The sequence below is a fragment of the Dama dama genome, chromosome 4 (assembly GCF_033118175.1).
Source record: "Dama dama isolate Ldn47 chromosome 4, ASM3311817v1, whole genome shotgun sequence".
Classification (NCBI taxonomy): domain Eukaryota; kingdom Metazoa; phylum Chordata; class Mammalia; order Artiodactyla; family Cervidae; genus Dama; species Dama dama.
Window position 1 is genome coordinate 26,570,774 of NC_083684.1, and position 72,089 is coordinate 26,642,862.

A 72,089-nucleotide genomic window follows, 5' to 3' on the forward strand; every position below is an offset into this window, starting at 1 on the left:
TTCAGCCTCTTGTCCCAGTGCTCTTGGGATTACATCATCCTGTTTCATAAATCTAGGGGGATCTTAAGCTAAGAAGCTAAGCTAAGTCACTTCAGTCGTGTCCGACTCTGTGCGACCCCATAGACGACAGCCCACCAGGCTCCCCCGTCCCTGGGATTCTCCAGGCAAGAACACTGGAGTGGCTTGCCATTTCCTTCTCCAATGCATGAAAAAGAAAAGTGAAAGTGAAGTCGCTAAGTCGTGTCTGACTCTAAGCGACCCCATGGACCGCAGCCCACCAGGCTCCTCCATCCATGGGATGTTTCTTAGGCCCCTCTAATCAGCAAGTGTTTACCATCACATGTGCACATCACATGTGTGGCACTGTGACAGTTTGCCAGACGGGAAGAGGGCATGTACTAGTGAGGCTCTTTCAGAAACAAGATGCAAACACCAGACTGAAACTAGCTTAAACATAAAAACGGGTGTGGGAGGTGGCAGAGATACATTGGTTCATATACACGGAAAGTCCAAGGGTAATGTCCACAGGGACAGCTGAAACTAGGGGGCACAGAAAGAGTCATCTGGATTTTATTAGTCTCTCCACCACTCAGGGCTCTACTTGTCCTCTGCAATGGCTTTCCTCTTGGTCAGGATTTCTCTAGACTGCAGCCTTGGTCATTCCAGGCTTACGTCCTACTTAGTTAGCAGTAGAAAGATAATACCTTTACCCTACCAGTTCAAGCAAAACTCTAGGTAGGGTTCCTATTGGTGCAATCTGGACTATGCACCCATTCTTAATGAGTTACATTGACCAACAGGATATTAGTCCTTTCCTTAACCATATTTCATTCATGTGTCCACCCTTGGAGGCTGGGATGAAGTCAGTACCAACTAAACTACATGGCTGAGACAAAGGGTAAGTTCCCAAAAGAAAACTGGGGGGCACCCATCCAAAAGAAGAGATTCTGTGAAGATAAAGAGCATCCATATTCCCACCTCAAATCAGGGCTGGGGATCAAAACACTAAGTACTTAAGCTTCAGGAATTTAATTTTTATTGGAAGCAAAACACAAATCAATTCATAAACAGCATAAAACAGCATTTAAGATCAAGTCTGAACATGTAACACAAGCATACTACACTCTGTAAAATCACAAGAGCAACTTCTGAAGGTTCAATTTCCTTTTAATATACAATTTTGTCCTCTGTCCATCAACACCCCTCAACCACCTGACTTGACATCTGTGTATCTGCTCTTCACGCCTCCTTCTAAGCCATCAATGGGGCTCTGCCTGGCAGTCAACAGCTCAGGTTTGACCTTGCTGCCCCTTGATTTACATTAGTATTCAAACAATTGGCAGCAATTTTGTTGTGCTCTGCCTTTTGAAATAAAAATTAATAAAAGATGAAGAAAAGAAAGCAGAAGAAACAGTTACAAAAGTATAGTTCTCATAAACTTAATGAAGTTCAAGTATGAACATCACTAGATACGGCGGAAGTACCAAATCCTGTTCCTCAACTGATTGTTCATTGGACCACACCTGACTAGGAGTTCAAAGGTCAACGAAAAAAATAAAGAACATGTGCCAAACTCAGCAAAAATAATTTGTTCATTCTCATAATAACTCTGCCCGCTGCACAGATTTCTTTACATACCATTCAGGATTCTATGAAGATGACAGCACTGCCTATCTGCATCAGAGCACAAGTGTTATAACTATGCCTCTTAAGTTGTTCATGATGTTTGCTCTATTTGCATAGCTTCTGTAATTTTTCCTAGAATTTCACATCTACTTCCTCTTTTCCTTATATACATTTATTTTTAAAGGAAGATCCATAACACAAACATAAATGGAACACTGGCATCCCCCTTGCCATAAATAGAAAGTACCTGAAAAATAAAACAATGTTACTACATTCTAGCTAGACCCTGTCAGATGGCGCTACTGGTAAATAACCCACCTGCCAGTGTAGGAGACATACAAGATGCAGGTTCAATCCTTGGTTCGACAAGATCCCTGGAGAAGGAAATGGCCTTCAGGTTTTCCTGAAGGCTCAATGCCCAATCCTGTCTAGATGTCTTCAGAGTATTCATTTACTCTAGTGGGAAGCTGGGAGCCTCTGTTCCATTTGCTCCTCAATCATTTACTCATTTTACCTTATTTCTGAGTCAGTTGCTTCTCACTGCAGTTGGTATTAAACTCCAGTTAGAATTATTTTTGCTCAGGAAAAATCTTTTTAACTAATAGCACTGTTCTCACCAAGGACCTGGTGAGAAGTCCACATCCCACCCTTCTCCCTCTAAGACAAGGCGTTGGCAAAACCAGCCAGATGAGAAGCTGGGCTGCAAAGCAGAGACTGGTGTTGGACCGGAGGTAGGTTCACCAGGAAGTTACCACCACAGTGATCACTGCCTGGGGAAGGGCTGCTCCAGACCAAATAGATGTGTCCTGAAGGACCCGGAGAACATGCCTCTGATAAACCTCACTCTATCCCACCCCCGGTCCTTATGAGGGGCCCAAAACTTCTTTTCACCAGGAATAAAGAAAAACATACTTTACAAAAAGGCAACTCATCTACGAATATATGGCTTGGCTAAGACAGCACATCTTAGAGCTACATGTGTTATTAAAAATAGACTCATTTTGTATCTCCATATACTGTAGATTCTTTTTTAAAGGCATATGAAGAGAAACCATGGGGAGTGAACTGAGGTCTGAGCCCACAAGCTATTAACACATTCCACTGTGCGGTACATTTCCTATCTTTAAATTTTTCCTAATAGGATGGAGGAGGAACTGAAAGCAGACAGAATCTAACAACAGAGCATGTATTTGGACAAACAGAAATACATTCAGCATATCTTAAATGACTTGTCATCACCAAGATGTTTTGCAGTTTTAAAATATTTTGGTATAATGATAACATATCACTGAATATTATATATGAGTCACACTATAATACATTTTCTTTCTTTTTTCTTTTGGGTCTTATTTTAATTTATTTAATAAAATAAGAAATCTTTTTCCCCTCTGGCTTATAGAGTGTATGCTATACACATAACTTTTTTCTCTTTTTTTGGCTATTTTTTCAGTTTTATTGAGAAATAATTGAGATACACCTCTGTATAAGTTTAAAGTATACAGCATGATGGTTTGATTTACATACCATCATAATTTTTAAAGGCTCATCTCCCAATATATACTCAATCACCAAGTCCTATTTCTTCTAGCACCAAAATTCCCATTAAAAAAAAGATACTGGGTTGGCCAAAAGATTTGTTCAGGTTTTTCCATAACATCTAAGAAGTGAAGTGAAGTCGCTTAGAATCGTCTCCGACTCCTTGTGACCCCATGGACTGTAGCCTACAGGCTCCTCAGTCCATGGGATTTTCCAGGCAAGAATACTGGAGTGGATTGCCATTTCCTTCTCCAGGGGATCTTCCCAACCTAGGGATTGAACCCGGGTCTCCTGCATTGCAGGCAGATGCTTTACCATCTGAGCCACCAAGGAAGTCATAACATCTAAGAGAAAAACCCAAATGAACTTTTTGGCCAACCCAGCACATTTATGGAAATCCCCAAGTCTGTTGCCATAAACCTACTTCAAGCCAATGTCCTTCCTTATCAGGCAACTGGGAAAGTCTCATCCTTTGTTTCCATCTTTGTATCATTGTCCTCAACTAATTCGTCTCCCAAATAGCAGCAAGAAGAATCTCCTAACCCTGTCACTCTCACTCTTAATCTCCCAGAGGCGTCCTTCTGATCTCAGGAGGGAGTCCTATTTCCTTCTGGAAGCTTCCAAGGCACCAAATTTTTTGCATCTATGTCTCCAGCTTCATCTTTTAGCACACACCTCTCTCCTGTCCTGCCAACCTGGAGCTCTGGCCTGGAGTCATGTATTCTAGTGTGGTGGTTAGAAGCATGAACTCTGAGGCCAAATTCCCCAGCTGAGAGCTACATGATCTTGAGCAAGTTACTTAACCTCCTCATTTTCTTCATCAGTAAGACAAGGGCAATATTGGTCCCTACCTCAGGGCTGTCATCAAGATTATGGGAGTTAAAATAACTTAGATCTGAGTTAAGCCTTAGGGTCTTTTAAGATTTCATCTATTCTGAGAAAGGGACCCTCTTCTTCCACCTCTCTCCCACTTTGAAAATCCTAGTATCCAGTGATTCCTATCTGTTATGGGCTGAACTCTTATTTGTCTGCACCAAAACTCATAGATTGAAGCCCTAATTCCAAGTACCTCAAAATGTGATTATATTTGGAGATGGGATCTTCAAAGAGGTGATTAAATTACAATGAGACCATAAGTGTGGGCCCTAATCCAATCTGACCAGTATCTTTAAAACAAGAGGAAATTTGGACACTCAAAAAGACACAGAGAAAGGACCACATGGGGCATGCAAGACAGGGGGCATCTGCAAGCCAAGGAGAAGCTTCAGAAGAAGCTAAATTTGATCTTGGACTTCTAGCCTCCAGGATCATGAGGAAATTAATTCTGTTGTTTAAACCACATGGTCTGTGGTATTTTTCTATGGTAGTGCTAGCAAATCAATACACGTGTGCAGGTTTTGGATTTATCAAGCCTTCACAGTTGCATGAGTCAATTTGTTTTAAATCTCTCTAGATTGACAGGTAAGTGGTTCATCTACATATAGATATTTCTAGATATAGATACATACAGATAAATAGAAAGATACAGCTATCCACAGATATACAAAAACCAATCTCCTCTATGTATATCTCCATCTATCTACCTCTGTCAAGAGCCTCCTGGTGTGTGTGTTCAGGACACCTGCACTCCTCCTCCCAGGAGAGCCCTCCTGGGATTGAACGGCTGCACCTGTGATTGCATGGGCGCCATATCCTCCCCAGTCACAGTGACATGCTGAAGTGAAGGGCCAGCTCCGCGGGTCACTACTGCACCCTAAGAACCTATCCTGGAAGAATCAGTGTTGGATGAATAAATATGGGAGATTCTTAGTGAAGTCATAAATTCTTATAATCCTGTTGCTTTTACAAAGCATAAGAAAATTGAAAGACAGCCTTTTGTAGAGATGATTAATATATCCATCAATATGAATAATATATTCATCAGCCTGAAATACATTGCTGTTTTAAGTCAATATTGTACTGAGCTCATATGTTCTATGGGAGAAATCTGGTGGCTCAGACAGTAAAGAATCCATGTCCCACTGAGACTGGGAGACCTGGGTTTGATCCCTGGCTTGGGAAGATCCCCTGGAGGAGGGCATGGCAATCCACTCCAATATTGTTGCCTGGAGAATCCCCATGGGCAGAGGAGCCTGTGGGCTACAGTCCATGGGGTCGCAAAGACACGACTGAGCAGCTAAGCACAGCATATAGCCCCTATTGTTATGAAAGAAAGAAAGAAAGTGAAGTCACTCAGTCGTGTCCGACTCTTTGTGACCCCATGGACTGTAGCCTACCAGGCTCCTCCATCCATGGGATTTTCCAGGCTAGAGTACTAGAATGGGTTGCCATTTCCTTCACCAGGGGATCTTCCTGACCCAGGGATCGAACCCAGGTCTCCCACATTGTAGGCAGACGTATTATTATGACTGCACTCTATTTTTCAACACATAAGATGGCAGAGTAGAAGGATTTTTCAGCCCACAAGATGGTGGAGTAGAAGGACATGTGCACATTTTCTTCTGCAAGAACTCCAAAATTACAACTCACTGCTGAACAACCATTGACAGGAGAGTGTTGAATCCCACCAAAGACTGACCCAGACTTGCCTGTGAGTGTCCAGGAGTCTCTGGCGAAGGTGTGGGGAGCCTGCTGCAGGGCCTGGGGCACTGAGTGCAGCAGGCTCCCCATGCAGGGACGTTGTGAAGGTCGCCAGTATCTTCATCACCTCCACCATAGTTTGGCCTCAGGTCAAACAACAGGGAGGGAACACAGCCCCACCCATCAACAGAAAACTGGATTAAAGATTTACTGAACACAGTCCTGCCCATCAGAACAAGACCCAGTTTCCCCCACACTCAGTCCCTCCCATCAGGAAGCTTCTATAAACCTCTTATCAAGGAAAAAAAAAAAAAACAAAACAAAAAACCTCTTATCCTTATTCATCAGAGGGCCAACAGAATGAAAACCACAATCACAGGAAACTAACCAAACTGATCACATGGACCACAGCTTTATCTAACTCAATGAAACTATGAGCCATGCCCTATAGGGCCACCCAAGATGGACAGGTAATGGTGGAGAGTTCTGACAAAACGTGGTCCACTGGAGAAGGGACTGGCAAACCGCTTCAATATTCTTTCCTTAAGAACCCCATGAACAGTATGAAAAGGCAAAAAGATAGGACACTGAATGATGAACTCTGCAGGTCAGTAGATGCCCAGTATGCTACTGGAGATCAGTGGAAAAGTAACTTCAGAAAGAATGAAGAGACGGAGCCAAAGCAAAAACACCACCCAGCTGTGAATGTGACTGGTGATAGAAGTAAAGTCTGATGCTGTAAAGAGCTACATTGCATAGGAACCTGAAATGTTAGGTCCATAAATCAGGGCAAATTGGAAGTGGTCAAACAGGAAATGGCAAGAGTAAACATCGACATTTTAGGAATCAGTGAACTAAAATGGACTGGAATGCGTAAATTTAACTCAGATGATCATTATGTCTGCTACCATGGGCAAAAATCCATTAGAAGAAATGGAGTAGGCATCACAGTCAACAAGAGTCCGAAATGCAGTACTTGGATGCAATATCAAAAACTACGGAATGATCTCTGTTCATTTCCAAGTCAAGCCACTCAATATCAGAGTAATCAAGTCTATGAAGCAACCAGTAATGCTGAAGAAGCTGAAGCTGAACGGTTCTATGAAGACCTACAAGACCTTCTAGAACTAACACAAAAAAAAGATGTCCTTTTCATTACAGGGGACTGGAATGCAAAAGTAGGAAGATAAGAGATGCCTGGAATAACAGGCAAATTCAGCCTTGGAGTACAAAACGAAGCAGGTCAAAGACTAACAGAGTTTTGCCAAGAGAATGCACTAGTCAGAGCAAACACCCTCTTCCAACAACACAAGAGAAGATTCCATACATGAACATCACCAGATGGTCAATACCAAAATCAGATTGATGATATTCTTTGCCGTCAAAGATGAAGAAGCTCTATACAGTCAGCAAAACAAGACTGGGAGCTGGCTGTGGCTCAGATCATGAACTCCTTATTTCAAATTCAGACTTAAATTGAAGAAAGTAGGGAAAACCACTAGACCATTCAGGTATGACCTAAATCAAATCCCTTACAATTACACAGTGGAATTGACAAATAGATTCAAGGGATTAGATGTGATAGACAGAATGCCTGAAGAACTGTGGACAGAGGTTCCTGACATTGTACAGGAGGCAGTGATCCAGACAATCCCGAAGAAAAAGAAATGCAAAAAGGCAAAATGGTTGTCTGAGGGAGTCTTACAAATAGCTGAGAAAAGAAGAGAAGCTAAAGTCAAAGGAGAAAAGGAAAGATATATCCATTTGAATGCAGAGTTCCAAAGAATAGCAAGGAGAGATAAGAAAGCCTTCCTCAGTGATCAATGCAAAGAAATAGAGGAAAGCAAGAGAATGGGAAAGACTAGAGATCTCTTCAAGGAAATTAGAGATACCAAAGGAATATTTCATGCAAACATGGATACAATAAAGGAAAGAAATGGTATGGACTTAACAGAAGCAGAAGATATCAAGAAGAGGTGGCAAGAAATCACAGAAGAATTATACAAAACAGACCTTCATGACCCAGATAACCACGATGGTGTGATCACTCACCTAGAACCAGACATCCTGGAATGCGAAGTAAGTGGGCCTTAGGAAGCATCACTACAAACAAAGCTAGTGGAGGTGATGGAATTCCAGCTGAGCTATTTCAAATCCTAAAAGATGATGCTGTGAAAGTGCTGCACTCAATATGGCAGCAAATTTGGAAAACTCAGCAGTGGCCACAGGACTGGAAAAGGTCAGTTTCATTCCAATCCCAAAGAAAGGCAATGCCAAAGAAGGCTCAAACTGCTGCACAATTGCACTCACCTCACATACTAGCAAAGTAATGCTCAAAATTCTCCAAGCCAGGCTTCAGCAGTACGTGAACCACGAACTTCCAGATATTCAAGCTGGATTTAGAAAAGGCAGAGGAACCAGAGATCAAATTGTCAACATCTATTGGATCATCGATAAAGGAAGAAAGTTCCAGAAAAACATCTACTTCTGCTTTATGGACTATGCCAAAGCCTTTGACTGTGTGTGGATCACAACAAACTGTGGAAAACTCTTCAAGAAATGGGAATATCTGACCACCTTACCTGCCTCCTGAGAAATCTGTATGCAGGTCAAGAAGCAACAGTTAGAACTGGACATGGAGTAACAGACTGGTTCCAAATTGGGAAAGGAGTACATCAAGGCTGTATATTGTCAGCCTGCTTATTTACCTTATATGCAGAGTACATCATGAGAAATGCTTGACTGGATGAAACAAAAGCTGGAATCAAGATTGCCAGGAGAAATATCAATAACCTCAGATATGCAGATGACACCACCCTTATGTCAGAAAGTGAAGAAGAACTAAAGAGCCTCTAGATGAAAGTGAAAGAGAAGAGTGAAAAAGTTGGCTTAAAACTCAACATTCAGAAAACAAAGTTCATGACATCCAGTCCCATCACTTCATGGCAAATAGTTGGGGAAACAATGGAGACAGTGACAGACTTTATTTTGGGGAGCTCCAAAATCACTGCAGAATGTGACTGCAGCCATGAAATTAAAAGACTCCTAGGAAGAAAAGTTATGACCAACCTGGACAGCATATTAAAAAGCAGAGACATTACTTTGCCAACAAAGGTCCGTCTAGCCAAACCTATGATTTTTCCAATAGTTGTGTATAGATGTGAGAGTTGGACTGCAAAGAAAGCTGAGCGTCGAAGAGTTGATGCTTTTGAACTGTCGTGTTGGAGAAGATGCTTGAGAGTCCCTTGGACTGCAAGATCGAACAAGTCCACCCTAAAGGAAATCAGCCCTGAATATTCATTGGAAGGACTGATGCTAAAGCTGAAACGCCAGTACTTGGCCACCTGATGTGAAGAACTGACTCACTGGAAAAGACCCTGATGCTGGGAAAGACTGAAGGCAGGAGGAGAAGGGGACAATAGAGGATGAGATGGTTGGATGGCATCACTAACTCGATGGACATGAGTTTGAGTAAGCTCTGGGAGTTGGTGATGGACAGGGAAGCCTGGTGTGCTGCAGTCCATGGGGTCGCAAAGAGTTGGACAAAACTGAGTGACTGAACTGAACTGAACTGATTATGGCTGCTTGTACCTTAAAGTCATACAAGTATATTCAATATAAATGTAAGTGGGCAAGAGCTGGAGCAGTCGTGATTGACAACAGTGACAACAGACTTTGGAATAGGAAGTAGGTGGGGTGGGGGAGTTTGCAGACTGGATTCTATATTTAATATTTCACGCAAATAAATTCTATCACTTCTCTGAGTCTTAGCTATAGTTTGCTTTGGGGCATGGCATTTTAGCAATGATTTAAATGCACCAGTGTGGCAACTAATAAAGAACAGCCAGCTGGCAGTAACTGAATGCCTCTCATGAATACCTTGGGGTTCCCTAGTGGCTCAGGCAGTAACAAGTATGCCTGCAATGCAAGAGATCTAGGTTCGATCCCTGTGTCAGGAATCTCACCTGGAGAAGGAAATGGCTACCCACTCCAGTATTCTTGTCTGGAGAATTCCATGGACAGAGGAGCCTGACGGGCTACAGTCCATGGGGTGTCAAAGATTCAGACACGACTTAGTAACTAAACAGCAACTTGGATACCTTACTTCTCATCACCTCTGCTTCCTCAACTCTAAAATGTCTGTTACAAGGAGGAGATAACTTAGATATTTCTAATGACCTTCTCCCACAGTGGTAGCTTATGATTGAGTTATCAACTCACCTGGCAGGTTACACTTTTTTACACTTTCTAGTTGCTCAGTCATGTCCAACTCTGCAATCCCCCGGACTGTAGCCCACCAGGTTCCTCTGTCCATGGGATTACCTCAGCAAGAATACTGGAGTGGGTTGCCATTCCATTCTCCAGCGGAATCTTCCTGAACCAGGGATTGAACCCAGGTCTCCTGCACTGCAGGCAGATTGTTTACAGTCTGAGCCACCGGGTTAAGTGTCCAACAAGACCAGTGTCTTCCATGTTGCATTTTCCAGGATTTTTCAGCAAGTATCCCCAGTGATTGTCTCTCTCATTTAAGTATTTCTTGGAAAAAAGAAAAGAAAACCACACAGTTATTAAGAAACTACCATGTCCTGGTGATAGATGCTGGGTAAAAGTGATGACGAGCAAGAAGTTCTGTCTTCCTGGATACAGGGGAGATAACGGGGGCTTCCATTATTGTGATGAGTGCTCTAATAACAGAAGCCCTGGGTTTCACCACATACATACCCAGGAGCCTCCCATAATACCACGTAGAGAGGAATCAGGAAAGTCTTATTGCAGGGAGTGAGGTCTGCTGAGGCCTAAAGGACGAGTAAGACTTGCCCAGGTAAAAGCAGAATTGAGGATGGCCAAGTGTGAACAACACATTCCAGGTGAAGAGAGCGGCCACACCGAGCCCCGACCCCTCCCTGATCTGTGCTGCCTCACTTTCATTGCTGCCTCTTCTAGAAGTTCTGCCTCTTGTCTCTGTTGATCCACATTTCACCTACCTTCCGAAGCCTAAGTAAAATACCATCCCTTTTGGAAGCCTTCTCTGATTCCTCAGATAAGAAGTCAGTTCTAATCACCTGAATGTCCAGAGACAACCTGAAAGACCATCCCTCCCATCCCCAGTCAGGGGTCACTTTACGCACACCTCATAAAAATGAGCCCTGAGACATAAACATACATTCAATTAAATAACAGTACTGGGAAAAAATGACTGAAAATAATTTCTATCATGAGTATCTGCTCTTTGGAAAGTACAAAGTGAAGGAAACCACACAGATACACAGCAATTTCTTTATTTTTTCAGTACTCTTTTCTTAAATTTCTCATGTTCAGTAGTCTTCATATCAATTAATTTCTACCAAATATATATCCAACTTGGCTCTTTATTCTGTCTGGCCACTTTGCTTCAGTAAGTCACTCCCTTCTTTTCAGCGTAATATTGAGGGGAAAGGAAAAGAGGTGGTAATACTCCTATGAATCCCTGTCACACTTCTATGAGAGTTTGTGCTATTAATATGTTGTCTTCCTCACCAGGCTTGTGATTAATGTTTAAGGTAGAGAGGTTCCCAGTTTGATCTTTAAAACTTCAACCCACAAAGATCCCCCCAAAACATAAAAGCATTCTCTCCCCGTAAAAAAAGAGTATATCCTTTTCTAGCCTCCAATTTTTCCCCATTAGTATCCAATCAGTTGTTTAGCACTTATTGCATACGGACTGTGACAAAGTACATGGAAGAGCCTTCTTACTCAAGTTCAAAGTCTCAGTGGTTTTCTCCATGTGATCCTGAAGTTTATAGTAAGAAACATATATCTGATCTTTGATCTGTTCCAGGTGTAGAACTCCCAAAAGCCTTGGAATTTCCTAAGTGATCAGCTCTATAAAAGTGTCTTTTGCGATGTTGATTATGACTTTGGAAAAGCCCCTAAGTCACCTAAGAAAGGGGGCTGGTTGCCAACCAGGTGATTAGAGGGTAGGGAATTTCAGTCCCAAGCCCTTCCCTTGACACATCTCTGGGCAAGGGAGAGGGGCTGGAGATTGAGTTCAGTCCCCACTGGACAATGATGTAATTAGTTGTGCCTGTGTAATGATGCCTCCATTAAACCCATAAGGACAAGGTTCAAAGATCTTCCAGATTGGTGAACACGTGGTGATGTAGGGAGTGCAGCACACTTGGAAAGGGCATGGAAGAATCTTTCCCTTCTCTATATCTTGCCTCAAGCATGTCTTCCATCTGGCTGCTGCTGAGTTATAACCTTTTATTATACCAGTAATCTAGTAAGTTAAATGTTTCTTTGAGTTCTGTGGGCCACTCTAACAAATTATTCAAACCCAGGGAAAAAGTGGTTGGAACCTCAATCTATAGCTAGTCGGTCAGAAGCTCAGGGGACCACCTGGATCTGTGAGTTGAATCTGAAATGGGAGGAGGGTGCAGTCTTGTAGAACTGAACCGTTAATGTATGGGATCTGATGCAACACCCAGGTAGGTAATGTCAGAGTGGAGCTGGCCTGAAGGACCCCCTGCTGGTGCTGGATAATTGCTCGGCAGTGTGGGGAAGCCCTCCACATCTTGGTCCCCAGAATCGTTAAGTCTCCAAATACAAAATAAAATTTTCAAAGAACATAGCTTAGGGAAGACCTCCACCCAGGCTTCTTAACCTCGCTACTGTTAAAAAAGAAACCACAGCGATCTCCCTTGTGGCTCAGTGGTTAAGAATCGTCCTGCCAATGCAGGGGCCACGGTTCAATCCCTGGTTCAGGAAGATCCCAGATGCCACAAGGCAACTAAGCGCATGTACCACAACTATGGAGCCCACGAGCTGCAACCACTGAAGCCCATGCGCCCTAGAGCCTGTGTGCGGCAACAAGAAAAGCCACCACAATGAGAAGCCGGTGCACTGCGAGGAAGAGTAGCCCCCACTCACCGCAACTAGAGAGAGCCCATGCAGCAACAAAGGCACAGCACAGCCAGAAACAAATAAATTAATCAACTAAAAAGACAAGCAAAGAAAGACACTGCAGACTCAAAATGGAGTCACCAGTGCCAAGCACCGTATCAGTAAACCAAGGCTTAATATCAAACTTAACTGTAGTTGCAACCTCTCTCAGGAATGTGACCTTCAACCAGTCAATCTGGAATTACCTGGTCAACACTGGGGAGGTAATCTGCCCGATAGACCCCCTTCTGTCCCCGACAGAAAGGTGACCTTGCCTGAAACAATTCACTCTTTGCTAGGAACTTTCTTTTCTCACCCCTTTCTGCCTACAAAAGCCTTTCATTTTGCACAGCTCCACGAAGCTACCTTCTGTTTGCTAGATGGATACTGCTCGATTCATGAATCATTGAATAAAGCCCATTAGGTCTTTAAATTTACTCAGTTGGATTTTGTTTTTTAACAGTAGTGTGCTACAGGCTTGCTTAGAAAAGGGAACTAATGAGGTCAAAGTCTATCTAAAGTTTAGTTAGGTTTTCACAAGGGGAAAGTCTTTTCTTCACATTGGTTTGGGTCTTTGGATACTGCTAGATGTCTTAAAAACACAGGCCACTGATTAGAAGAAAAGTCAGAAAAGAATTAGTAAAGGCCTTAGGAAAAAAAGTTAAAAATCCCCACCTCTGGAGAAATAGCCCAGCAGGAGGCCTCAGAGTCAGCAGGTCAATAGATCATCTTTGTACACAAAGCAGAGCTTTTTTTCTGACTCAGGATCTCAGAAGAGGCCAAATATTGGGCCTATGAATAAAGCTACTACATAAACACAGGAAAACTATGACCCAGAGTTTAAGAAGGAGTTACAGGTACTTCCTTGAGAATTAAGCAAGCAATAAATCTTCTCATTCACAAGAATGACCCATGTTCTCTCACCCTTGCCATCTATGCAATTTTTCTCATCTAGTATAAAGAGAATTATCTAAACTTATGCTAGAAATATTATTAAGAGCTGGCCAGCCTGTTTCAAAATTTCTCCCAAGGGAAATTTACACGCACTTCAGGATAGGCTATGAATGTGACTGGATTAATTAGAATGCATCAGAAAAATTTCAAGTGGGGAAATATAAAAATTCTGATGGAAATTATTCCCAGGAATGCTCTTAATATAAGAGTTACCATATGAGTATTGAGATAGTGTGATAATTCACTAAATGGCCTGAAAGTGTTCACAGTAAATGAGTATGTAACTAATACATAAACACATATAATACATTCATTATTTAATTCTCAAATACCTATTTAGGGCCTAGTATGAGTTGACAGAGTTTAGGTGCAAGGAACATGGTAGTGAACAAGCAGACAAAATCCTATTCCCACGAGCAGACATTCCAGAGAGAGAGAAAGGACATACTTTTATACTGTCAAGATGGTAATAAGAGGCATGAAGAAAAAGATAAGAAGATAGGGAGGGGTGAGGGTTGGAGCAGGATGGTTATTTTAGATAAGGTAGTCCAAAAAGCCTCCCCAGGAAGTTTCATTTTTACAGAGACTTGTACAAGTGAGGGGACAACCCATGAGAGATGTGCAGAAAATGTCCCAGATAAACGCAAAAGTCTTGGGGGACTAGATTCCACATGCTGCAACGAAGATTGAAGATCCTGTAAGTCCCGGTACAGCCAAATAAAATAAATAATTAATAAATATTTTTTAAACTGTACAAGCCCAGGAATGGGGGTCAGCTGCTTAGAGGTCTAGGATGATGTCATGGAAAAAGGATGACTAAAACAGGCAGTGTGCAGAAAGAAGACCTTTGGAAGGGAGGAGGGCAAGAGTGTAAGGTGCCAACAGGTTAGAAGTATCATCCTTCTAGAGGCTGGACTTCCCGGGAATGATAAAGATGTGACAATGCCAGAGAACTTTTGCATTTTGTTTTTTAATGTATTTGTTTGCACTAGGTCTTAGTTGCTGCACGCAGCTGTTGCTGAGTATGACATCTTCACTGCAGCAGGCAGGGCCGATTTCTCTGCATTGGGAGTCCAGAGTCTTTATCAACGGACGATGAGGGAAGTCCCTGGGAGAGAACCATTAATCTGTTTAAGTTGTCAGTGAATGGGATGCAGAGTGGCTTGGTCATTAATAGGTGACTGTTTCAAAAAGGAGTGGGAGTAAACAGTTTGATAGCGTGCATCTCAAAGGAACTGTTATGTAGGGGAGAGGAGAGGGAAATGATCTGGAAAGAGCAAGAAGGAAAAGGAGGAGATGGTCGATCTCCAAACTCTGATCCAAGATTATGGGAAACAATAACTGCAAAGAGTAGCCAGGTCTCAGAATACGATGCTGGAAAGAACGTTTAAAGAACAGGATACAGGAGATTTTGATGATGGTCATAAGTCTCACATGACACAGCTAGAAATGTCTGGGGACTGAAGAAGTTATAGGAAAGCAAAATAAATGTGGCGATTTACTGAGTCATCTGTACCATTTGGGGGCAAAAGGACTAGAAATGTGTCAGAATTCCATAACCGTCTATCTTACAATAATGGAAAATATTAGAATGACTAAAAATAAATAGTGATTGAGACAGTATGCTTAAAAGATGAAGGATTCCAATTGCTTACATTTTTCTCCACCCCTAAGCACATAATGTAACTGATATCTAACTTTATTAGCTGTGGGGCTTCCCCGGTGGCTCAGACAGTAAGGAATCTGCCTGCAAGGAAGGAGACCCAAGTTTGATCCCTGGGTCAGGAAGATCTCCTGGAGAAGGGAATGGCCACCCATTCCAGTATTCTTGCCTGGAGAATTCCATGAAGAGAGGAGCCTGGCAGGCTACAGTCCATGGGGTTGTAAAATCAGACATGATTGAGCAACTAATACTTTATTAGCTGCTCCAATATCAATTTTAGAGTTTGACATGTTATCTCAATGGACATTCAGATTTCAGATAGCAGCTGCACTTCCAATTGAGAGAAATTTCAGGAGCTGAAAGATAAAAACTGACTTCTCACACCCCAACAGCACCTATCAACTTGACCAGAAAAACTTCAAGATGCCTTATATTGCAATGCCAAGGGCACATCACGCAAATGCACTGACTTTTCTATTTTGGTGAACAGATGGGGGAAACGTCACTATCAGATAAGATAACATGATGAATGTTTCTGGACTACTTATGTATTTTGTGAGTCCTGGGGATCTTAAAGTTTCCTTGACTCAGCTGAAGCCTCAGAAACTGGTTGGAACTCAAGTTGGGTATGCGATGCGAAATGGGTCACATCTTCTCCTCCCTCAGTGCCTCAAATATATCATCCAAGCTGATCAGCTTAAATTGCAAAGTAAGCTGGCTCCTCCAGGGTCACAAGGTTCATGCTTCTCCTTTAAACTTCAAAGATAGTTACTGACAGCATGTGAGGAGCCCAGGTCCTTATCTCCAACTGTTTCATTAAGATCATCCCTTGCAGTGCAGTGGGCTGAGCTTCTGCCACAGTTAGGAAAATAAGGACAAATAGTAGGACAAACAGAAGGAAAAGAAAACAGAAATAAACACTAATCAGTGCAGCCACGAAGTATGAGGAAAGAGGGAGAAAAGCATAATGAGAAGAAACCAGGGGTAGTTTTACAAGGCCGACAGTACCTTTCAAGGAATTCAAGTAGTGATTTACCTCACGGTGCATACTGCTGTGCTTCTAGCGAATTATGAGGCTTGTTTCTGAGCATCACTACAAAGGATTCATTAGTGAAGAACTTCATACACACAGAGCCTGAATCAGATAAGAGGCATATGCAGTTTTTTCCTTATGCTTATTGTAATCTGTTAATTCACTATCAGGAAGAAAGAGTAGAAAAATCAATAAGGATAGCTTTGTGAACTAACTCTAATTATTTTTTTATGCAGACATGTGCCATAATATCCTCATTTCTGTCTCTCCAGAAACAATATAAACACATCTAGGTAGAATGCCCATTTATATAATAAATGCTGCTTTCTTCCTGTTTTTCCCTACCATCACCTTTGCGCATTCAGAATCCTTGCCACCAGCACAGGTTTTGTCAAGGATTTCTGGAAAGGACCATGTTAGCAGAGAACATGGACACCTCAGCAGTGACCAGCATGGAGGGGAGAGCCAAGGGGCCCTCAGGATGATGTCTCATAAAGCCCTAGGATCCTGGCACAATACACGGGAGCCAGAGAAACCTTAACTTGAGGTTGAATTTCCTGCAGCTTCTGTTCTAAGATCCATAGCGAATATACATGTCAGTTTTTCTGTAAATACATATAATACACACACACACCCCTTTATTTGTGTTATATAATAGGAGAGTGTCGTGGAACTGTAGACACTAAACTGATTATGAGACTACTTTTGAGGACAGACGTAAGAGTGAAAGGGCACGAAGAGGAAAGGAGACTTTCATTTTGTTATATTTCTTATTTTTGGATTAAAAAAAAGTAAGAGCAATTACTTCTATTATAATTTCTGAAAGAGAGAAAGGGACCCAGATATGCATTTCCATTTATAATCCAATGGGTTTTCCAACTAGCTTGAAGTTTTTGGTGGTTCCTAGGACAAGGCTTTGGACTTCTCAGGAAGTAAGTGTGGTCCTGAACCACAATGACCAGCAAGAGTCACTCTCAATTCAACGACTCAGAGAGACTGAGACCCGGTTCCTTCCTCCTCTCATTTTTTTCTCCCTCCATCTCTCCTCCCTTCCATTCATTTCTTTACAGCTTTATTGAGGTATAATTGATCAATGAAGAATTAATGTGGACAATCTGATGAGTCTGAACTTATGAAAACACTCATGACACCATCACCACAATCAAGATAATAAGACATATCCAACATTTCTGTTTCCTTGGTGTCTGCTGTTGTCCCTGTTGTTGTTTTGTGGTAAAAACACTTAACATGAGATCCAGCCTCTGAATAAACTCTGAGGTGCACTGCATCGTATTAACCAAAGGCACTATGCTATAGAGCAGCTCTTTACCTTGCTTCTCATCTAGCATAATTGAAACTTTCCTTACAAATTTCATACAGTTACAGTGACCTCTTGAGTTGGCTGACCAATATTTTAATTTAAAACACAAGTCACTTCAAAGGAAACAACAAACCCTTCTCATTTAATAGTGAATGAGGGTCCCTTGTGGGCTGGATAACTTGAGAGCCACTGGGCACACGAAGCCAGACAAGGCTGACTCAGTGATGTGCGCCCGATCTGGTGGAGATCATATTCTACTAACAAATCCACGTTGACAATTCTCAGTGTACAAAAAGAAGTGCTGATCGGGACTTCATGAATTTTGCTTCCATGAATGGAAAACGTACACCCAGGACGTCTGCATCGTATACATCAATCTATTTGCTAGTAGAGTAAATCTTGCCTTTTATGCTCCAATCAATGTAACCATGGCCTCTGTTCACACCCGAACCACAAAGGCAGTGCCATGCTGTTACATGAGGGTGGCTGCTGGCCTAAGAAGTAGCCTGAGAGAAAGAAAAGTATACTGATGTTTAGGTTCCTTCCATTAGAAATCAAAGTCCAAAAACAATTTTTCCAGAAGATAACAGAATAAAAAGAGGTAACTCTAGGAGTGGGCTGAGCAGAGTCCTAGAATAAAGAGCCTTAAACTTTGCAGTTAAGAGCTCTGACTTTGGTGCCAGGCACATTTTTTGTCAAACTTTCTTCAAAATGCAATATCCAATTTCCATCTTTCCTGATGTAGCAAGAAGCACAAATGTAAAGTCAACTCCAAAGAAAGCTAAATATGCATATAGCATTTACACACAGAACAGGCTGCCCGTCAACCCAGAAAATTCTCATCTTCATCTTTCAGAATTCAGGAAAAACATGGAAGTATATCTTCAGAGATAAATATGCCAAGGAAAAGCAATCCAGGTGATTATACTGGTTTATTATTACTGGTTGATTACTTTTCCTTTGAAGTTGAAAGAAGCAATGGACATATGACATGATGAAGGACTCCAATTCAGTTTATACTATTTACAAGAACTTGAATTAACGGAAATAGTTGTTACTTATGTTTTATTTAAAAAGCACTTACAAAACACCTAAAAGGTTCCAGGTTCTTACTGTGTGTTAGGGCTTAACAAATATTCCCATTTCTTTGTGAACTCACGAACCAGGCTCCTCTGTCCATGTAATTCTCCAAGCAAGATTACTGGGGTGGGTTACCATTCCCTTCTGCAGGGGATCTTCCTGACCCAGGGATCAAAACCAAGTCTCCTGTATTACAGGCAGATTCTTTACCCTCTGAGCCACCATGGAAGCACTTAGTCCTCATAATTATACCATTAAACAGACACAATTATGTTCTTCACTTTATAAATGAGAAAACAAGCCTCAGAATGCTGCAAAACTAGCCTCAGGTCACATTGCCAATAAATTCCAGAGTGGCAGAGCTGGGATCCAAAACTGGGACTGGATCCATATTTTAACCCCTATACTATTCATCCCCTCTAGGGAATTGAACCCAGGTCTCCTGCATTGCAGGCAGGTTCTTTATCATCTGAACCACCAGGGAAGCCCTATATAAGGGACAGGGTCATCTTTCTTTGTATCTTCTAAATGCAAGGAAAAGTAATATCAATAAAAATGTGGAGCATGTTTTTTTTTTTTTTTTTTTTTTCTGGGGAAGTGAGGCACAGAATAGCTACTGCAGTTAGGGAATCTGTTCTTCAAGGGAATTTTCTGGAATCACTACTTTGTTATCTGGGCAGATAACATTGTTATCTGGGCCGGATGCTGGATACTCCTCTTGCAATAGACAAGATGGTATTTATCCTGAGATCCATCTCTGCTCTCAGAGTCTGCTGTTCTATTCATATTCCAAAGCCAGCATTAGCAGATCCAGGAAGGGGTCTGTTGTTCTGCTTTTAAAAAGATTTCAAATTTCTACCTAAATCTTTCAGCTTTAAATCATTTTTCTTTTATTCATTCTTCTGAAGTTTCTGAGGGATTGCCAATACTTGACTTTGCTTTGACAAAGCTATCCTTGGATATCAGATTAGATAAGACGATGAATTCGACTTAAGACGCCACATAAGTTAAAAGCCCAGGAGTTTTAGCAGAAAACTTTCCCAAACACAGTTAAATCTCAAAGCCGGCAAAGAATGGAGGGGGTTGGGTTATTTATAAAATAATCCAAATCATTAAGGCTGTTGCTCGGATTATTGAAACCCTGCAACAGAAAGATTTTCTACATTCCCCCCGCCCCCCAATAAGCCTACACAGCCAGCAAAAATCTCCTAGGTCATGAGAGAAAAACATTTTATTCGAAATGGAAAAGAACATCTAAGTTAGGACCAGGGATAAAATTTCCATACTTTATAGATTCTGAAATGTGTATTCCTCACCTTTTTTGCATCTCTAAAACTGGGTGCATAATCACTGTTGGCCAGGGGTCAGTCACAGTGTCGTGGTCATTGTCTCTTCATGGGCATCAACATGTGTAGAATGGGTGTCAGTAGTTTGCAAGAATATCATGGGGGCAATAATAGGTTCTCTTAAGCAAAGTTTTTATCACCAAGACTCTTGGTCATATAGAATAGGCAAGCATTGACATCCCAGATGAAATGTTATTCAAAACATCTTCAAGACATCTAAAGTGAACATGTTTTAGAAATAGCCTAACAAATTTATTTCAACTATATTTTCTATCTATGTGTGATAACGGTATGTCTAAACAAGTTTAAAAGAAAGTTTTAATAAGTAGAAAATGAAAAACATTTAATAGGTAAAAAGAGTGCACCAACTTAATTGGCACGAGTTTTCTTTAGGCTTCCCTGGTGGCTCAGACGGTAAAGCGTCTGCCTGCTATGCAGGAGACCTGGGTTCAATCCCTGGGTTGGGAAGATCCTTTGGAGAAGGAAATGGCAACCCACTCCAGTACTCGTGTTAATCACACATAAAATAATGGTTTGACTTCAGTCAGCACTGGCTTAGATTTGAAGAAATAATGATAAAGAGATGACGCCAGAGGTAAAGAACCCACCTGCCAATGCAGGAGATGGAAGAGACGTGAGTTTGATCCCTGGGTTGAAAAGAACCCCCTGACAGAGGACATGACAACCCACTTCAGTATTCCTGCCTGGGAAATTCCATGGACAGAGGAGCCTGGCAGGTTACAACCCATGGGGTCACAAAGAATGGGACACAACTGAAGTGACTTAGCACCCACGCACACAGTATATAACACAATGCTTATGAACTCCGGTTTTGGCAGCAGATAATCTGGGCACAAATTTTGAGCTTGACAAATATGTTACTTTTAGTTGATTTTCTCAAATTATTCATCTTTTAGAAGTTTCTATAGTGTTGGTGTTGGTTTCTATAGTGTGTGGTGTTGGAGAAAACTCTTGAGAGTCCCTTGGACTGTGAGGAGATCAATCCTAAAGGAAATTAGTCCTTAATACTCAATGGAAGGACTGATGCTGAAGCTGAAACTCCAACACTTTGGCCACCAGATGCTAAGAACTGACTCATTTGAAAAGACCCTGGTGCTGGGAAAGATTGAAGGCAGGAGAAGAAGGGGACGACAGAGGAGGATGAGACGGTTGGATGGCATCATCGACTCAATGGACGTGAGTTTGAGCAAGCTCCAGGAGTTGGTGATGGACAGGGAAGCCTGGCATACTGCAGTCTGTGGGTCGCAAAGAGCTGGACACGACTGAGTGACTGAACTGAATTGATAGCTCATCTACAAAATACAGATGCTTATTTCATTTCATAATGAGGATGACAACGCATGTAAGACACTTAGCAGCAAGAACACAAGCACTTAATATGTGAGCAGCTCTTGATTTTTACCTACTTCAGCACAGGTCTCACAGCATCCTGTCCTTTTTCCTTTTCCCTTGGAAACAGAAGTTTCTGAGAGAACTGTGGTTGGATTTGATTTTTATTTTTTCCTTTATCATTTCTGCAATACCACTTTAGTGACCAGAAAGGAGAAAAAGTCAGTAATAAAAACGGATTAAGTTAAGCATACATGAGCAGTGCAACCTTCTCTCATCACCCTGGGATATATATTTAGTGTCACAGAAGGTAAAATGAGGTCACCCGGAAGTGGGTGGAAGGGTAGTCATCTCATCACGGGATGAATAATAACCAGTGGGAAGAAAGAACCAGGGGGAAGGCAAGCAGACAATTTCTCCTTCTTGTCACCATTTTCTGTGGTCTTCCTTGAGCCCTTCTGGAAAACTCCAGTGTGCCAAGCAAATTTACACACCGAGGGACTTCCTGTGTTACACCATGGCCCACGGAGAAGACACGGCCGGTCCAGGAACCTGTCTCCTCAGATGCACTGTGTTGTTTCCTTCTGCCTCACCTTCACCACTGTGAGCTTGCAACTTCCAAGTAAAAACATCAGGACTTCAGTCCTCACCTTGCCTCTGCCTTCCAGAAGACTCAGCACATTCCCGTGACCCACATGTTGGTTATGCCATAGAGTTCAGGGGGAGCCTTGGAAACGGAGGTCTCAAGTGTTTCTAGAACCAGGCAATGTGGCTTAGTCAAATATAGAAGCAAATGTGGAGCCAGGTGTCCTAGATTCAAGCCTTGGCTCTGGTTCTTATTAACTGTGTGACCTTTAATCTCTCTCATCAGCCTAATGGACATGACATTACCTGCCCTTCTTATCTTGAAATGCCATCATCAGGATCAGACGGAGATAAGGTTTGAGAAAGCAAAGTGTAAGCCATGAAGTAGCATACAAATATACTAATAACATAATAGTTATTGCTGTGGAACAAGAATTTAGTCTCACGATCTCTGTGGTTGCCTTCAGTCAAAACAAGATCACTGCTAAAAGTTTATAAAATTGTGCTAACTGCAGGTAGGTTGTGTGTGTTTTGGGGCTTTTATAGAAATAATACCCTACTAGAGCAGGGGTCACTAAACTATAACCAAATTCTGAGAGGTATTATCATTTTTATCTTTCATCTCATTTTTTTCACTTCCATTTTAGTGTATACTTTAGAAACAAAACTGAACGTGTACATAATGTATAACTAAATACATATACACATTAAGTATGTTCAGGGTGAACAGCTGAAAGTATTTACAACAAGCCTCTCAGACCTAGCCATGTTACTACATATAGATACAGTTATTCTGCCTGAACTCTTGTATGATGCTACATTATTTGAATATATCACAGTATATGGATCAACTTCCCTTTATTAAATTTGGCTGCCCCTAGTTTTTACAGCCACAAACTATGATTCAGTAAACATGTATGCCTTGCTTTCTTCCAGACCCATGACTACTTGGTAAAGCCTGGTGATGGGAACTTACTCTGACCTTGTCCAGCTTTGAGTTCTGCATAGACCTAGTGCTCAAAATCCAGACCCAGACACAACTAGGCCATTGCTAAATTTTCCTTGGCTGACTGCAAATGTGCTTTATCTGCCTTGATGACAAATGGATTACACTGAAAATTTCCAAAGACTCCACTAATGTGGGAATCTATAGAAAGTAAAAATACTCTGAGGTGCCTCAGATTCCCCTACTTCTTACCTGTCCCCAGATGTTCTGGACATAGTCCAGGGCTCACTCTCTCCCTGGCGCTGTGGAAGCTGACCCCACCTGACTCTCCCGCCCCAACTCGTGCTGGCTGGCTTCTACAAACTCTAATTAGGCTGCAGCCTTTCCCGCCTTATGTATCTTTGATTTTATGGAGGATTCTGGAAGCTCCGTGAACCTGCACTCTGATTTGAATTATTAAAGCAGGTCAGTATGTATGCATTTAGAAGCAAGATTCTCTATTCAACCATCCTCTATATGAAAAAGGAAAATTTGCAACCATCAGTTTCCCACATGAATAGTCTTTTTATCCCCTCCCTTTTTTTTCTTTCTTTGGCAATTTCTCCATTCTTTAGCTTTTCTCTTTTTCCTGCACCCCCTTCTATCTTAATATAATTTACTGGGCTGTGAGCCAAGCAGCGTTCTAAGGCCTGCAGGAACTGATTCACATCAGGTGTATGCATGTTGCTTTTTCTTTCTCCTTTTGTTTGAGTTTTAAGTTGATTTGACCCAGATCATTTTTAACTCTAGTACCAAATGTGAAACACTGGTTTGACCTATGAAGCCAATGTTTTAATTACCATAAAACTGTAAGTTTTGTAAGGGCTTCTTTTGGTCACCATTGGAACTCCACAGTTAAGAGTATAGTTGATGTCCAATAATATTTATTGAATGGATGAATGAATAAGCAACCATGCACTGAGGTGGAAGATAGGTTTAATCCAGGAACTGGCCCATTCAGACTTAGTATAAGACAAGGAAGAGATGCCTCAACCATAAAACTTGGACACTAAAGTAAAAGAGATTGGGGAACCATTGTTCACTATTCAGATCATAACTTTAAAGTTATTCAGTGTCTAAAGAGATGGGTCTATTATTACCTACCATATTTACTCTAGAATTAAATTAAGAATAAGAAAAGTTATCTTGAGATTTTGATTCAGAACAGTAGAATTGGAGTCACGTATTCCCCTATTTGATGAATCTTTAGACATGACACACAAGTCTTCTGAGCTTCAGTTTATCTATAAAGGGCTTCCCTGGTGGCTCAGATGGTAAAGCATCTGCCCACAATGCGGGAGACCTGGGTTCAATCCCCAGGTCGGGAAGATCCCCTGGAGAAGGAAATGGCAACCCACTTCAGTATTCTTGCCTGGAAAATGTCATGGACGGAGGAGCCTCTTATGCTACAGTCAATGGGATTGCAAAGAGTCGTACACAACTGAGCAACTTCACTTATCTACAAAACAAACAAAAACAGCATCTCCCTTATAGGCTGGTTATGATGATGAAATGAAAGAATCATTGTAACACTGAGTAATGATAAGGCTTCAGTAAATTTTACTTCCTTTCTCCATTTTTCCTTCTTTTCCCTTGCCAAGATGATTCAGTTACTGAAACGCTGGAAGGATTTCTTCAAAGGATGGTTTCATGGCACAGAAATAAATGACCATTATATGGCTAAATTATGATTTATTGGGTGCAGGGCATCTGGAATTAAGGGACATTAATTTGAACATAGATCTTGGGGAAAGGTTCCTAAGAGCTAGATTATTTTGCTTATTAGTAAGAACTGTACATCTCTTCACATCATTAGCTTCATAAATCTATAATATTGTATATAATATACATACACATACATATACAAATACATGTATATTTTTTTAAGAGCTTTCACAACTCTTGTAGGTTGAATTGTAACCCCGCCTCCAATAAGATGTTCAAATTCTAACCCCAGGTACTTGTGAATGTGACCTTATTTAGAAACAGGATCTTTGTAGGTGTAATCAAGAAAAGATGAGATTGTATAGGATTAGGGTGGCAGAAATTCAAGGAAAAGTTTCCTTGTTGTTGTTGTTTAGTCACCAAGTCTGACACTTTGAGACTCCACGAAGTGTAGCATGCCAGGCTTCCCTGTCCTTCACTATCTCCCAGAGTTTGGCAAAGTGATATCTCTGCTTTTTAATATGCTGTCTAGTTTGTCATAGTTTTTCTTTCAAGGAGCAAGGTCTTTTAATTTTGTGGCTGCAATCACCATCAGCAGTGATTTTGGAGCCCAAGAAAATAAAGTCTGTCACTGTTTCCACTTTTCCCCTTCTATTTGCCATGAAGTGATGGGGCTGAATGCCATGATCTTAGTTTTTTAAACGTTGAGTTTTAAGACAGCTTGTTCACTCTTCTCTTTTGCTTTCATCAAGAAGCTCTTTAGTTCCTCTTTGCTTTCTGCCAATAGAGTGCTATCATCTACGTATCTGAGGTTGTTGATATTTTTCCCAGCAATCTTGATTCCACCTTGTGATTTATCCAGCCTAGGATTTCGCATGATGTACTCTGCATATAAGTTAAATAAACAGAGTGATGATATACAGCCTTGACGTATTTCTTTCCCAATTTTGAACCATCCATTGTTCCATGTCTGGTTCTAACTGCTGCTTCTTGACCTGAATACAGGTTTCTCAGGAGGCAGGTAGGGTGGTCTGGTATTCCCATCTCTTTAAGAATTTTCCAGTTTCTTGTGATTCACACAATCAAAGGCTTTGGCATAGTCAATGAAGCAGAAGTAGATTTTCTTTTTTAATTCTCTTGCTTTTTCTATGATCTGATGGATGCTGGCAATTTGATCTCTGGTTCCTCTGCCTTTTCTGAATCCAGTTTATACATCTGGAAGTTCTCGGTTCATGCATTGTTGAAGCCTAGCTTAAAGGCTTTTGAGCACTACCTTGGTAACATGGGGCCAGCACTTACACCACAGGACTAGAAGGAGATGACATCAGAGGTAGAGAGCTTGCCCAAGATGCTGAACCTGACTCAAAAAACCAAGATGGCAGAGTTGAAGGACATGTGCTCATCTTCTCCTGGGAGAACACTAAAACACCAAAATCGCAACTAGCTGTTGAACAACCATCAACGGGAGGATGGTTTCCTGTAAGGAGAAAAAGATTTGGCGACATAGAGACACACAGAGAGAAGACAGCCAGGTAAACGTGGAAAGAAACACCTGGAGCCACCAGAAGTTGGAAGAAGCAAGGAAGGATTCTAGCCTTTGAAGGCAGCATGGCTCCACTGGCTCCCTGATTTCAGACTTCTAGCTTACAGAACTGTCTGAGAATAAATTTCTGTTGCTTTAAGTCACTCAGCTTTTTATAGCAGCCCCAGGCAACTAAAACAATAGACTTCTTGAAGTTTAACAATTTCACAAAATTTTAACACTGGTCTTGTACTGACTAAAAAGGCAACCAAACTCACTGGACCAAATTCATGTCTAACAGTGCTACTTATCAATCTGTATGTCACCTTATAACTTACACATAAGGCTTTCTCAAACCTTATCTTGTCTAATCCTGATGATGGCATTTCAAGATAAGGAGGACAGGTAACGTCATGTCCATTAGGCTGATGAGCGAGATTAAAGGTCACACAGTTAATAAGAACCAGAGCCAAGGCTTGAATCTAGGACACCTGGCTCCACATTTGCTTCTATATTTGACTAAACCACATTGCCTGGTTCTAGAAACACTTGAGACCTCCGTTTCCAAGGCTCCCCATGAAACCCTACAGCATAACCAACATGTGGGTCACGGGGATGTGCTGATTCCTCTGAAATGCAGAGGCCAGGCAGGGATCGAAGTCCTGATGTTTTACTTGGAAGTTGCAAGCTCACAGTGGTGAAGGTGAGGCAGAAGGAAACATGCAGAGCCTCTGAGGAGTTAAGTTCCTGGACCGGCCACATCTTTGTGAGTCAAGGTGGTGTAACACAAGAGGCCCCTCGGTGAGTAAACCTGTCTGACACGCTGGAGTTTTCCAGAAGGGCTCAAGGAAGAACCACAGAAAATGGTGACAAGAGGGGGAGCCTATCTGCTTGCCTTCCCCTCTCTCTTGCTTCCCTTTGGTCGCATGGTTTAAAACAAACTAGAAACTTACAAACTCTCCTTTAATCCTGGGGTTGATTTTGAGAAGAATATCAGAGGGGCTTCTCTTGTGATCTAATGGACAGTTTTTTCAAGAGTATCCCTACAGGAAATAAAACAATGCATATTTTACAGAATGAAACTGTTATTTGCTTTGCGTGTGTATTTTTTAAATAAAACTGTAGAACTGAAAGATACAGAAAATCACAAACAATAACGTAATAACATGTAGCTACTTTGTTTGCTATGTATCTTTTCTTAAAGAAATAAAACATTACAGATAAACATGAAATACTTTGTGCTTCCCCATTTGTTTTTTCAAGGCAATCCTTCGCCTAACTTCTGAGTGTATCTAATCCACTCTGAGTGTGGTGGAGGTGCTATCTAAAAAGGTGTGGTATCTAACTCATGCTTCATACATTTTCTACTATATTTAAAATATATTATTTTGTATATATGCATATATGTATATAGAAGGTACATAGTACATATATATACTACACACCTGTGTGTATGGAATTTGTCTGGAAAGATACGTAAGAAACCATTATCAGTCTGAGATTGGGAAAGTAGACAAGAGGGGAGATTTTATTTTTCTCTATTTTTCAGTCCTTAGAAAAAATTAGAACACATTACTTTTCTAATGAAAAAATACTAATAAACAGAAAGCTGTGCAGCAGAAGTTCTCCCAGGAGGGGCAGCAAAAAAAAAAAAAAAACCCTCCAGGACAGAGGTGAGAAAAAGTGTGGTAGAGGTGGATGGTGCAGCCTGGGGAATCAAGAGAAGTGAATCTGAGTCCCACTTCTGTCACGGAACACGAGACGTCCCTGGGCAAAGCAAGCTCCCTCCCTTGGCAAGGAAGTCCCCCTCTGATTTGTCTTGCCTGCCTCTCCGTCTTGCCCCATCGCCCACCATGCTTACCAAGCCCTGCCCACTTGTGCTGTTTCTTCCCCTTGTGCCCGTACTCACACCTCTCCTCCACATCATTTGCCTGACTCACCACAGATACCATGGCCCTGAAGCAGCCGGAAGCCCCTCCTCTTCTCGCCCTGCTCACCTGCTCCACTCTGCCCCTTCCAGAGGCATTGCCTGTCTATTACCTGCTCTCCCACTGAACTCTCAGCTACTGGAAGGCAGCAGCCATGGATGGTTGATTTCTGGGCCTGGCCTAGGATACACTCTTGGTGAAAGTACTTTTTAACTAAATATTTAACTGTGTCCTAGTCACCTTCTCTATAAAGTGAGAAAGCTGCATTTGTTTAGCTCCGTTCAGCAAATGTATACCAACATCTTGGCTAACCCAGGCACCTTGCTTGGATCTATAAAGAACAGAAAAATGGACATAGCCCTCTAGTGGGAAAGATGAGCGACGATTCCTCAAAGCTTAGTCTTCCACAATCAGAATTTAAAAGGTATGTGTTCAGTGTTTGGCTCTGTCCTGATTGCTAAATGATCCTGGGAATATCATTTTACCACGTGGGGAAGTGGTGGGAAACCCTGAATGAGGTAGCCTGACCTCTTGAAGGCATGGAGGAGGGGCATGCTACTTTTCCTGATATTACAAGGTACTATTACAGGGTTTACTGCTCTCTAATCATGCAATCTACATAATTTATCCTTTTAAAATGAGCCATAATCCCCCAAGAGAGCTTCCCTATTGATATCAAATATAAGAGGGTATTTTTAAGGACACGGCAGCACCACTGCTCTACACTGACCTACACAAAATCAATCCATTTCCAAGTTAAGCACAGCCCTAAAAAATCACTAATGGAGCTCCGTGTAGTTTGTTCATGCGATGTGCAGTCAGGAATCATGCATAATGTAATAGTGCAAATGCTAAAAGCAGCTCCCACTAACTAATTTAATCTTGGTTTAATGGACATTGGGAACTGATCTTCAAAAGAGCCTGCCAGTGAGATTCTTGGGGGCCTCCCAGCAGCCTGAAAGCAGGCTCCAATATTAGCTTTTGGTTAGTTCCCCCTTTCACCTAGTGCATATTAAAGGCAATCCACTATTGTCATTAAAATTATGAATAATTGTGTCAACTTGCATGGTCTAGATAATATAGATATCTCCATGCATTTGCATAGATCTCTGAGGATTGAAGTTTGCTCCTCGTGCCTTTTAGACCATGGGCTTCTACCTCAGTCAAGGAAATCTTTTATACTCCGGAAGATCAGAAAGCTCCACAGTATCCACAGCCCCCAGGCCATGCCAGAGAGACAGTGCATGAACAAAGATCCAGGATGTGAAGCCTGTACACAATCAAAGGGATCAGAACCACACTGTTGTAGCTTGTTTCCAAGGGACCCCTAAAGCCCCTAAACAAGCACCTCCTACCTGACATGATCAGAGAAGAGCACTCCCCCATGCAAACAGGAGTGTGCATTCACACACACACACACACACACACACACACACACACACACAGACTCTCCCCTCACTGGTGTGAGTCGAGCTTCTATCAGATGACCTAACATCAAATCTAGCTAAGTAGATAGTATGTAGAATAGCCCAAATTAGGGGACCTTGGAGTGTTTTAAGTTCAAGCCATGTATTTTGTTTCAAATGAATGTCACTAATTGGCTTCAGACTTTTAGAGCTGAACTGTGAAGTGAGCATAGAGAACACAGCTTCGGTAGGCAGACAGAATACACAATACTTGGGGAAGAGTGGCCGCATAGGGTGAGGCTTGGAAACGGCAGGAAGAGACAGAGGGGAGGGTTGAGGAGTTACGTTGCAAGTCCAGGGCAAGTGGATGAAATAAGAAATGGAGGTTAAACAATGTTAGTTAGAGTTAGAGGGGCAATTAACAGAGAGTAACAATTTCAAACACGAGGAGGAGGATAAAAAGGGGAGAGGTCAATAAGGGCGAGCTAATCCTCATCTTCCATATTGAGGAGTTAATAGATATTGACTGAGAGATAAATCAAGAAATGGAATTCTGGAAGCAGTCACCAAAAGAACAAAAAGTAGAAACAGTAAACAGACTTTGTCTCCATATGATACAACTAGAGATGGTCAAGGGTGCTTTTCTTGTGCTTCTGCATTATTTAGCTTGTTACAATGCATAACTATAATTTGACTTGAAAGATGATAAGTAGGTGCTTGTGGGAAGCTGAGCTGGGGATAGTGAGGGGTGGAAAAATGCAATAAGGTTTTTCCTTAAAAGCAGCTGAACTATTTGTGTAAAACCATAGTATGTGTCCTGTGACACGTTATTACTTCTAAGTACAACTGAAAGAATTTTGAAAAATTATACGATGAACTGTTAACAGTGAATACCTCTAGAGCAATGGTGGCCAAGAGTTTCTATGATAACAGAAATGAGCTATTTCTGCACCGTTCAGTACAGGAGCCACAGGTCACCTGTGACTGCTGTCCTCTGCTCAGCCGCTCAGTCGTGTCCAACTCTTTGCGACCCCATCCTGGGACTGCAGCCCGCCAGGCTCCTCTGTCCATGGGGATTCTCCAGGCAAGAATACTGGAGTGGGATGCCATGCCCTCCTCCAAGGGATCTTCCCAACCCAGGGATCGAACCCAGATCTCCTGCATAGTAGGTAGATTCTTTACCATCTGAGCCACCAGGGAAACCAAGGATACAAGAATGGGTAACCTATCCCTTCTCCAGGAAATCTTCCTGACCCAGTAACTGATCCAGGGTCTACTGCATTGCTGGCGTATTCTTTACCAGCTGAGCTACCAGGGAAGCCCCACCTGTGACCACTAAACACTTGAAATGTAGCTAGTGCAACTGAGGAACCAGAGTTTTAATTTTAGCTGATTTTAATTAATTTAAATTTAAAATATCAACACATAGCTGGTGGATACCATATTGGATAGTACAGCTAGAGAATCATATGGAGGTGTGAAAGACTTTCTTTTTATCACTCTCTACATTTCCACACTGTTTGAAATTCTTGTAATATGAATATGATGCTTGCATTAATTTAAAAACCTTAAAACTTTCTAATTTGAAAAACAAAGAAAAACCAAGAAAAAGGAAACAATCACAAAGCAATGCATTGGAAAGTAAGAATTCTACAAAATGGATTAAAACATTTTAAAGAGTAGAGTTTCCTGTCCTATACAGTATGTCCTTGTTGTTTGTCTATCTTACTTTATTCAGTATTCTGTGATAAAGTATATGAGAAAAAAATCTAAAAAAGAATGAATTTATGTATATGTCTGAATTAATTACTTTGCTATACACCTGAAACTAACACAACATTGTAAATCAACTATACTCCAATAAAATTTTAAAAATTGAAATATATAGCACAAGGAATTCTGCTCAGTGCTATGGGCACACAGGATGGGAAGACAGTTTGAGAGAGAATGGATACATGCATATGCGTGGCTGAGTCCCTTTGCTGTCCACCTGAAACTGTCACAAAACTCTTAACTGGCTACACTCCAACACAAAATTCAAAGAAATTTATTCCAGAAAAATAAGTAAAATAAAATATTTTAATAAAAATAACTAGATAGGTAAATAAATAGGTGTTCTTTGGGATTCCTTCAATCTCTGAACTTTGTCATGAATCTCCAGAGCAAACATCCTTGCTTTACCTCCTCATACCACAAGCACTTGGGCTACAGTTCTCTACATTCTGCCTAAGGTAATTACTGCTCTATGTTCTGCTTGCCATCCTGACACCTCTCATCCGTGACCTCTCCTCTCTGTATCGGCACAGATCTAGGCATACATATGTGTAGATAACTTTTATTCCCTTACTGTCATGTGAATGGGTAGTCAGGATGGCAGATCGGTCTAAGGCGCTGCCTTCAGGTCACAGGTTCCCCTGGAGGTGTGGGTTCAAATCCCACTTCTCTGGTGGCTCAGATGATGAAGAACCTGCCTGCCATGCAAGAGACCCAGGTTCAATCCTGGGTTGGGAAGACCCCCTGGAGAAAGCAGTGGCTACCCACTCCAGTATTCTTGCCTAGAGAATTCCATGGACAGAGGAGCCTGGTGGGCTACAGTCCATGGGGTCGCAAAGAGTTGGACAGGACTGAGTGACTAACAAGCAAGCAATCATGTGAATGAGAGTGTAAGTATACATGCCCTCTGTTTGCCATATTTACTCCAACCCAAAGGGAAAAAATGGCCAAGATTTAACAGCAATATGATCTCAGTCATCTAATCAGTCCCTTTTCATTCATCGATTCCACCATTTGGAATCTGATCATCTCTCAATTATCAGGGAAAAAATGACTTCCCCTTGTTAGCTGTGGAACCCAGACAAGTTGCTTAATCAGTAAGTAACAAACTCAGTGTCCTCATCTATGAAATTAAAATAATAACTGAACTGACCTCATAAGATTGTGAGAAAGATGAAATAAGATATTGCACAGAAAGTGCTCAGCACAAACGTGTCAAATAGAAAGTATTCAGTGAATCCTAGATGTTATTTCAAATATAGGAAAACTAAGAATAATCTGCCCTGACTGTACAAGGCAAGAGATTCCCGGTCTTCTAGATTTTAAAGTATCCACTCATCTTTTTCTCTTTTACTCTGTGGCCTGTCAAACCACTTCAGTCTTATAAAATTAAAGGTATACTTACTTTCAGAGAAATGGCAGATAATACTAAAAAGATTAAAAACTTGGTGACAAGCAGTTTTTTTCAATGCAAAATGATTTAAATAAATAGAAAACGGTCTGTTTCACATGTAGCCCATCTCCTTATACAAAAAGTAGGCACAATCAGCTTGTAAGAAAGCGTATCCATCAATCAGGGAATGAGGCCGTTAGAAGAGTCCCTTATCCAGATCCAAACATGAAAGTCATTCCCAAACAGTGTCTCCCACTTTGTTTTCGAGCTTTCTTTTTACTATTAAAGCAATACCTAAACACAAGAAATAATTCAAAATGGGTCTTCCCTCATGGTCCTGTGGTTAAGAATCTGTCTTGCAATCCAGGGGACACTGGTTCGATCCCTGGTCCAGGAAGATCCCACATGCCGTGGAGTAGCTGAGCCAGCGTACCACAGTTACTGAATCCCGAGCTCTAGAGCCTGCAAGCCACAACGGCTGAGCCCACACACTTAAACTACTAAAGCCCACATGCCTAGAGTCTGAAACAAGAGAGGCCACCACAATGAGAAGCCCTCACACTGAAATTAGAGAGTGGCCCCTGCTCGCCACAACTAGAAAAAGTCCTCAGGCAGCGATGAAGACCCACCATAGCTCAAAAATAAATAATAAAATAAATAAATCTTTTTTAAAAAGAGTCAAAATGAATTGTACTTATAATCTTGCCACCTAAAACCACCCAAATATAAATTGTTAAAATTTTGACATATGTGGAAATGTATATTATATATATAATCACAAACATGAACTTGGGCAAACTCTGAGAGATAGTGAGGCACAGGGAGGCCTGACATGCTGCAGTTCACAACTTAGCCACCAAACAACAATAAGGCATATACCCTGAGGAAACCAGAACTGAAAAAGACACATGTACTCCAAAGTTCACTGCAGCACTATTTACAATAGCTAGGACATGGAAGCAACCTAGATGGCCATTGATAGATGAATGGATAAAGAAACTACGGAACATATACACAATGCAATACTACTCAGCCATAAAAAGGAACACATTTGAGGCAATTCTAAGAGGTGGGTGAACCTAGAGCCTATTATACCGAGTGAAGTGAGTCAGAAAACAAATATCGTATGTTAACACATATATATGGACTCTAGAAAGGTATTACTGATGAACTTCTTTGCAGGGTAACCACGGAGACACAGACATAGAGAACAGATTTGTGGACACGGGCTGGGGGTAGGAGTGAGAGGGTAGGCTGAATGGAGAGAGTAGCATGGAAACATATACACTACCACGTGTAAAACAGCCAGCCAATGGGAATTTCCTGTATGACTCAAGGAACTCGAACTGGGGCTCTGTAAGAACCGAGAGAGGCAGGAAGGGGTGGGAGGCGGCAGAGAGCTTCAAGAGGGAAGGGACACGTGTGTATCTGCAGCTGATTCATGCTGAAGTATGGCAGAAACCAACACAATATTGTAAAGTAATTATCCTTCAATTAAAAATAGATAAGTTAAGAATTCAAAAAATTTGGAAAGGATATGCATATGTGTGTGAATCTAAATCTAACTGAAGTCCAAAAATATATAAAATATGGTATGTATGAAAATAGATATTATGTAAGTCTACAAATTATAACTCTAAACTCTAAAAATACATCATACAATATATGTCTTCACTAGTAAAGGCATAAATAGGACACATTGTCTGTAATGATCTAAAACATCTTTTTATTAAACTATATGGTATGGATCTTTCTATGTCAATAGGTTTACACATGGATCATTTTAATTAATAATGTTCTCATATATGGCATAATTTTTTTATCCATCCCTGACAGACATTTAGATTGTTTCCTGTTGTGGGTTGTTTTATTTTTTAATCTTTTTTCTCTGATGAATATATCCTTATAATAATCTTTGTGGAATCACTGGGTGAAAGACAAGCACATTTTTATGTTTACTGCCCCAAAACCTCAGAGATGTAGCCAGTTACCCTTCCACTGGAGGTCACTGAGAGCTCCATTTCGCCACTCTCTCACCTGCATCGGAGAGCATCAGTCTTCATATTTTGGCCAAAGTGATGGGTAAAAAAATCATATCTGTTTTGTGTTTCAATATTGATACATTTTTATCTGATTATCTTGCTTACCTGTGGGAGTGAATATTTTTTCATATGTATATTGGTCATTCTTCTTTCTTTTTTTCTGAACACTTATGCATTGTTCTCCATCAGAGAACATCACTTCACTTGAGGAAGTGAAACACAGGATGCCTTGCACACTTCTAGACTGGCTTATCTCAATACTGTCCGTCCTCTAACACTAGCTATACATCCATGAGTTTTCTTCCAGAACTTCTCAGCTATAAGGAATCTCGCAGAAGTCCTTTTGTGAAACTATCTTTGCAGCTTTAGCAACATTTTGCCTTATTCTACAGTTATTTGTATCATCATCTTTCTTCCCCCTTCTTTTTTTTCCTCTCCAGTTAGAAACATTGAAGAAGAGAACGAAATAGTCAGAAGATTACATGCCATTTGAGTACATATTTACTGTGTAGCCATTGGTAGCAAAATAGATATACATAATTACCAATACCAACTGATTTATGTATTAGGCCTACCTCTACTATATGCAGCAACAAATTAATAATGACTGCCAGCAGCTAAACCCAACAAAGACATATTTCTTTCTCATGGGAAGCCCAATGGGGGGATCAGTAGCACTTCTTCATCTTGTAACTATTCTGTCTGGAACACACGGACTCCAAGGTTGCCTTGGCAGGGAATGAGAAAGGTGGAGGAGACACGCAGGCGGTTAAATATCTTGGCTCAGTAAGTCCAAGGAAGTGAAGAAATGTGCCTAAAATCTCTCAGCCAGTAAGTATAATACTTGTTCTGGAATTTAAATCCTACCAGAATGAGTCTGAACTCTGTACTCTTAATGACTAGATTATGAAAATATGAATAATAAATAGTTGCATGAGAGAAGGGCTTCCCAGGTGGCACTAGTGGTAAAGAACCCACTTGCCAATACAGGAGACATAGGAGATGTGACTTCGATCCCTGGGTCTGGAAGACCCACTGGAGAAGGAAATGGTGCCCCACTCCGGTATTCTTGCCTGCAGAATCCCATGGACAGTAGAGCCTGGAGGGCTACAGTCCTCAGGGTCATAAAGAGTCTGACACGACAAAAGTGACCTAGTACACACCACACACAGCATGAAAGAAGCTCCAATTTAAGACAATTTAAGAAAAAAAAAGTGGAGAATCTTTGGTCATAGAAATCTAGCCATTCTTACCTATAGAAATGTATTATTTAGCTCCTCTGAATGAACTCTGTACATACTCATGGACTGTGTGGTGAGGTCCAAACCAGTCTGTGCATTTTAAAAAATAAATCATGATTCTGAGTCTATTAGGAAGCTGTGTATTCATCTCCTGATAGCAACTAAAGTGAAAATGGCTGAGAGCAATAAAAATCCATTTTGCTATTTAGTACAGTTTGTCAGACTAGAGAAATGGGATTGAATTTCAAAGCCACAGGCAAGCTGGCTACAATCTGCGGCTACACAGTTGATGGGTTTTTTCCTTCTTTATTTACAACTCTTTTGATAAGCCTTCAGCAAGTTACGTAGGTTCTTCTAGTTGTATCTCGTTTGACTGGATTAGAATACTTGATGACAGTTTGGATAAGTTTGAGGCAGATGGTTCTTGACATTTTTCATGGCATCAGTTACAAACCATGCAAGAAACTCTTTCATCCTTTGTTTATCCTTCACTTAGAAGCCACTATAGTAGATCGTTAAACTTTCATTTTTCACAGAGCTGATTAAGGCACACTACAAGGCAGATGTTATTCTGTACCATTTTTAACAATTTACATTTAGCACCAAAGCTGGCTTTGTACTCGTTCCAGTGGATCAATTCACTTTTTTAAAACTTCAAGGTCAATTTCTGAAATACTGTGACTCTCTTAACAATTAAATGTTTTGCAAACTTCTCTTGGTTACAGGAGCCCAGCTACTATTCCATTTATATGTGTTTGCTAGTCAACACACACATGACAATTCAATAGCTCTCTCTCAACAGGGTAAGAGCATTATTTAAGAGGCAGTTCATTAAACAAAGAAGAGAGTCTCAAATATATATATATAACTATCAGGATGCCTTATTTTTACTAAAGCAGTTCCAGAATCAGAAATGATTCATAGTCCTGAAGCACCAGATTCACTGCACCTCACAGGTGAGATGCAGAAAAAAAGATTAAGAAATATTTTGCTTTTCTCTTCCATGTTTTGGTGATTTAGTAAATTACATACTATTTAGTTCAACCTAAGACAAACAAGAGTGAATAAAAGCAACTTTAGATACAATGAAATGTTGACAAATAGACTCACTGAACAAAAATTTTAACAAAATTTGATTGGACCTTAGGAAAGCACAGGGTTCCACTTTTTCTCTTCTAGAGTAATTGCAAAGTACAATTATTGTCTCCCCTTTAGAGACAAAAGATGACATCCTGCCCAGGAAAACAAATGCATGGGAAATCCATTAAACAGTCTACATGATGTCCGCCCAAGTACACCCCCACCACCTTACTCAAAAGTAAGGACTTGAGACACGATTATGGCTTGACAAGCTGACATGCTATTTCTTTGAAAACAAAGGAAACAAAAATATAAACAACATAAGAACATAATGAGTAAATGACAGTATCCACGATCTTCATCCTACCATTCTCAGAACCAATCCGCAAACAAGCCAAGCAACTTTAAGGACTAAGTAGGACCTTGAAAGACCATCTGACCTAGCCCTTTGACTAAAATAACAGGAACTAACTTCTTTCTTTCATTCCTCTTTACCTGCAGGGGCAAGAGGTGAGGTGAGAAGGGTGAGAGCAACAAGTAATCTGACTTTTAAAACTAGCACTTCCAGAGCTTTAGATCAGTCTCTGTGTAACTCAGGGTAAGCTGAGTTAAGTGGGGTAGTCTGTTCTCTAATAAGTCCCATGTCTTAAATACTGATGAATCTAACATAGAATCTGAAAGTTGTAATAAACAAAGGAGAACTGATGCTGATTTTCATGTTAATAGTCAAGGAAATCTGCACAGGTCAAATGCACTTACAAAAGTGTTTCTCTTATTGTGCGTTTAGCTAATATGGGTCTCTGAGAAATAAGATTTTCTTCAGGTTATGTGCCGTCATATAGCCTTTTATTTAAAAGTAGTGAGAGGAGTCAGTATAGGAAGAAGACAAGCAAGAATAAAGGGAGTTGTGTTAATACAGGTTTTGTTATGACACAGGAATGGTAAGGCCAACAGATTAGAAGACAACTGCCATTGAAAAGATATTAATAGTTATATTCAAGATTCAAAATCCAAGACAGAGGGCAAACCCTGGAGTGGGGGATAAACGGGGAAGCACCAGTGTCAAGAGGCCGAAGAAGAGGGAACTCTGTATAAGAGCCTTCACTGTGGCTTCTTTGAGTAGAAATGGGCAAGGCAAGCAGGCTTAGGATTGGCTGGTTTGAATAGTTTCAGTGGGCTCTGGAGTACAGAGGTCATCCTAATGGTCTAGCACCCGGCCCTGTGGTGATCAGGACAGGAGGTTAGTAGCCCACAGTATAAGAGCCCAGTGAAGGAGGTAGCTGGGGGTGTGCTTCTGGGTGGGTTGGTTTGTATTTGAAAAGGATACTCCCAGGAGAGCTGTTTATTACCCCTAGAAATTCACTAACCCTGAGATGGACAGTCCCTCTGGGGTCGCAAGGCCCCAGATATCAGAGCATGAGAATACAGAACATAAAAGATGTGGTTAATACAGGAGTGTAGCTCTCCCTGACCCACCCACTAGGACAGACCAAGTACACTGAGACAAAGAATGCTGAGCACCCAGTGGTGACCGGTGATGACAGGGCTGGCGCATGGTCAGGCCAGCAGCAGGAGGCAGAGCACAGGACACTTGGTACTAACTCCAGGAGGAGTGCTCAGGGGTTGTGTGAGTCACCTACTGCTGCGTAATAAACTGTTCCATGCCTTCCATGCTTCCCCTAGAGCTACGGCTCTGCGAGAGACAGAGAGACGGTGAGAGAGGGTCAGGGATGTGGAGCAAGTAGAAGCCAGAGTCTCTGGTAATCTAGCCTAAAAGAAGTATCCCATCACTTCTGCTGTAGCCTATTGATTGGAGGTAAGTCACAGGGTCCAGTCACATTCAAGGGGCTATTGTACCAGGATGTGAAAACTAGGAAGTTTGGAATCACTGAGGGGCCTTTTACGGGCTGCCTACCACAGGAGTGAAAGGAAATTTACCAAGCAAACAAAAACCCCAAACCCCAAACAAACACAAATCCTCCTCTTTCCAGTTATGTAACAGAAGGAAGTAGTCATCACGGCTGTGCTGGGTTATAACTGCTCCCATTTTACAGATGCGTCTAGTGAGAATTAGGGGCTAAATGTCAGGCCCGCTAACTTCCAGATTACATCACATAATCTCTTTAAAGTACAATGAAAATGCCACACAATGAATGGAGTTCGGAGTCTGGACATCCATCATGTTCTGCGCAAAGGGCTAATTAATGTGCAACAAGATGTGCAAATTCAATAATAATCTTAAATACACAAATAAGACAACAAATGGTAATGCCATGGCTGTTCTAGCTTTTCAGCTTGGCAGAGATTAACTGGATTGATATTACTCAGTGTTAGGGAGCATATGGAGAAAAGACACTCTCATACTCTGTTGAAGGGAGTATAATGGGTATGAAATTTTGGCAAGCAATTTGGCAATATCTATCAAAAGTTAAACTTGTGCAGACCCGTTGATCCAGCAATTCTGCTTCTGGGAATTCAACCCAAGGAAATAATCAGACAAATATACAGACAAGTAAGTGGATTGAAAAAATAGATAGATAAATAGATATATTTCACTGTGTCTACAAATGGTGGATAGGCTAGAAAAACTATAGATAAAATACAGGCATCTATTAAACTGACAATTTATATCTGTATTTATTGACAAGTAACAACGTCTATAACATACTGCTGGGAAAAAAACAGGAAAATGAAAAATACAAATGTAACTGGAAAATTTAAAATAAAATGTTAACTTTGATCATTTTCTGATAAAATGATTTCTGGTGATTTAAACTTTTTTGTCTGTATTTTCTTACATTTTCTCCAATGAGTATGCGTAAATTTTATAACAAGAACTAAACAGTAGACGTTAATTATTTTTCATGGCTTCTCCTTTAGCAATATGGTCCCTAAACTGAGTATAGCAGCTGATTATTTTTTCACTTTTAAAGGAAAATTCGACACAGTAAACATTCATTCCCAGTTTATTAAACATGGGAGAGACAATGTTTGTAATGAACAAAGGGCTTAGGGCTCCAAAGAGTAAGATTTCTCTTGGTCAGAGCAACAGCAATGCTACTCTAAGTGGAAGATCTAAGGACACTTAGCATAATTCAACCACCATTGATAAGCTTCACCACTCAAAACACATATTTAAATCGATTAAAAAAGCACACTCCCAGACAATAACTTGTTGCTTAAATATTGTAATAATTGTTCTGATAAACAGTTCATTAAACCTGTATTCTCGATTTTTCAGCCCTCCGTGTATCTGGATCTTTCCTATCCCAGACTCAGCTACAAAATGGGCTTCTTCTTTCACTCTGAACCCAAGCCAAGAAGACATCTGTGCCCTCAACCCTTCCAATGTATTCCATCTGCTTATTTCCCCAGGTCCAGAGTAATATGGAATTTATGATGCTGGCTTTTGTATATACCCTTAAGTTGTGCTGTTTTGTTTTGTTTTTTCAAATGTAACTTTTCTAGGGTTACAAGTTTTAAAAGGAAATCTCAGCATTTGAATGCTCCCATTTGGACAATAATAACTGGAAATCAGGTTGGAGCCATTGCTTTAACTAGCAGGGACGTCAAAACTCACCTTCTCTACAGAGCTCTGTGAAATAAGCTTGCCATCAGAAGGTACTTCAGTCAAGCAATTTCCTGCTGCTAAGTTAAGCATCATCTTCTACCTAAATAGACTAGAATAGAATGGTGTCTTTGGAATGAAGGAGACATTTGTTTGGCGTTCGGCTTGTTATGCAGAGAAGACATAAGTCAGGCTGTCCCTTTGACAGATCAGCCCTAAAATACTAAACTTTATTTAAACAATAAATATATACCATGTGTTTCATAATGGAAGAGAAAAATGACCCTACTCACTGATCTTCTGTCTGCTTTGCCAATTCCCCCTACCCCCTGCAAAAACCCTCTTATTTATAGAAAAGGAATAATTTAGCTTATTTTCAAGATTAGATAACATTCTCTCATAATTTTTCAAATTATCACAAGACAATTTGATGTGGATTAATGAATGTCTGGCTTTTATCACCTATATGAAAAGAGTATCAGCAGTAAGATGGGTCTTAGGAGCCATCCTGTGATTTAATTATTCTAAACAATCTTGTGCTTTAGTACACAAAAGATAACAGTTAACATACTGCTAAACATTTACTGATATACAAGTCAAGACAAAGATTAAAGATTTAATTCGAAAGAAAAAATATCCTTAAGGAAAAACTGCTGTTATGGGGTTTGGACACAGATGTTAAGGAAACAAAATTAATAGTGGAGATGGGTAGGGCTTATATAGGAACATGATTGGGGGCACAGCTTCTGCTTCAAAATTCCATCTTCTTCTTCCTTCTTTTTTCTCACAACTTAAGTTTCTGCTTTTCTTTCCCCTCACAGATTTACAAGAACAATTTATACATATTCCATGCGCATCCTAATTTTACCTTTAGAATGGGCTCTGCTTCGCTCATTTGATAAACCTTCAGAGAATCTGCTCTTCCTAAAAGTGTGTCTTGCTGCAAAGAAAATGTGTGAAACCTCACCAGGGCCAAAGTGTATTTGGTGACAGCCCTATTCTTTTTCCCCCATGCTTGACACACCCTGGGTTTGGGGGAGCTACACTTGAGTCCATTCAAATCACTCTGAATTTATGCTCGAAGATCCACTGTGGTTAGATGAAGTCAGAGACAGAAAAGAGATGCCAGTGGGTTCCAGCTTCTCCCGGCTTTCCCCTGCACACAGCTCTTCTTCCTGACTCCAGGCCCGACTATCATGAACCCTGGTTCACCAGCAGACAGTGGAAACAACCTTCCGGAAACTTCTTTACCAGATCCCTTTTGTGGCCCTGCCCTGGCAGCTGCACATGCCTGACTTTCCAGATTTCCCTACAAGTTATGACTTGTTCCCTTGTGCTCATGTCTTGGGAGAGCTGGTTAGTCATTTTCTCTGATCCAACAACTCCCCTTTCTAGACATTACTTCTTTAGGTCCTCCTACATTTTGTAAAATCTAATCTCACAGTAAATCCCACAGATCCTATTACTCACAGTGGTTCTGCTCCCTGATTGAGCCTCATGGGGGTACAGCCATCACCTGGTTCTGACCTTGATTAAACTCATCCAAGGAGACTAAAGGAGCAAAGGGTATGCAAATAAAGTCCTTTTCAGAGACGATGAGACCCCAAGGAATGATAAGCCTGGAGAAGTGGCAGTTTGGGGGAGACAGGGAAGGTGCTTCAGGAGCAGCTGTGGTCAGCTAGCTAATGCACAGCCATCCCCACCCCCTTCCCTCCTGCCTGCATCACTTTCCCAGCTCACCTTGCAGGGAGCATGGCTCTGTTACTCAGTCTGGCCAATGAAAGGCAAGCAGAAGTCTGCAGAGAGGCTTCAGGGAACACTATTTTGCTTCCTGAGAAAAGGAAAGGGAATGGAAAGGAGTTATAGATGCCACTCTCCCCTCTTTCTTTCTGACTTAAATTCATCCATGATGCCCGGAGCTACCGCAGCCATCTTACAGCTAGAATGCAGAAAGCATGGAGACAAAAGCCAGTGATGCTAAGGATGGTGGAGCAGAGAGGTAGAGCGTGGGTCCTTCATAAGATCAATAAGTGACCATACTTAGCCTACAGCTGCCAATCTTTGAGTTGCTTAATAAATGCATCCCTGATGGTTCAGCAGGTAAAGAATCCACCTGCCAATGCAGGAGATGTAAGAGATGTGAATTCAATACCTGAGTGGGGAAGATCCCCTGGGGGAGGAAATGGCAGCCCACTTTGGTATCCTTGCATGGAAAATACCATGGACTGAGGAGCCTGGCGGGCTCCAGTACAAAGAGTCAGACACGACTAAGCAACTGAGCATGCACTCACAATAAACAAATAATAAACATCCTTATGATAGAGTCAATAACATTTGGGTTCTCTGTGACTTGTGGACAAATGCAACCCTTATCTATAGTTGTCCTCAGACTCTTTAAGTAAACATAAGAAAGAAAATGGGACAGAAAAGTTACTGCCCACTTACTTTATGTTGGGGATAAGTTAATTGTTTTCACACCATTTTCCTATTTAATAATCCTCACAATGATTCAGTGAGATAGGGGACTATCCACATTTAACAGAGGAGGAAATTGAGCCATGGACGTTAAAAATTTGCCCAAGATGAACTAATCTGTGGAGTCACAATTCAAATCTTCCAAGTCAAAACCTAATTTAGTTTAAATTAAGCCATAGATAACACAAGTTCTTAGGATTACTGGAAAGATATTAGAACTGTGGGTTTTGTCTCACTGAAGGTTATGGGATAAAACTGGTATGATGAGTAATATCTAATAACCAGAGATAACTAAAAAGCAGAATAATCTGCCTTAGAAAGTATTATGTTTCTCATCAAGGGAAATATTTATGTGAAAATGAGATGTATGACCATTTTTCTGTGCTATTATAAACAAATTCCACACTGAATTTCCAAGGTATCTTCTAATTCTTAAGCTCTGATGACCTTTCAGAGAGAGCAAGGTGTTTTTCACTTTATTTTGATTACCGTATGTTTCTGAAATTGGAGTTGCTCTCTCTAGTGCCTTAGTCTGGAAGATGCTATCCCCAAGGGAGAAACCAAAGATACTCTGGTTTCTGGTTTAGAAAATAAAATTCTCTCCACACCTTAAGGCCAGACCTTACGGAAAAATCAAGATGAATAACAACTCATTAAGTTGGTAAAACATCACTACCTCAGTTTAGAGTCATGGAGAGGTGATTATAGGCTGGGTATGTTCTATAGTCCATATACTCCACTAAAGAAAATAATTTCTGGTCTACCAAAACTATACTTTCTCTTTCCTATTAAAAAAAAAAAAAACAAAACAAAAACCCACAGGCCTGAGGGAACACAAAGGGAAGAAAGTACTTCCTCTTTAACAAGACTTTAAATGATTTTAAATAAAGTTTGGCCTAAGGATCAATTCTGTCCAACCAGAGTTGGATTAGTAGATAATGGAAACCTTCCTTTCCTGGTAGAGAGTAAAGCTCTCACATCGCAGAGAGGCATAAAACCATTTTAATATGCAGTCCTGAAGATAATTTCAAAATAATCTCTGTGTCTTTAGAAACTCTCCAGAGAGGGTATCAGTGAAATCTGAGATATCTTTGAGACAATATAAGGAATTCCTTCTTCCTGCTTTGAAGTCCACAGATGCCTGACTCTGCCCACACACAGAAAAGCTGCCCCCAAACCTGAAAGTCAAGAATATGAACACAAGCTTCCCTGTGTGGGAACACAGTTCCCAGTGTGGTTAAGGAACTGCCTGCTAAAGCAGGGGACACGGGTTCGATTCCTGCTCCAGGAAGATCCCACATGCTGCTTGGCAACTAAGCCCGTGTGCCGCAACTACTGAAGTCCGTGCACCTGGAGCCTGTGCCCCACAGCAAGAGAAGCCACTGCAATGAGAAGCCCGGGCACCTCAACTAGAGAACTGACCCGGTTCACTGCAACTAGAGGAAGCCCACACACAGCAACGAAGACCCAGCAACCAAAAATAAATACATCTTTAAAAGAGAACACAAACATCATATGTACAATGAACAATTTGATAAGCAAATACAGAAGGGTTTCAGAAGTCAAAGAATCATATATATTATGTTTCCCCTGTGAAAACATCTTTATACTTCCCCTCCCTTATCCTTTGACATATTTCTCACTTTTTCATTTTTATATCTTAGGATAAATGCCATCTCTGATCACCCTATTTAATTTGGGTGTTGTTTCTTTATTCTCTATCAGAGCATCATGTTTATTTTTTTTGAGCATTTATTATAATTTAAATTTTACATTTATTTGATTGCTTGATTATTTCTGTCTTCTCTTTATAATGTTATCTTGAAGTGGGCAAGAACAGTATCTGCATTACCTAAAGTACCACACTGTATTTGACATCTAGTTGCCATTCACTAAATAACAAATGGATAGATGGATGGATAAGATGAATGCTAAACAAATGAGAAAAAGTGTCATGGGGGTGATTGAATCAAGATAGGTCTTAAAGGATGAGCAAAATTGGTACCTAAAGATACTAAGAGCTGGGAAAAGAAGGATTATAGGTGTAAAGGACAGCATGAAAAAATGGCATAGATACATAGGAAAGTAGGTCAGCAGCATTAGAGAAACCATGATTCCTACATGATGTGATTAGATCCCCAATCCATGACTACTGCGGTCATTTGGAACTGGCAGGAAATACACTAGAGCAGAAAAGGGACCATCCGTCAGTTTGTCACTGGTTAGTAGATTTCATTTGTCAACTATAATCTTCCTGCAATTTTTTAAAACTGTAAATAACACATGAATATATTTTGGTAGGAAAAAGATGCCAACATTTTAGCATTATATAAGGCTAAAAATGAAACAATTTACTTTACCTTGGTCCATTCTTTCTTTTCTGCACAGAGTCAGACACTTAACCATTGGGAGGGTATACACTCAAAAACTGCTCCCATGTATTTATACACACTCATGTCTACATATATACATTCACATATACATAAAATCCACAGACGATCAAGTCCTTTACACATATAACATGGCGGAGTGCAGTCAGCCTTCCATATCTGTAGGTTCTGCATCTGCAGAGATGGGGGACTGACAGGTGAATCAGTGACAAATCTGTAGCAAGAAGAAAGATGCTGAGAATTCATAGCTGAGAATGGGGAGGTTCCTGCCCCACTCACTATGGGAATTCACCAGGGGATTTGGGCTTTCTCACTCCCTGCTCAGAAAGCAGGGCTTCCCTCCTGAACCTCAGAGGCCCTCAGCTCTCTTAGACTAAGATGGGAAGTGGGGTTTCAGAGCAACACACTTGGCAGAGCATGCTGTTGGAACTGTATTCAGCACATCTATACACATGAAGGTCTTTTCTTTCAAGTCCCATAAAAGCTCTCTAATTTCTATCAGTTTTAGGAACTAGCTCTTCCTGAACCTCCAGTTCCATCTTCATTTAAAACACTTGCCCCCGTTAAATTTCTCTAGACTGCAGAATTTCCTGAGTTCCTCCGTACTCAGTGCTACCTGAGGCTGCTCCCCTCCATGGTCCTTTTCTTTTACCAACAGTAACCTCGACTTCCCTTGGGGCTTTGACCCAACAAAGAGATTGCTGGTCTTGGAGAAGTGGGAGGGGGCCCTGAAAACAGACTCCCAATGATGGAAGAAGTTCCCATGAGTTCTCTGTAAACACTGAGCACTCTCCACTCGGCTATGTATCAGTTGCTCAGAACAGACACGACTTAAAGCCTCAGAAACAAAGCCAAGCTCTTCTAATAAAACAAATATTTCACAGTTCATTTACTCCAAGATATTGAAAAGACCTGCAGAGCCTCAGGGTTACCCTCTCCCTGGGGATGCTGCTACGTCTGAGTAATGCAGATGCTGTCCCCGGCCCAGCTCAGCAGCGGCTATGCCAACACCAGCCTCCCTGATCTTCTGCTTGTTCTCTGGAATCATCACTGGCTTCCATCCAAAGGAGGCCCAGGTGAGACTCCCTACCTGGGAGCTCCTAATCATGGAAAGTCATAGGCGAGTATGGCTGGGGAATAACTAGGGCTGTCCAAGAAAACGTACATGAACTTTACTGACCACTCGGTATTTTCCGAGTGCCTAATACATGCCAGGCATTGCTCCAGGTGCTGAGGATACAGCAGTGAACAGGACAGACAGACCAAAAAAAACAAAAACAAAAACCCTGACCTTGTGAAACTGATGTTATAATGAATGAAAAACACAACAAATACATTACACAGGGTATGTAAAGTGGTAATGTGTGCTGTGGATAAAATTATCAGGGACTCTTAGGAGCTCTGGGGTAGGAGAAATGCAATTTTAAATAAGGTAAACAAGGGGAGATTCACTGAAATGAAAACAACATTTCGGCAAAGACCAAAAGGAGGCGAGGGAGGGAGCCTTGTAGATTTCTGGGGCAGAATTTTCCAGACAGTAGTAACAGCAAGTTCAAAGGCTTTGCCTGGGAGGACCAGTGTGACTAGAGGGGCCTGAGCATAGGAATGATATGATGTTCAGCAATGAAGTTAGAGTGCAGTAACAGGGAATTAGATCTAGGAGGGCCATTTATATAATTTTAAGGACTTTGGTTTTGGTTCTAAATCTAAATTACCCTGGCTCTATAGCAATATCAAAAGAAAAGGTTCAAGGAAAGTCTCAGCTCTGGAGTGAACATCTAAGTAACTGTTCATATGCACGTCACCCCATCCCTTTCCTGAGAACTGTCACCGGTCCTCACTGATGGCTGCTAGAGGAGCTGCCATGGACTTACATGACGCTGGCCATGTTGAATCCACCCAACAGGAAACATCTGACCAGGGACAGGCCACTCAGTCTCCTCCCTGGGAACTTCTCAGACGTGGGATTCAAAGAATAGAAGTCAGACCCTCTTGTGGCAGAAGCTTTCAGGCGTAAAACTCAAGAGTTGAGAGCCCATGTTTTCTGCATTGTGGGAATGATGGAATACAAGACCAACAGGCAGAGAGCAGGAAAAACAAGAACGGAATGTTTCAAATTGCATTAAGTTCCCGGTGAATCCTATTTACATACCTACCACTACAGTTGACTTATTTAATCCTTTCTTGGCTACAGTGACACATAGAATCGGGCAACTACAACCTGCTGAAGACAGAGGCCAGTTCTCATGGAAGGAAGCACAGCACAAATCTATAGGGCAACTGAAACTGTGCTGCAATTACTGAGTATAGGACACAAAAACATTAGCCTGTCATCACCAGGCCTTCTCCCTGCCAATAAAATAACGGAATCCAACACTAATCATATTGGTTTCAATGTTTCATTGCCCTGAAAAGGGGATCCCTAGATGTTGTAGCCAAAATGAAGCTGGAGCTCATGATGGATTGGATCTAGAGAGCTGGTCCCCAGACCTTACAGATCATCTAAACTACCTGGGAAGCTGTCTACAAAGACAGGTACCTGGCCAGCACCCCGGACTTACTCAACTGGAATAGCTTGCGCAGGGATTCCAACAAATGTATATTCCAAATGCTCTCTAGGGTTAATGACAATCCAGCCAGTACAGAAATGATAACATGTACTATGTTAGGTCAGATCTTAGGCCTTCCCTGTGCAGAGAAAAAATGAAAAACAATTTGGACAAGCAGTTCATTCCAGCACACGAGGCCTGCTATCGTCCTTGAATAAGTCAGCTCAGGGCTTTTGCATTTGCTCTGCCCTTTGCCTGACATATCACTCTACTATACATGGCTTGGTCTCATTCTAGGAAATACCCAAAGGAAGTAAGCAACCTTGCTGTAAGGTCTTCCCTGGCTTCCCTACTTACTGTTTCAAATTCCCTCACCTTCACCATTTCCTTTCTCCCGAAATTTTTTCCTTTGTTAGCACTTATTTTACTTACTATACTGTTTATCTTCTCCCCTTTCCTCCCTTCCTCCCTCCCTCTCTCTCTGCCTCAGTACAATACAGGCTCCACAGGGATACGAATTTTTCTCTGATTTTTCTCTGTTTTGCTCACTGGACCTCCAGGAGCCCGAAGCAGTCTTTGACATAGAGAAGGTGGTCAAATATTTGCTGAAAGAAGGAACACCTTTTTGGCTGTGTTTCTGCAATGGTTAATGACCCTGTTCTCACAGATAAATACTGAAAATTCATTTTGATTCCTACAATTAGGAGCCAGATTTTCAACAAGTTAGTTAACCTCCTACATGGCGCCCAGACACATGCCCTCTTGCATCCAAATGGACTTCTACATGCTCAAAAAAGCACCGTAAAATGTTATCTGGCTGAGAAAGGGCAGACACTGGCCAAAGCAGAACTCGAGGCCAGCTGGTTGTGAACTGGCAGGAAGATGGAGTGAGAGCACACACCTGTGTCAGAGAACTCCCGCACAGGTCCCAGAACCCCGCCTCCACAGAGCCTCCATGAACCCTGGGTCTTAGAGAGAAAACGAGAAAGTGCTCCCTCTCTGTCAAGAAAGTGCTCCCTGTCAGCTCCCCAGTAAGTTTCCATTTCTTCTCAGAGTCTCTCTAACAGGATGAAAAACACTAGGGGAAATGTGTGCTGAAGGATGGAGAGGAGGGATTTAAAGGGAGGTATCACACGTGTGTCTTCTATATAAAATGCCCCACATCTGTGTAGAGAACTTAGTGTTGTTCAGACACCAAGATAGAAACATAGCCTTTGCACTAGGGAGTTGGTAGGAAAAGGTGATTTTTCTTGGAAATGAGAAAAAGAAAGTACCTCTCTGAGTGCTTGGCCCCCATTTTTAAAATTTTTTCTAGTCACCTCCTCTTCAAGAGAAGACCCTAATACACATAAAGAAATTCACCTTTTCTCAAGTTTCCAATGAGAAACCAAAGGTGGGAAGTGAATCCACAATGAAGGTGAGCCCTTAAGACTAATAATTCACTTCACTTCATCTTCCAAAATATACGTGGGATACAGAATCTTGATGATTTATTTATTCCTAACAGCAAAGTGGTGCACACCTACATGGCTCATCTACAGCTGAAATAGCTGCAAGATCTAACGTTGATTTCCTGTTCCTTTCATCCCAGGGGGATCTGGATTAGCCAATAAGCCATGCCACCAAGTGACCCAAGGAAAAGGACAGGAAATCATGTCCCCTGTCCATTAATCTCTCAGTTCAGTTAAGTCACTCAGCCATGTCCAACTCTTTGCGACTCCATGGACTGCAGCACACCAGGCCTCCCTGTCCATCACCAACTCCCAGAGTTTACTCAAACTCATGTCCATTTGATGGTGATGCCATCCAACCATCTCATCCTCTGTCGTCCCCTTCTCCTCCTGCCCTCAATCTTTCCCAGCATCAGGGTCTTTTCAAATGAGCCAGTTCTATTTGTAATGAGAGATTAGGATTGGGGGGGCGGGGCGGGAAATAGCAACAGGAATCATTTTAGCACTCAGTTGCGCAGTCATGTCTAACTCGCTGCAACCCCGGGGTCTGTAGCCGACCAACCTCCTCTGTCCATGGAATTTTCCAGGCAACAATACCAGAGTGAATTGCCCTTTTCTACTCCAGGCGATCTTCCCGACCCAGAGATCGAACTGTGCCTCCTACATCTCCTACGTTGGCAGGGGGGTCCTTTACCACTGCGCCATTTTGTCCTAGGGTTCCTTCTAAACTTCTATTGAGGAATTAGTGTTACATAGCAATAAATTACTCCTGTTTCAATTATTTTTAAAAGCAAGAACTTACCATGTAACAGGTACTGGCACTGGTATATTACACGCTTTCACTCCCCTAATCTTACAGAAACTATCCTTCCTATTTGACAGAGAGATTCAGATCAGTGTATGTGTTCTTTAGTGCAGAATTCCTTCAAATAAGTTTTGAAACAGTTATGTCCTAGTCGCTGTGTGAAGTTACCCCATAATTTGGCACCTTAAAACAACCATTTTTTTTCATCACATTCTGTGAATCAAAATCTAGACAGGGCCTAGAGGGAACAATCTGTCTCTACTCCACAGTGACTGAGGCCTCAGCTTGGCATTCTTGATGGCTGAGTATGACTAAATGGCTAAAATCTGAAATCACCTGGAGGCGTCTTCTCTCAGGTCTGACAGTTCATGATGGCTGCTGGCTGGGCCCTTAGGTGGAACTGTGGGTTACAGTCCCTCCTCCTCCTTGTCTGGGCTTCCCCACAATATGGCAGCCCCGGGGCCATCAAACTACGTAACTGGCAGCTCTAGGTTGCAAAACCAGCTATCTCAGCAAACAAAAGGAGAGTTGCATCACCCTTCATTATTTACACTAGGAAATAACAGTGTTACTGCTGCCACATTCTACTGGCTCCAGCTGAGTCATGAGCTTATTTAGATTCAGGTAAAAAAATAGACACAGATTCCTTCTTTCAATAGGGGTAGTGTCAAAAGCTTTGTGGCCACTGTTTTATTTTATTTTTAATAGTTTTTTATTGGAGCATAGTTGATGTACAATGTTTTGTTACTTTCAAGTAGACAAACATCACAGGATATCACTTATATGTGGAATCTAAAAAAAGTGGCCATTATTTTAAACCACCAGAAGATAGAAGTAATAAGTTTAAAGTGCATTTTAGAGCAGTCCTGCTTCAATGATGTATTTTTACTACTCACAATACTGTAGGCATTATCTTTACTAGGAAGATAGTTCAATGAAAAAAAAAAAAAAAATAGGAAGGGTGAAGCACTGAGAAAGGGGTTGCAAATTCAGATTAAATACACATCAACTAATAGAAATGAATAAAAGGGGTCGGATTGCTTAATAAGGGAGAGTCTTCATCAAAGAGAAACTGAAAGTCTGGATGAATCAGTGAAATATCCTGATTTTTAAAATACAAATAATACACACAAGCCACCAGTTTGCTATTGTTGTAAGATAGACAATACTGTTTTTATTTGATAAATATCTATGAAAGTGATTATCATTTACCTGAGAGTTTTCTCAGCCTTCTAAGTCAATGACAAGCTAACTCCTGTTCATTATAAGGAATGAGCTTTCCCGTATCATAAACAAAATCCCCTGGTTAAAAGAAAATGAATTTATTCTTGAGCATCGACTTTGTAGACACAGAAATAACTGCCCATCTGTTTTAAAACTTTACAGAATCATTATTTGTTCCATTAGCATCATAGATGGGCTGTCATCAGTAATTGGCCTGTATACTGAGAATACGTTCACTGATACTGTGTCAAATTTAACTGCCAGAGTTCTAAACGATTAGTCAATCAGTAATCAAATACTTTTCTGCTACACTCACACTCCTTGCACCTTAATATTAGAATATTTTTAAACTAAAATGTTCATCATCTTTTGTAATGAGTATGTAATGAATATGCACTGCCCTCACGTACTATGCTAAGTCATCCCAAGAGTTATCTGAAAGCCAAGTGGATCACATATTATTAGTAACCCTTTCTGTTATTAAAAGTCATTCACTTAAAAAATGACCCTCAGGGTTTTTATTTTCAGCCATGATGTAGTAATAGGAACCTTTGCTCCTGAAATCACTATAACACAGACAACACGCATAAAATAATGGTTTTCAAAACATTAGGCATTGTCAACAAAGGACAGTGGAACCTGAGATACAGGAAACACATGAGGAGAGCCCTGCAGTTTTCCAAGTTTACTCCATTGAGAAAGTTTCCTGTCCACAACACAGGCAAGGGAAGCTCTGGTGGTCCTAGGCAAATTCCCTGATTGGGGACACAAATATGAGTGTCCAAGGAGAGCATGCCAGCTAGTGTTCACAGGCAGAACACCAAAAGGAAAGAGTTACACAGAAAAAGACCCTATAAATCTGCAGAGTGTCCACCTGGAGAATTTGTGGTACTACGGGTAAATATCCGGTATCTAATCAAAAATTACCAGGCATGTTAAAAAATGGGAAAAAATAGAATCCATCATGTTCAGTTCAGTTGCTCAGTCGTGTCTGACTCTTTGTGACCCCATGAACCGCAGCATGCCAGGCCTCCCTAACCATCACCAACTCCCGGAGTCCACCCAAACCCATGTCCACTGAGTCAGTGATGCCATTCAACCATCTCATCCTCTGTCATCTCCTTCTCCTCCTGCCTTCAATCTTTCCCAGCATCAGGGTCTTTTCAAATGAGTCAGCTCTTTGCATCAGGTGGCCAAAGTATTGGAGTTTCAGCTTCAACATCAGTCCTTCCAATGAACACCCAGGACTGATCTCCTTTAGGATGGACTGGTTGGATCTCCTTGCAGTCCAAGGGACTCTCAAGAGTCTTCTCCAACACCACAGTTCAAAAGCATCAATTCTTCAGCACTCAGCTTTCTTCACAGTCCAACTCTCACATCCATACATGACCACTGGAAAAACCATAGCCTTGACTAGACGGACCTTTGTTGACAAAGTAATGTCTCTGCTTTTTAACATGCTGTCTAGTTTGGTCATAACTTTCCTTCCAAGGAGTAGGTGCCTTTTAATTTCATGGCTGCAGTCACCATCTGCAGTGATTTTGGAGCCCAGAAAAATAAAGTCAGCCACTGTTTCCCCATCTATTTGCCATGAAGTGATGGGACCAGATGCCATGATCTTAGTTTTCTGAATGTTGAGTTTTAAGCCAACTTTTTCACTCTCCTCTTTCACTTTCACTCTTGATAGAGGCTCTTTAGTTTTTCTTTACCTTCTGCCATAGGAGAAAAAAAATCAATCCACTGAAAATAACCCAGAATTTACCCGGATAGTAGAATTAACAGAAAAGTATTAAAATTATTATCATTCACTCCAGATAATGTTTTAAAAAACACAGAGGAAAGACTTGTACTTGTTAAGTACAAACATGGACAATACACAAAACACCCAAACTGAACTTGGACAAATAAGAACTACAGTGTGTAAGAGGATATGTACTGGATGGGATTAATGACAGATTAGATGCTACAGAAGAAAAGACTAGAGAATTTAATGACAAAAAAATGAAATTAACATGAAAAAGAGAAAGAAAAAAGAAAAGAAAAGTGAATAGAGCATCAGTGGGCTGTGGCACAACTTCAAGCAGTATAACCTATTTTGTCACTGGTGTTGGTTTAGTTGCTAAATCATGGCCAACTCTTCTGACCCCATGGACTGTAGCCTGCTAGGTTCCTCTGTCCATTAGTTCAGTCACTCAGTCATGTCCAACTCTTTGTGACCCCATGAACCACAGCACGCCAGGCCTCCCTGTCCATCACCAACTCCCGGAGTTCACCCAAACCCATGCCCATCGAGTCGGTGATGCCATCCAACCATCTCATCCTCTGTCGTCCCCTTCTCCTCCTGCCCTCAATTTTTCCCAGCATCAGGGTCTTTTCCAATGAGTCAGCTCTTTGCATCAGGTGGCCATTAGAGTGCTTGAAAAAGTACAGGGACAGAAAAAAATATTTGAAGAAGTAATGATTTTTTTTTCCCAATTTAACATAACCTATTAGCCCAAGAATCCAAGGCAGTCTATAAATGCCAAGCACAAGAAAGATGAAAAAATGAAGTTTACAACATAAACAGCATAATCAAATTACTTAAAAAGAGAGAAAATCATCTTTAAAACCATTTTTTAAAAAACTGAAGTATAGTAAATTTATAGGTATGTAGGAAATTGATTCATATGTAAATATATATATACATGCATATACACATTCTTTTTCAGATTCTTTTCCATTATAGGTTATTACAGAATACTGAGTATAGTTCCCTGTGCCATCCAGTAGGTCTTTGTTGGTTATGTATTTTGTATATAATAGAGTGTAAATGTTAATTGCAAAATTCTAATTTATCTCTCCGTCCAACTCTGCTATCCCCTTTGGTAATCATAAGTTTGTTTTCTGTGTATGTGAGTCTACTTTATATTGTAAATAAGTTCATTTGTATCATTTTTTTAGATTCCACATATAAGTGGTATCATTAGATACCACATGGTACTTGTCTTTCTCTGACTTACTTCACTCAAGATGTAAATCTTTAGGTCCATCCATACTGCTGCAAATGGCAGCATTTCATTCCTTTTTAGTGGCTGAGTAATAATCCATTACATATATACAAAGTAATCCAAGTCTATGCCCCAACCAGTAGTGCTGAAGAAGCTGAACTTGAACAGTTCTATGAAGACCTACAAGACCTACTAGAACTAACACCCAAAAAAGATGTCTTCTTCATTATAGGGGACTGGAATGCAAAGGTAGAAGTCAAGAGACACCTGGAGTAACAGGCAACTCTGGCCTTGGAGTACAAAATGAAACTGGGCAAGGCAAACAGAATTTTGTCTAGAGAATGCACTGGTCATAGCAAACACCCTCTTCCAACAATATAAGAGATGATTCTACACATGAACATCACCAGATAGTCAATACTGAAATCAGACTGATTATATTCTTTGCAGTCAATGATGAAGAAGCTCTATACAGTCAGCAAAAACAAGACTGGAAGCTGACTGTAGCTCAGATCATGAACTTCTTACTGCAAAATTCAGATGTAAATTGAAGAAAGTAGGGAAAACCACTACACCATTCAGGTCTGACCTAAACCAAAATCTTTATGATTATACAGTGGAAGTGACAAATAGATTCAAGGGATTAGATCTGATAGACAGAGTGTCTGAAGAACTATGATGGGGGTATAAGACATTGTACAGGAAGCAGTGATCAAGACCATGCCCAAGAAAAAGAAATGCAAAAAGGCAAAATGGTTGTCTGAGAAGGCCTTACAAATAGCTAAGAAAAGAAGAGAAGCTAAAGGCAAAGGAGAAAAGGAAAGATATACTCATTTGAATGCAGAGTTGCAAAGAACAGAAAGGAGAGATAAGAAAGACTTCCTCAGTGATTAATGCAAACAGATAGAGGAAAACAACATAATGGGAAAGACTAGAGATCTCCTCAAGAAAATCAGATATACCAAGGGAACATTTCATGCAAAGATGGGCTCAATAAAGGACAGAAATGGTATGGACCTAACAGAGGCAGAAGATACTAAGAAGAGGTGGCAAGAATACGCAGAAGAGCTATACAAAAAAATCTTCATGACCCAGAGAACCACGATGGTGTGATCACTCACCTAGAGCCAGATATCCTGGAATGAGAAGTCAAGTGGGCCTTAGGAAGCATTACTACGAACAAAGCTAGTGAAGGTGATGGAATTCCAGTTGAGCTATTTCAAATCCTAAAAGATGATGCTGTGAAAGTGCTGCACTCAATATGCCAGTAAATTTGGAAAACTCAGCAGTGGCCACGGGACTGGAAATGATGTTTTCATTCCAATCCCAAAGAAAGGCAATGTCAAAGAATGCTTCAACTATTACACAATTGTACTCCCCTCACATACTAGCAAAGTAATGCTCAAAATTCTCCAAGCCAGGCTTCAACAGTACATGAACCAAGAACTTCCAGATGTTCAAATGCATTTAGAAAAGCCAGAGGAACCAGAGATTAAATTGCCAATATCCGCTGGATCATCGAAAAAGCAACAGAGTTCCAGAAAAACATCTATTTCTGCTTTATTGACTATGCCAAAGCCTTTGACTGTGTGGATCACAATAAACTGTGGAAAATTCTGAAAGAGATGGGAATACCAGACCACCTGACCTGCCTCTTGAGAAACCTATATGCAGGTCAGGAAGCAACAGTTAGAACTGGACATAGAACAACAGACTGGTTCCAAACAGGGAAAGGAGTACGTCAAGGCTGTATACTGTCACCCTGCTTATTTAACTTATATGCAGAGTACACCACGAAATGCTGGGCTGGATGAAGCACAAGTTGGAATTAAATTGCCTGGAGAGATATCAATAACCTCAGATATGCAGATGACACCACCCTTATGGCAGAAAGTGAGGAAGAACTAAAGAGCCTCTTGATGAAAGTGAAAGTTGAGAGTGAAAAAGTTGGCTTAAAACCCAACATTCAGAAACTAAGATCATGGCAGCTGGTCCCATCATTTCATGGCAAATAGATGGGGAAACAATGGAAATAGTGAAAGACTTTATTTTGGGGGGCTCCAAAATAACTGCAGATAGTGACTGCAGCCATGAAATTAAAAGACACTTGCTCCTTGGAAGAAAACCTATGACCAACCTAGACATCATTTTAAAAAGCAGAGACATTCCTTTGCCAACAAAGGTCCATCTAGTCAAAGCTATGGTTTTTCTAGTAGTCATGTATGGATGTGAGAGTTGGACTATAAAGAAAGCTGAGTGCCAAAGAATTGATGCTTTTGAACTGTAGTGTTGGAGAAGACTCTTGAGAGTCCCTTGGACAGCAAGGAGATCCAACCAATCCATCCTAAAGGAAATCAGTCGTGAATATTCAGTGGAAGGACTGATGTTGAAGCCAAAACTCCAATACTTTAGCCACCTGATGTGAAGAACTGACTCACTGGAAAAGACCTTGATGCTGGGAAAAACTGAAGGTGGGAGGAGAAGGGGAAGACAGAGGATGAGATGGTCAGACTGCAGCACTGACTCGATGGACTTGAGTCTGAGCAAGCTCTGGGAGTTGGTGATGGACAGGGAAGCCTTTCATGCTGCAGTCCATGGGGTCGCAAAGAGTAGGGCATGACTAAGTGACTGAACTGAATTGGACTTAAGATGAGTAAGTCTGGAGATCGAATATTCAGCATGATGACTATAGTTCGTCATATTGTATTAGAGTGAAAATCTGCTAACAGTAGACTGGTATAAGCAGTTTGAAGTGAAGGCCTGGTTTCGCTCTTGTGCACGTGGATCTCCCACATCATTTACTGACAAGACTAACCTCTCCCTACTCGCATTCTTGGCATCTTCGTCAAAAATCACCATGCTTCGGTTTATTTCTGGGCTTTTTATTCTGTTCCACTTGTCTATGTGTCTGTTTTTAAACTGGCATTATACCGTTTTGATGACTACAGCTTTGTAATATAATTTGAAATTAGGCAATGTGATGCCTCCAACTCTGCTCTTCTTGCTCAATATTGCGTTGGCTATTTGGAGTCTTCTTGTTCCTTGTGAATTTTAGACTTTTTTCTATTTCTATGAAAAATTCCCCTGGAATTTTCATAGAGAATTTATTGGAACAGAATAAAAGCCCAGAAATATACCCAAGCATAGACAGCCTTAGATCAAATGCCACCCACCCGCCTCAAAGAAGTCTTCCCAATGCTTTGGTCTAGCCAGTCTCTATCTAACCTACTATACTGCTTTACTCCCTGCATGGCACTGATTTATCACTACTTGAAATCAACACAGTTGTTTGCTTGTTTCAGTCTATCTATCCCCATTAAAACATAAGCCCCAGGGGACAAGGACCAAGGTGTCATGCTACACTCCCAATACTGTTAGTCTACAGCCAAGGCCTACTTCATGGTTGCATGATGTTGGTTAAATGAGAGAGTTACAAGTTCCCTCCTAAAGTGAAGAGTTACCAAGCCTTTTATTTCCTTCAAACCTCCAAACTCTGGAAATTTCCCTATCTCCCTGCTTTTGTTTTCTACAGTGCATACCAAATCTCTGGCTTTTCCATCCTTTAAGACACTTATTCAGTGTTAGGATGAGAGAAGCAGTCTCTAAACTTTCAGTTTTTCTACAGAGATCCCTCTCAGGGAATCTGAACTCTTTAAGTCTACCTGGCATCAGAGGGCCATGAGTTGAAATCATTCAAAGATGACTGATGTTTACAGGAAAACACAGAACAAAGAAGAAAAACCCCCTTTGCTTTTCCTTGAATAGATATGAGGTTTTTCCTTATTGGATGTACTATATCCATCAACAGTCAAGACCACTTTCCCCATACATCCATGACATGCATGGATACAGCATTCAATTCAACATACAGAGTGCAGGTAGTTTGGGTTCAAATTCTAGCTCCAGCACAAATTAGCTGGGTTTAAATGGCTTAACCTCTTTACCTCTGTTTATAAGACAGAGTTTGATCAAATCTAAGTCATAGGATTATTGGGAGTATTCAAAGACATTCCATTTGAAGGACTCTGCATAATACCTAGTATGTAATTAAGTGCTCCACAACCAGTGATGGTGTCAACAATGACAGATTGCTGGTTAATGTTATTAGTGACACCTGACATCTTTCCACCGCTTGTGATGCCTTCAAAAGTTTTTAGGATCTGGCACGTACAATGTATGAGCTAGGAATTGTATGGTATGCAAAAATAATGTATAACACTGCATTTTACAGCTTACAAGAAAGAAGGAAAGGTGAAGGGGCGTTAACAGTCTTATTCTCTCTCCTATGGGCAATCTTTCTGGCTATCATTGGGAAAATCCACTTGACTACTGACACTGGTCAGGCCACATGTTTGTGCCACAGAAGGCACACCTCTCTGCTCTCCCCTTTCTGCATTTCCTTCTCCCAAGTTTGAGAAGAAAGCTATGCCTGGAATGAAAGGTCAACCACGGAAGTCAGCACTCCCCCTGGAACAAGGTACCTCAGCAGATAGCAGAGGGACAGTGGTGCCAAGGCCAGCTACTCTGGGGCCAAGGGCTCGGCAATCCTTTATCCCTGTGGCTGGCTAGCTGGAGCACGGTTGCACCTCCATGCCAGGGGAGAGGGGACATGCTTGAGCCCCGGGAAAGCTTTCTCATGGCAGGAGAAGAAAGGGAAGCTGTCCGCTCAAAAAGCTGAACACAGGAGGTTCAATCGGCAAGAGAGTCTCCTCATTCAAGTAACCTGAGACCTGGGAGAAAAGGGCAAGAGAAGAGCTGGAACCCAGTCAGGTTTTTTCTTTCTTTTGCCAAAGCTCCTATGGGGCATGGTGGGGAGGGTGGAAAGGGAAAGGGTTGCATGACACAAAAGATACTGTTCAGACCTGATGCCAACTTGGTACCTTAGAATACTGAGTTACAGGGGTGGGGGGAGAGGGCTGGGGCCTCTCCCCAGTTCCCAGTAGATGAGGGAAAATGATCCTTTCAAAGCCATTTGCTTAGTGAGAGTGAAGCACACCATTAAGAGTCAATGCCAAGATTATTTTGGTTTTTTGTTGCATTTCAGGGAAGGAGGTAAAAATAACAATAGAAATTAAAGGAGAAAAGGAGATGTTAAACAGGCAAACCAGAGAGTGTAGATATTAATAGATAGTGAAGTGGGTGAAAAAAGAAAAACCTTCATTTAACCAGCTGCTAGTGTGTTTTCTCAGCTTCCCTGATGGCTCAGTGGTAAAGAATCCGCCTGCCAATGCAGGAGAGAGGGGTTCGAACCCTGAGTCGGGTAGATCTCCTGGAGGAGGATATGGCAACCCACTCCAGTATTCTTGCCTGGAGAATCCCATGGACAGAGGAGCCTGGTGGGCTACAGTCCATGGGGCGGCAGAGTCAGACACGACTGAGCAGCTAAACACAACAGCAGGGACGGAGGAACTATCTTCATAAGCAATGTATGTCTCCAGGCTGCTCTAGGTGGGAGGTTCCACATGGAGACAGTTAAAGCAAAAGATGAAAACTTGTCTGCATGGGAATTTCAAAGAATTCAGGACTAGAAAACTCAGCAAGGGGTAAGGTGAGAACAACAGGACTGGAAGCAGACACCTACAGTGAAGAGTGATCACTGAGATATTCTAGATTGTTTCAAGAAGACTTGATGTCTAAATTTAAGATGTTTGCAAGTTTGAAATGTCAACATCTCTGCCATCCCAGACTTCAAGCAAGATGTACAGCACCGATGCCTGGTGACAGTGATTTGGGATAACTGTGGTAACAGGGCGATTTTCCTGAACTGGAAGGCAGAGAAAGAAGAGTTGCCAGATGTGAGAAGTGAACATGGCTAAGAGTTCACTGAGGACACAGCAGGATACCAGAGAATGTCCACATTCTCCCTTCTTCTCCTTCCCCTATTTCCTGCTCCCACCTAGTCTCTCTCTCTCTCTTTCTCTCTCTGACACACACACACACACAAACACACACACAGAATCCCAGGCAAGAAACAAAGCCCTTGCCCTCTGCGTGTGGGATGGAAGTATGTGCCAAATTTATTTAAATTCAAAGGACAGAGTGACTGACCCCAGCGAAATCTTGAGTTAAACTAATTAGCACAAAAAGCAAAACTTGTTCCCTGAAAGAATGTATTGGACAAGGCTTTTCTGGTTATAAGTCGCCTTGAGCACAAAAAGAAATCTGTTGGCCCATGAAACACAAACTATAGAAAAAATAGGAATGGAAACAGTTTCAGGATTGACTGGATCCACAGAAACTCAAATATCACAGGGGCTCTCGTCTCCCATCTATATCTTGCTTGAAAAATCTGTTTCATTCTTTCCCAGCACAGAGAAAATTCATTCCTACAGTTTTTGATGTCAGCTTTCAGAGGAAGATGATTTGCCTAAGCCAAGAAAATACATCCAAAAGGTGTGGGGAGACCATTAGACAGTGGGTGTCATCATCAACCATATCATTAAATGCTGATGCCAAGCTTTATGACTTTCACTGTGAAGAGACTGGTGGTGCCCCTTAAGAGCCCAGAGGGAATAATCATGGAGGACACTGGTTCCAAACAAACCTAGACTTGGATCAATGACTCTAAGCCTTAAACTGTCCACATGGAGGTGGTCATGGGTGTAATCTTCCAGAATAAATCTGGTCACATCATTGTCCCCTCCTATCCCATTTAAAAATCTGCAATTTCCTCATCTTTTTCTTAAATATGATCCTTCACAAAGCTCAGAGGCCTGCCCCAACATAATTCTCCAGCTTGTTTCACCCTCTTCAAGTGCCATTCTCCTGTGAACTCCCTCACTAACCACAGCATCAACCATATCTGTTCCGGAATATGCCACTCTCATTACATTGAAGGGTCACTGAAAGTGCTGTGCTCTCTACCCTTCCTTACTAGTTGGCCAATTCAGCTCCCACTCATTATTCAATTCATTATTTACCACCTTCTTCCTTCACCTCCCCTAGTTAGATTAGATTCCTCTGTTATATGTTCAGAAAATATTATGTACTTTTTCTTCAGTGTATCCATTGTTCTTTGTAATTGTATCTTTAGATTCTTAGTTACATTAATTCTTTGATTAATGTAACCTCCATATTGGCAGGAATCATGTCCAATTTGCTCACCAATATTTCCCTGGCACCTAGCACATGTCCAGGAACAAAGTAGGTATTTAATACATTTTAAATTAATTAATTTATAAAGAAATGATTTGATGGATAAATGTATGAAAAAGTAGCACTAGGACAATAATCAAGAACAAAGAAGGGCGTTGTGCATTTTCTTTTACAATAAGAGGGAAGGAATATTTACATTGCTCCCCCCAAGTGACTGATATTGAGCTAGGTATTTTAAACTGGATTTCAATTCAGATCATCCTGATGCTAATGCCTATGGTGTTTTTAACTCTACTCTATATCCTTCTACAAAAAATGATAAGTTAAACACCAAGGGAATTGGGAAATGCAGAAGTGAAACTCATTTCTTATAAACCATGGAGCCAACAGATACTAGTTTACACAAAAAACACTTAGATATCATTTACTATGTGTCAGGCAAAGTTCTAATGCTTTATAAATATAGACTCATATTAACCCTATGAAGTATTTTGTTATTATCAAAGATGTCTCTTTGAATCACAGCAATCAAATAACTTGCTAAATGCTGTACAGTGAGAGTGTGACAGAATCATGACTGAATCCAAGCAGATGGCTCTAGAGTCCATGTGCTTGACTATCACTGTATGTAATTTCCATGATTTAAAAAATAACTGCTTGCTTACTGCCTTAAAAGGTCATCTTTCCTTTGTCCAAAATAAAGGAGCACTCAGGTTCAAAATGAAGTAAGCACTCAATGAAACTAAAAATTCTGGACAAAAAGGATGGAGCAGCTAGCCAAGGATTCTGAAAAGTGAATGGCAACAGGTATTCAGGATGGAACCCAGAGTTCTAAATACTATTATAGAAAGCTCCCACTTGCCCCTTTCCGGAATCCTCCAACCTAATTCAAAGGCATCTTAGAACTCTGAACTGCATAGGGAGAACAGACAGGGGGACCTCCAAATGAGCTCTGTTTCTGGTCCAAAGAACGGAAAGGGGGCTCTCTGGATAACAGAGAGTTGGAAAAATCCCATTTTCCAGTAGCAGGCAATCACATAGTGTTGGTGGTAGTAATGACATCAGAAGATGAGCAGGTGCCTAAAACTCAGGGAGGACATTTTTTATTTTTATTTTTTTTTTTCTGACCAGAGAAACTTTTCCCAAAAGCAAGAGGAAAATGTTCATTGTTCTTTCTCTCTGTATATCCTCCCACCATTTAGGCCCATACACAGATAAATTGTGGGAAGATCATGACAGAGAGAAAAAATTAAGCCACAGCCTTTTAGTGAAAAAACCAGGAAAGGAAATTCTTGTAAGCCAACTGGTGTCTGGGAAGTCACAGAGAGTTGAGAGGTAGAGACAATGAGGTCAAAATGTTTTGTATGAATTCTCATACTCACTCTGAGCTATGCACGTATGGATCCGATCCCAAATAACATGCCAGAAGCTTCAGAACTAAGTTACAGGGTAGTTAACTGCCTCATTCCCAAGCAGGGACCTAGATGGCACTCACCGCTGAGGCTCTGACACTGACCTGACACTGTTACAACAGCTCAGAAGAGGCAGGTGGAAACCTGCAGTCTGAACAGAACCTGCCTGGTAAAACACACACACAAATAAATAACATTCTCCATATGATTTAATAAAAGCAAGAGTGTCCTAACATAACATTAGAAAAGTCCATCCAAGACACAGTTTAAAGTTAATCCTACAGACAAACAATGAGAAAAATCTCAATATCTGGAAAAGGAAAAGACAATCAAACACACACCTACCTGAAGATGACATGGATACTGGAATTATCAGACCTATAAAGTATCTGTTTTAATCATGCTCCAAAAAAGGACAGTGAATAATCTTTAAAAAAAAAAAAAAAAAAAAAGAAGAAGAAGAAGAAAGTTGTAAAACTCTAAAAGGGTGAATTTTATGATATGTGGATTATTTCTCAATTTAAAAAAAACAACTGGGCAGATATGAACAGATACCTTAGGAAGCAGGCTATCCTGATCAGAAACAGGCAAACAAATAGATGCTTAATGTCATTAACAAGTAAAGAAATGCAAGTGAAAACCTCAACTATTACAGTAGCTAAAGCTAACTATAACTGGCAATACCAAGTACTGGTGAGGATGTAAAGCAACCAGAATTCTCAGACATCATGGGTGAGAACGCAACATAGTACAGTCACTCTGGAAAACTTATTGCTGGTTTCTTGTAAATTTAAACAGACACCTCTCACGTGACCCAGTTATTCTACCCCAAGTATTCACCCAAGAAAAATGAAAGCATTTATCCAAGTAAGGATTGACTGATCACGTGAATGTTTATAGCCAATTTATCTGTAAGAGCTGAAAGCTGAAAGCAACACAAATATCCTTGGAAGGGCAAATAAACAGCGGTACATTCATACAGTAGAATACTACTCAGCCATAAACAAGAATGCTTTCTTGATAAATATGCATTAAACGTACATCAAACAAAGACATGTAATAAACAAGGACTTAACCGCTGTTGTTGTTTAGTCACTAAGTCCTGACCAACACCTCTGCAACCCCATGGACTGTAACCCACCAGGCTCCTCTATCCATTGGATTTGCCAGACAAGAATACTGGAGTGTGTTATCATTTCCTTCTCCAGGAGATCTTTCCAACCCAGGGATCAAACCCAGGTCTCCTGCATTGTGTGAATTATTTTACTGCTGAGCCACAGGGAAGCCACCCTAATGCTGACAGAAAAACAAATCTCAAAGCATTACATTTATATGTTTCCATTGACGTGACATTCTGAAAGAGGCAAAAGTATCCTGACAGCAAACAGAACCATGGTTGCCGAGGGCAGAGTGAGGATTTGGCTACAAAGGGGCATTGCAGGGGGTACTGGGGAGGGTGACAGAATCCTGATGGTGGTAGGGTGGTTATGTGACTCCATGAATGTGTTAAAAATTCTTCAATCAACACACCCACACATGGACACACATGCATAACATTTTAAATGCAAAATAGAGGAAATAAAGTAAATGGTTCAGAATCAATAATCCAGCACTTCAGAAGATGCCAACATGGTACACTCCCTTTTTAATGAGGTTTGTGATCTAACTAAAAGACAAAATGAGCAAATTCTGGGGAGCTATCACTAAGCATAATATTAATTCCTGTCATTTGTTAAGCATTTACCCTGTGCCAGGTCCTTTAGTGATGCTATCTACCACCTAACCCTCCCAACAATATTATGAGTCAGAGAAATGGTGTCAAAGCCAGGAATGACTCCAATGGCCAGGCTACCCTGCATGTAAAAGCCAGAAGAACAGAACTGTTTCCATCTTTGTAGGGTCTCTATCAGAAATCAGAGTTCCAGAAACACACTGGCATGCCATTTTTCACAACAACTGGTTTGTTGCTGACGAAGACACAAGGGTATTTTTTAATGTGTATTCCTCATCACAACAACAAAACCGTCTCAGCACGAACTTAAGTGATGGCTCATATGATCTCATCATTTCTTGCTGCCATGTGGTACAAAAATGGCTCCTGATCTAAACAGAAACTGTTGGCAACTTCTCCCCATGAGGAAATGAGAGGTAACCGTCTAGTCTGAAAAATTAGATTGTGTCCATCAGAAAGGTAGTTAAGGTACAACCAGGACTGCAGAGACTTCCCTATAAAGGAAAAATACAGTCAACACACTAGAAGCTGGAGACTACTACTGTTACTCAACCCTGAATTCACACTTAGTGCAACATCTACAGTGATTGATAACTTTCAGCATCATTAAAAAGCAGATATTTTCTAGGAAACAGGTTCCCCAGGTCTGAAGAAGGAGGTCAAGGCTTTCCTAAAATGCTCACTTCTGGGTTTCATGCCCCTGTTCAGAAAGCCCTGCTTGTTTATCAGATGAAAAACCAATGTTAGATGGGTCTCAAAGCCTCCCCTATCCTACCTTCTCTGGTCCACAAAGCAGGAAATCCAGCCATCACCTTGCTAAGCTTTACTTCTCATAGTCTCAGCCATCATGGGGATAATGGCTTTCCCAGCTCTACATTTTCTGGGGAGGAACTCTGATTGGCTCCTGCTCCACCAGATGACCATGCTTAGACTAACCAGCTGTGACCAATGAGGCAGACAGGCTATGAAACGGGGCGACAGTGGAACAAAAAGACAAAGCAGTGTTTCCAACCCAAAGAAAGCCCCTTTTGACCACCCCCCAGGGTTCTGTTCCTCCTTAACTCTTTACCATAAAAGCTAACAGGTACTGAACACTTACTGTGTGCCGAGCCCCTTACACCACCTTCACGTGATGTTTGATGACATAAACAGTATCATGCCTATATTATAACTGAAAAAGCTGAAGCACGTGGAGGTTACATAACTTGCCCAAGATCTCACAATTAACAAGTGACAGAACCGGGGCCTGGACTGTGACCACAGTGCCTCATTTCTAATTTTTGAATATGTACTGTCTGATCAACCCTTAGAGGTACTAATATGCCTCTAAGGGTATTTATCATTTCACTCTTATTCCCACCTCTTCAGCTAGACTAGGGATGGAAGTCAGGTCTTCTCACTCTCTATATACCCACATCTTAGCCTCGGACCTATCCTGCAATCAAAGCCCAGCAGTGCCAGCACCCCAGGTGACATGCGATCAGAGTGCCTGCCAAGGAAGGAACAGATGGGTCTGCTAAATGGTGAAATCAAGTCCCTGCCACTGTAATGGCAATAAGCATTCCACATAAAATAATTACTTCCAGTTTGCTTGGCGGGTTGGACGAAGTCCGAGGGAAGGTTAATTTATCTTTCACAGCTTTGAGCCTTCAAGCTGTGGTTTCCCAAGTGAAAAGGGCCTCTCTTCAATGATTCTTTGCAAGATCCATTTAATCATGACAGAATTACCTCCTCATCACTGAGTGGCAAAGTCTATTTGGAGTCCACTTGCCAGAGAGGAACCAGAATGGAGGGGATTATTTAAGTCACATGGAAATTTAAGTCTATAGCTAAAGTCTATGGTACAGTAGGTAGAATACTTAAATAGCATCAAGTTCTAGATACCATGTAAAATCTGTGCAGTGATTTTCTCATCTAAGGAATGGGTACAACCACATATGGCCAATATATTTACAGAATATGAAGGACATTACATAAGATAAAGTTTACTAAATAAAACCTAGAATGGTTAAAGGTGCTTAGATACTTCCGGGAACAGAATCCATTCATTGATAGAGCCTTTTAGTCTAAGCTCAAATGGCAGAACTTTGTCCTTCCTTGTAATTAATGCTTCCACCCTTCTTCATCACCTCTGTTTTCTGAGGCTCTGCCTTTCTCCCTTTAGGACCATCTGTTAAGATTTTTGCATTGAGAAGGTTGTAAAAGCCAACTTTTTTGTTTATGTGTCTTCAATAAACAAATATCTACTCCCACTGAATGGCAAAGGTCTAATATTGGTAAGAATTTGATGTCATCATTAAAAATGATTCAATTCAACCCAATCTCTTTTTCAGAGAAACTTGGTTTGTCAATGCAATTCCTGGTGGCCAAAGCAAAGATAGGACATGGATTTCATCCACAAATGCCTTATCTGGTACCTCAAACAGACACTAATCCTAAAGCAGCCTTGCCTACTCAGTCTGTTCAGAAACTACTCTCTAGTAGTAGCAAGAAGATAATTAAACACTCTGGGAAGACAAGCACAGAGTAATAAATGTTTATAGATAGACTTGTCAGTGGTGGGAGACATCCAATATACTTTCTAAAAGAATACAGAAATAGGCATAATCATAGAAGCAAAAAAAATTTTAGCTGACTTGGGAAATGGCTTTAATTACCCATTATATTTTGCGGCAACATGTATTCTTGCAGTCTCCCCAACAGCTAGATTCCCTTCTGCTGTTCAAATCTTTTGTGTGTAACTTCCTTTTCCCCAAGTCCATGTATTTTTCTGAATTTAGAATTTAAGGTTGACAGACCTTTTATTTCAATATTTGAAAAATGTCAACATCCTTTTTCTTACATCCATGGTTTCAAGAGACAAATCCACAATCATTTGAATTCTGTGTTCTCCTTAAGCTATCCTTTGTCTCTCTGTAGTAGCCTTCAAGATGTTTACATTGTCTTTAGTTTTCAGTACTTCAATTATGGTGTGTCTTGGCATAGATTTCTTTGTGTTTATCCCATTTGGGATTAACTCTGCTTCGTAAACATGTAGGTTCATGGTTTTTGCCAAATTTACCAAGTTTCGGTCATTATTTCTTCAAATATTTCACTACTCCTCTATCTTTCCTCTCCTTCAGGAACTCCAGTAGTACATATGTCAGCTCTTTTTGTTGTCCCACAGGTTCCTGAGGACTTTGTTCATTGTTCTTTCAATTTATTTTCTCTCCTGTTTAAACTGAGGAAAGTCTATTACTCTGTCCTCAAGTTTACAGATTTTATCCTGTGTCATCTCTACTCTACTATTCACCCATCCAGTGAATGTTTTATTTCAGTTATTTTATTTTTCAGTTTTACAATTTCCATTTTGTTCTTTTTTTATTAACTTCAATTTTTTGCTGACATTTGATATTTTTTCATTTGTGTCAAGAGAATTCATAACTGCTATAAGACGGCTGCTTTAAAATCCCTGTCAGATAATTCTGCTTTATTGTAGTCTTGACATCTATTGATTGCCCTTTCTCATTCAAGATGTGATTTTCCTCATTCTTGGTATGAACAGTGATTTTTTTTATTGTATCCTGGGAAGTTTGGATATTGTATTATGAGACTCTAGATTCTATTTAATCTACTTTTTAAAGTAGGAAGTCCTCCTGTTGTAATGTAGTATGACAGCTAAGTAAAATGGAATAAAGTATATCCCTTAAAGAGTTATTTCAAGCATTTAATGAAGTAATGTATGCAAAGCAGTTCAACCAATGCTTAGCATGTTGTGAGTTCTCACTAAATGAAGAGAAGAACTGACATAACTGATACAATTGAATAACTGATAATGGTTGCTAACGGCAGGACAATGTCTTCTACTTGTCTTTTATCTTTCATAGGACTGAGATCATGGTAAGTGCCTAGTGAATACACCACACTAATCAAGGTATCAGGAAGGAGCAGATTAAACCTGCTAACTCAATTTCTTATCCCACAACGACACTTGTTTTAATATGAAGATTAGAGCTCCCTGACCAACTGCATTCTCACCATTTGCTGTCACACAACATAACATTACTGTCTCTTCCACTGTCTGTCTCTCTAGGGACTCCTGTAGCAAAAGCAATTTCCCATGGGACTGACATCCTTAGCTGCACAGAATAAAAATCCTTTATCCACAATGATGCGGATAGGCTTCCCTCCCTCCTCTAGTCCACTAGTTTCCTATTGCCACTTTTAAAAAATAACCCCACTAGAACTTGGATTCAAGTAATAAAAGTACGAGGAATGGAGGGCAGAAAATTGTCAGATGACATTGATAGCAATATTGTACTTATAGACTCATATGAGGTTTTTTGAGACAGTTAAATTGAGAGAAATGCAGACAGACTGGTGGTACTCTGCACTCACATAGATAGCAAGACTCACCCCTGCCAAGCTGACAGAACCTCAAGTAAAGAGGGGGTCTGAAGAGAGTTTATCTGAGGGCAACTGTGTTGGAAGAACTTCTCTTATTCTAAACCCTAATTGTCAACATCATTGGAAAAAATGGTCAAGCATTCCCCTCTATCGCATCTTCCACTATCTAGCTCGACTTTTCATTCCACTGCCATTAGTATATCTAAATAAGTATTAGTATACCTAAATATCTAAATAGTATTAGTAGATCTAAAATTACATTTTTGTTTCACTGATCCTTGACCTATCGAAGAATTTCTTTTTCTTCTACACTAACCTCCTCAATGGTAAAGAATCCACCTGCCAATGCAGGAGACTTGAGTTCAATCCCTGGGTCAGGAAGATTCTCTGGAGGAGGAAATGGCAAGCCACTCCAGTATTCTTGCCTGGAAAATCGCACAGACAGAGGAGCCTGACGGGCAACAGTCCATGGTGTCACAAAGAACTGGACATGACTTAGCAACTGAACAACAACAACAACCAACCACCTCCCATTAATCTATTTTGTGGAGTGTGGCAGTTTATTTAGTCCCATTCCCACTCCATTCCACCATGCTTTATTACTCGGGAGGAGCACTTCCCAACAGGAGGCAATTTTCCCCCCAGGGGATATTTGGCAATAACTGGAAGCATTTCTGGTTGTCACAACCTGGAGAGGAGAGGAGAGATACAGGCCAGCGCTATCAACATCTAGTGGATAGAGGCCAGGGATGTTGCTAAATATCTTACAACATGTAAGATAATCCCCATCCCCTAACAAAGTATCTAGTCTAAAATATCAATAAAAATCAAAGCTGTGAAATCTGCCTGGAGACGGGAAAACAAAGCTATTTCCCAAGACAGACATGTCTCGCAGCTAGAGTTCCACATGTACTTAATTGGAAAGCAGAAGTGAGATCCATGAGGCCACAGCTGTAAAGTCCTCCCGCAAGCTCACTTGAAGTTTCTCTGCTGAAGTTGTGGTGCTAGCTCTACTCCCTGAGTGTCAAGTATTAGAAGCATCAAGGTTTTCACTGAAAGTATGCTACATGTGACTGGATTTTCTCCTGGCTTCTCTGCTCCAGGCTGTGTAGCGCTTAATTTTCTTCCACTAGCTCTCCTAGAAATTCTTGTAAGTGACTTAATGACCTATCATAAATCCTTTCCTACTTGAACTAGTTAGAGTGCATTATTTTGTCTGCAATTAAAGAAGCTAAGTAATACAGCAGATGATCACAGGCAATCAATCTTCAAGGAAATGGGAAATATGAGATTGATTAGGACCTGGTTGAGTCTGAAATCAATGCAGATTCAGTTAGCATTAGAAAATGGAACTCTTGTAAGGTTTTGGAGGACTAAGTGGATGATGCTAGAGACCATTACAAGGCACAAAGAATGAAAAAATAGAGTGGACTGATACAGTAGATTAAAGATGGTTACAAATTCTGTGACTTATCCATCTGTTTCCTCCTTCCCCCAAACTGCAATTGTCTCTTGATTTGAATGAATACAAATATGACAGAATTAGTCCTGTATAACCACGGAGGTGGAGCCTTAGGTCTGCAGTAAATGCCTTTCCCTCTCAGAACATTCTCTCTTGGAAGCCGGTCACCATGCTGTGGGGGAGCACAAGCAACCAGGAAGAAAGGTTTGAGAGAGCAGGACCAAGGTGTCCTTAGCTGACAGCCCCACCTAAATCTTCAACCAGCACCCAGAATCGACTACCAGCCTCTTTTTTGTCACCTCTCTTGAATATTCCAGCCCATGCTGACCCTCAGACTGTTGTCCCAGCAGTCGCCACTAAATCCAGTCAATCCACAAAACTGTGAGAGACAGTAACTGGTTACTGTTGGAAGCCACCAAGCTTTGGAGCGGTTTGTTACTAGCAGCAGATTACCAAAATGGCTGGCTAATTCTAACTGCACTGGCAAGTCTAAAAAAATAAAATGACAAATTAAAGACTTCATTCCCTATTTAAGGCATAATTAGAGAATCATGGTTTCCATGAGTAACCTAAAAGGAGGTGGCTACAAAAATAAGAGATGCCAAGCCTAATCCTATGGGTTGCTCAACACTCAACACAGATTGATTAAACAGCCTTATTGGATTTCTTATGTACAAATCAGAAAATGATTTGGAAAGAAAACGACGTTTAGAATAAGAATGATGAGAGTGGAGAGGATTTGAAGGCTTCTGAAGACCTCTAACTTTCCAAATGTGACCTCCCATTGCCAACAGAAGCAGCCCGTCTTTAGCTGTCTGATGAAGCGGGCTCTGCTTCCTGAAACAACCAATAAAGGCCTCATTGAGGAGAGTTACTATCACAGAAATCCAACTATTTCTTTGACTCAATATACTACCTCTCAGGGGCTTCAGGCTTAAAACCAAAGTAAGATCCCAATCTGCCCTGGGTCGTCCGTTTTATTAGAGTAAAACCAGAAAATAAGGGCCACACTAAAACAACGGCAAGATTTTGCCAAACTATGTCAACACAGCCCAGGAAACATGTGAGATTAAAGAAGGAGTAACATAACTCTGAATATGACTGAATTTAGTGATGTGGGTTTATCTATCAGAGATTCTAATATCAATGGGCTCATTCAAGCATCTAGGAGTGGTTCCAGAAGACGGACAGAAATTTCAACTCTGTGGTGTCATACTGTAAATAAAGTCAATATTCATGGTAAAATGTAGAAGGAAGATGACAAAGATGCAGGGAGAAAGGACGCTGGAGCAAATTCATTATATTCCTTTCACTCACCCACCTTTGAGAGTGTTCAAAAACACCCCCTTACCAAAGCAGTGAGAAATACACTGACAACAGAAACAGCAGAATCTTTGAAAAGGGCTGTAGTGGCTTTTACTCCATGCTAGAAGTGAAGATTCAAGACATTGTCATTGAAAAGCACCCTCTAATTTCAGTGGGGTTGATGGGGTGGCACAACCGCCAGAGGCAAAGTTAGCATG

The 72,089-nt window shown here is 41.0% G+C and overlaps 1 non-coding gene across 1 annotated transcript; it reads left to right on the plus strand.

Moving 5' to 3' along the window:
• The first annotated feature begins 20,456 nt into the window (after positions 1 to 20,456).
• On the plus strand, positions 20,457 to 20,528 carry TRNAS-GCU (transfer RNA serine (anticodon GCU)). Its single transcript has one exon. It is a non-coding gene; the product is annotated as a tRNA-Ser (tRNA).
• The last annotated feature ends 51,561 nt before the right edge of the window (positions 20,529 to 72,089 follow it).